A 72,089-nucleotide genomic window follows, 5' to 3' on the forward strand; every position below is an offset into this window, starting at 1 on the left:
AAAAAAGAATAGTAGGTTAAATTATTATGATGTCGACAACTCTCTAAACCCAGGTAAATAATCAATTGAGAATTAAGTCAATCAAAAACTTTTTATTTGAATACATGTCATTAGCGAAGTAATGAGCACTAACAACTACAACAGTAAAGACTAAACAACGAAACATAATAACAGTTTCATAAATAATATAATATTTACAGTCCAGTCCTTCTCATCAGTCCAGTCCAGCACTATAACACTATCACTTTCTCCGGAATTAACACGTAAATCACTATCACTGGTCCGGTCTGGGAACACTTGGCGCGACCACCTGTCCTACTCTACGCAGAAAAAGGGATGTAGTGATTATCCTCTCCTCGTACTCGGCCCAGCGCTCATGGAGGGTCCAGTGGATTCGACGGTACGTCAATCTCTGGTAACGTGTGAGTTGTTGTTCATCCACAAGCCACATGATGATGCTCAACTGGCTGGCTTCCTTCAGCAGCAGGGGAACAAGAACGTAGAATTGGAGCTTGGCCTTCCCTGCCTTCCCATTCATCCGTCGGTGCCAGCCTTAAAAATAAAAACCATACTATTAATATAATGAAAAAAAGGACAGATTATATATAAGTTAATATACGAATAAAGATTAGAAAATCAAATTATTTAAAACTGGTTGTATTATATTTTCACAATATTAGTTTCAAAAAATATTAACTTTCATATGAATTTTATAAATTTATATTTATATAATATATATTATAATATTTATATATCAATATACTATTTGAACATAACAACAATAAACATGTACCTCGTTCGAAGTCCATGACGAAACCCTCAACCGCCAGGTCAGGCAAAAGACTGCATATCTTCTGGAACACCTATAACAGATATATATATTGGTCAAGATCAAATTCAGTTTTGTAAGTTTTCTTTTACTACTATATTTTATATATATATATTTTTTTAAATTTACTAATATATTGTTCTATAGTTTGCCAATTATTAATAATAGTTAGTAATTTACATTGACATTATGCTACTTTATTAATATACTTTCACGTTTAAATTGACATTATACTTACTGCTACGTAATCCCTCTTTCGGCGTCTCGACATCAGGACGAAGAGGAGAGGGAATTGCTTCATACAGTCGTCCTTCTGTATGAAACCATGGATGGAGAACAGTTGTTCGAATGGTCGACGAATGATCATGAATGTACCATCCAAGTACCAATTCTTCGCTGATTTCCGTAGCTCCTTCTGAAGGGGGGTTGCAAGAGGGATGTGGCGCTCGTTCTCTACCCGCACGTCACCCTGTATGAAGTCTCTAAGGAACCGTTGGTCAATCTGGAAATACAATAGTAAATAAGTTGTTTGTTAACTTGTAAGATATATATGTATAAATGATATCCAATACGTTGTCAAATTCTCTATTTTATAAAACTGATGCATTATATATCAATATACTATCAAATTCCATAATAATATTAATAAACTAGAGCAGAGCTCGTGGCAAAGCCCCGAGTAGGTCTTCCGTTGTTGCTGCGAGTTGAAAATTAGCTGCAATTATGTAGCCCTCTCCCGATTTTTTTTTTTTTTTTGGGAGAGGGCTACAACTCCATAGGATCTCCGTAATGGTGCAAGTGCGGGAGTGATTCACTCCCGCAACGATTTCGTCTCAAATCGTATATAAATGACGATAACATCTGCATTTCTTACCTGAACTCAAATATTGTAGATGTCTATGGCATAAATTAATCCAAAAATATCAGGTATAGTCCATATATCGGTTATTTTTCGTGTATGTCAACAACGCAAGTTGAATTTGTCCGCCATGTTTACTGACCTTGACCGGTTTTATTTTGAGACAGCCAATGAGAATTTAGGAGCGGATCTTGAACTGAATATAGGAATTCCCCTATTTTAAACATAATTAACGCGGTAAATATGAATTTTTCATTACATACCAGTTCCTAAAATGATGTTTTAGTGATAGAACGAGGTTAGATAAATATTTATAGTGACATTCACGTTATCAAGCCCATCAAAACTCCAAGCGTAAATCCCATAAAATCACGCGAGAACTGTCATGGCTGCTGAAAAAGACGACTGGTAAACATGCTGATGTGTTTTATCTGGTTTTGATTTATATACGAACACTGTGCCGGATAATTATGCCAGTGCCAAGGTGGCATTTTTGCACCCGCTTAAGATGCAGTTTCGGAAAAATCCATGTATACCAAATGATAGACCATTGTCTAGAGAGTATATAACCACTTTTGTTTTTAGTGTGTTTCACCTGACAAGTGAGATATTTACCTTTAAAAATTAATATCCCATCGGAAAATGATAATTCCCATAGGATAATTGACTCTCCTACAGGAAATACTGACAATCCTATAGGATTTTTTAAAAGTCCTGTAGGAATAATATTTCCTTTAGGAGATTGGTAATTCCTGTAGGAATTTGATTCAGACATGTAGTTTTCCTATAGGATATTAAGTTTTCCTATCGGATTTTATCAAATCCTATCGGAATTGAAATTCCTATAGGAAGTTCTTGTATTCCGATAGGAAATTTCAAATTACCTATAGGAATTTTGATTTTCCTATGGGAAAAATTATTTTCCTGTAGGAATTTATTTTTGAAAGGTAAATATCTTACCTGACAGGTGAGATACACTGATAAGAAAGGTGGTTGTTAACTCTTTAAGCAATGGTCTATCATATGGCATATTTGAATTTTTCGATATATGCAGCTTAAGCGGGTGCAAAAATGCCACCTTGGCACTGGCATAATTATCCGGCACAGTGTTTACGGTTAGTTTGTTCAACCTGAATGAAAAAATCATTTTATCTAAAGGAAGTCAATTATAAAATCGATCTTTTCAGACCGAAGTCAGTCGCATTAAAAATTTAATTTTGCACCATTACGGAGATCCTATGGAATTGTAGCCCTCTCCAGTAAACATCAGATATAAAAAATCGGAGAGGGCTACATTATTGCAGCTAGTTGAAAATATATGTTACGATTATAATGACTATACTTTCAGTTCTGCTTTTGTTATAAAAATGTGTTGTAATTGAAAGTCTGTATATAAAACGTGTTTTGAAAAAAGAAAGGAAGAAAATATTTTAGGAAAACTATTTGTCGAGCAGAGTTTATGTAATCGTTTCAAACATTGTTTAAAAAATGAGATCATGTTTAATGGCGAGTTAAATTTTCAAAGGGTAGCAAGGATTGTTATAAACATTAAACAGTATGTACTCATGATTCATGTCAGGAATTGTATTTCTTTTTTAAACTGAACTCGCCTACAAAACACGTAAACTTTTCTCAAAGATAACTTCTATATTAAAATATTTCTAAATTTTAGAAGACTATGTGCAAGTTTAGAATTGCGTGCTGACAAATTTACAGACCCTAAAACGTACTACTACACCAAAAAAGCGTGCGGCCAACGTGCGAGAAACGTTTCGTGTAAACCTTTTAGAGTTTCATGTAAACCGTTTAGCGTTTCGGGCAAAGCGTGTAAATCGTTTCGAGCAAAGCGTGCGAGAACCGTTTGAAACGTTCATCAGATTTCATTCGGAACTCTCTGACAAGTTAATTGTTTCAAAATGGCGCGCGTGTTTTACATTACTTTAACAAAATTGAACGAATTTTTAACAAACAAAAGAAAGGTATATGTATTAAAAGACGACTAGTTACAGAGTACATGTATATTTAACGTTTTCATGCGATGTTTCAGTACTGAAACAATATTAAAATTCGCTATACATAAAAAATATTAAATACAGTTAGCGAAACATGATTTCTATTGGAACAAACCTAAATCAACTTTAACTTGCACGATCATGTTTTGAAAAGCATGTATTTTTATTATCTATTTACATCGATAACTCTTACTGAGACCATTCGGCTGTGTACAAGCAGCACACATAACCTCGGACATCGGGCGAGACCTGCACCTGGCTGAACCTGTCAATCAAACTCTGTGTATTTGTTTTCATTGGATGGTCAGGCGTCTCTCTTTTGTCAAAAGCCAATGGAAAATTAATGAATTCAAGGTAATCGGAATCAGAATTTGATAAAGCACACAATTTAAATGATAGAAAATTTATTAATTATTTGAACAAAATTAAATGTAAACATTGAAAGGAAATAAAAAAATTAATTATTATGGGAATCTATACGCATGGTACTCAATTAAAATAGATTATATTATGATTTTATTATTTTATGTAGTAAAATCACCCTTCCAACTGTTACTCAAATACATAACAATTGATGACCTGGGGCTATAAATGTTCTGAGCTGTGTGCGCTGAAGCGGCACAAGATTCTCGATCGCATGCGGCAATTGAATTAACACAGACTGGCCGAATAAACAAAGGGGTGGGAAAGTGAAACAAAATGTTACACATAAGAAGAAACCACCAAAAATGTTTTTCGACAGATCTTGATATCTTTTCTCCAATTAAAAAAAAATCCAGCGCGAGCACCTGTCAGCGGGGTGCTCAGCGGGGCGGGAGGAGTGGGGGGGGGGGGGGCAGCAATGAGTTCGCTTCCACAATGAAACTACAGAAGTGATTAATATGTGACCGATATAATCTAATCTAAAGTTGTTTAAACTCATGTGAATATTTTCTAAAATAATCATCGAATGCCTCAATTCAGGGCATTCCTTTATCGTGCTAGCACCTACCGCAAACATGTAACATGGAACTTTGATTATAATTTGATTTGATTTTTAAACTACCTTGTACGCTATCGTATAAATCAATGCTTCATCAACTGTAAAAGTAAAATAACTTTATCTTAAACCAATATAATAGTTGAAAACATAATAAAATATAGTTGTGTCCGTGCAAAATATGAAACATAAACGCGTCATAAGGTACATGTAGAAGAACACGAACCGACCGCGGATCACTTAACCACTCGCGCCGGATCTCCTCAGCCATGTGCGAGGGATGATCATTATTTAAAGGTTTTATATTTGAGGGGGGGGGGGGTGGGGTGGGGGTGTTGATTTAAAACATTAATTGTACAGTTTTTAAAGTAGTTTACATAAACCAACCAACCATTAGTTTATGTCTAACGATTTTTCCGATATGGAGTAATATCGTTCATTAATATTCATTTACACTCAAATATTTAATTAAATATATACAAGTAGGACAAACCTTTATAACATAAAACTAAAACAGTTCTTGTATATACGGCTATATTAACTCAAACACGTTCATATGCATGCAAGTGTAAGTCGCGGTGTGCGAATCTTGTGTATTAAATAACCGCTTACCGCTAGGTAATGCAGCCGTGGCTGATCTCCTCGGCCGTGGGCGAAGGATAGATTACGTAAAGGTACAACGCACAGAAACGCACAGCTCAGAACCAAGGAAGATTTGAAAAGTTTGCAGTATAATGACCTTACTCTATCAAATAGAAGTTCTTTATTATACCCCCGCTCCGAAGGAGAGGGGGTATACTGTTTTACCCTTGTGTGTCTGTCTGTCCGTCCGTCTGTCCGTCCGTCTGTCTGTCTGTCTGTCCGTCTGTCTGTCCGTAACAAAAATTTCTGTCGCATTTATCTCAGCAACTATTTATCGGAGATGCTTGAAATTTTAACACAGTGTTTGTTAAGGCATGCCATATCGTGGGATATATTTTTGTACCAATCTGACGTCAACTTCCTGTTAAATGACGACTTTGCTTATTTTTTAACCAAAATTTTCAAACAAATTTTCGTCAAAGATTTCTCAGCAACTGTTTATCGCAGATGCTTGAAATTTTTACACAGTATTTGTATAGGCATGCTATATCGTGGGATGTATTTTTGTACCAATCAAACGTCAACTTCCTGTTACATGACGACTTTGAAAATTTTGGCAAAAAATAAACGAACAAATTTCCGTCAAAGAATTCTCAGCAGCTATTTATCGCAGATGCTTGAAATTTTAATACACTATTTGTTTAGGCATGCCATATTGTGGGATATATTTTTGTATCAATCGGACGTCAACTTCCTGTTAAATGACGACTTTGCTTATTTTTTAACCAAAATTTTCAAACAAATTTTCGTCAAAGATTTCTCAGCAACTGTTTATCGCAGATACTTGAAATTTTTACACAGTATTTGTATAGGCATGCTATATCGTGGGATGTATTTTTGTACCAATCAAACGTCAACTTCCTGTTAAATGACGACTTCGTTTATTTTTAGCCAAAATTTTCAAACAAATTTTCGTCAAAGATTTCTCAGCAGCTAGTTTTCGCAGATGCTTGAAATTTTAACACACTATTTGTTTTGGCATGCCATATCGTGGGATATATTTTTGTATCTATCAGACGTCAACATCCTGTTAAATAATGACTTTGTTTATTTTTTGCCAAAATTTTCAAACAAATTTTCGTCAAAGATTTCTCAGCAGCTTTTTATCGGAGATGCTTGAAATTTTTACACAGTGTTTGTTAAGGCATGCCATATTGTGGGATATATTTTTGTACCAATCGGACGTCATCTTCCTGTTAAATGAGTACTTTGTTTATTTTAGCCAAAATTTTCAAACAAATTTTCGTCAATGATTTCTCAGCAGCTGTTTACCGCAGATGCTTGAAATTTTAACACACTATTTGTTTAGGCATGCCATATTGTTGGATATATTTCTGTACCAATCGGATGCCAGCTTTCTGTTAAATGTCGACTTTGCTTATTTTGCATATTCACATCAGAGCGGGGGTATCACTAGTGAGCATTGGCTCACAGATATCTTGTTTTAAACTAAAAACCCACAATTGATCTATGTCTATTATTGCTTTAGAGAATGACATTGCTTTCATTAATTAAATGAACTACATGTATTTCTTACTTGACATCCAATCGTTTAATCCACAAAAGATTTTGTGTAATCAAAACTAAAACAATTCTTGAGTTCGCGGCTAAATAAATTCATATATGAGAGACGCAACTCTCGTGTATTAGATAACCACTGACCGCTAGGTAGTCCAGCCGCGACCACGCTGACCGACTTTCTCGGCCGCGGGCGAGGGAGAGCTTACGTAATGGTACACACACAGCTCTGATTCAAGGTAGATTTTGAATGCATGATGTTTATATTAAAAAGGTAATGCATATATTTATTCATTCCATATTTTGTGTTTTACTAGAAAAGAAAAAGAATGTTATGTTTTCCAATTCCCGTTTTTAAGGATTGTGCACTATAAGAACTTAACAACGACTTAAACTCCTAAAAAAAAGCATGTATTCTAAAAAAAAATTCTTATGAATTAATGCCTCCTGTATAAACCAGCATACTTTCTGCGGTAACTTCATGCCAGTTGTACGCACAAAGTCTTTCGTTAACTTGTCAAATAAAAACAGGTACATGCTAACATGTAAAGCTTTTTACACTCATACTACACAAACCACTTACAAAATAACATTGAAACGACCTTCATGAGATCCCAACAAACAACTTTTCCAGCGACAGCCATATCAAAATCCTAACCGTTTTTGAGTTATTAAGCAAAATGTTTTAGGGGCCATTGGCCCTTAATTTAAGGGGCCAGCCCCTTTTTATTGGTGTCAAATGAAAGCCCTTGTTATTTTGCACAACTTTTATTCTACATGTCTTTACAAAAATTTTTTCGTTCAAAAGATATAAAGGAAACATGTCTAAATTTTTGCACTTTTTTGAATCCTGTTTTTTGACCCCCTACCTTTTCCTAAATAAAAAACGTAATCTAAAAACATAAACAGATGTGCACAACTACAATGTCTTTGTTATTCAAATTCGTTGGATTCCCATTCCCTGCTATCATAGTCTCGGAGCCTTTGTCTGGAAACAAAAGGCCCTAAAAAAATTTAAAAGGGGAATAACTCTTTAACGGAAAGGGAATTCTACATTTTATGAATTGCTTAAGATAGTGTTTTGTAAAGTACATTAGCCCTGAAAATTTGAGCAAAAACCGTTTAGAAATGAGCAAGATATGAAGCCTCAAAGTTCGCGTCTAGGAAACAAAAAAAAAAAAAAAGAAAAATAAGAATAATCTTAATTTTTTTCCCGCACAATAATAGAAAGGTCTTCCGTTTCCTTGGTTAAATACTGATGCATTTAAGTCAACTTTCTTATTGTTTTCTAATCATTTTTACTCATTATACCTCAAAGGTTAAGTCCTTAGGCTCTGCAGGCCTCAGCTTTTGTCGGATACGATTCGCAGCTCTCTGAAGATACTGTTGATTGGGCAGGTTAAAATCGTTCTCGTTGGTAATCGAGAAGGCGTCCTCTACCATGTCCCCAGATGCTCTGTATGGATGTTGAATGGCTTCCACTCGGACCTGCAATTTAAAATAAATAAATAAAAAAGTAAATAATGTATAAATTAAAAAAAACATAAATAAAATTTTTGGTTTAGTAATCAATCAATACAATTATATTCAAGGTAGTAGCAAACTAACCTTTGCAGCTATAACTGTCCGCTTGAGTAGACCTGCCTCTGGTGGGTGGATGTGATCAATGTCTGGCTTACAATGTATCTTAAGTTAAGACTTAATCAACTGCGTTACGCCAAGTAAGTTTTGTGAAACAGCTATGATAAATTTTAGGAGCTTGCCAATTAATAACTTAGGCATATCTTAATTTCTATCAAAGGAAACATCATAGAAAAATCTCAGTGAAAGGGGTCCTGCTTCTTTATATTCTATAATGCTACACCAGAAATTAACTAATATAAGAATAATAAAGACTACGTTCTTTGTACAAGATTGCATCCTTATTAGTTAAAGCAATATGAGCTGCAATTTCCCTGCTGAACTTTTTTTTTTTACGAAAATGTTATAGAAAAATGTTATTTTCTACTATAATGACAAAAAATATCATGGTTTCCGTTAAGAAGCCTTAATTGATGCAAAATTGAACTATCGTCGTCCTGTACAAAATTTGAACCGCTATATATTCCTTAAAAGATAAATCATTGATCGTCTCATCATTTAGTTCTCTTCATTTTCTATGTTCAACTTGACTCTGATTTGCCTTATTATAATCTCATCATTAAATTTGTACTCTTTGGTAAATGGTTGATCAATTATATAAATTGTCGGAAACTTTGATATCGAAGATGGGGGACACACACCATTTCCAAAACAACAACCCAGAAATTACAGTAACAAACACATTTATTATAACAACAGTAATTAATATGTCAGGCCGAAACGACTAGGTATCTAAGGCCGAATCTCGCTAGGGCCGAACATATCTAGAGCCAAGCGGAGAAAAGGCCGAAACGACTTGTTACCATCTCAAGCTACTGTGTAGTGTCAGAGTTATTGCAATGTTTGTGCTTATTATATATGTGTGTATCTATGCAATGTGTATCGTTCCGATCCTCTCAAATTGTCGTTTAAGGTATTCGATGTATAACGACCACATTTTGTACCTAATAAATGAATGGTCCGATATTCTTAATCATGATATCACTTTAAACTGTCTCTTTATTAAAATATGAAATAAAATTAATCATTTACCGCAGATATTTTGACGAAATTAAAATTTTCTTTTTTTATCAAGGGGAGATTAACTCTTTAAAAAATCTTAAATTGCAAAATGACCATCTCCTTATATGTTGTCTTTCGTGTGAATTTGGGTCATTTCAATTTCATTGTTATCTAGCAATACATATTTAACTAGTTTAAAATAATTCAAAATTGTTCAATATCCCTTCGTTATACATTGAATACCTTAACTGTATTCCACCTGTATCTCAGGCGACTGTGTAGTGCGCAGCCAGCGCGCTAGGTTCCGTTCGTCATCGAAAGCAAGATTTTTGTCTTTCCTAGACGGCCGAGTGGGTAGCGCGGTGGCCGCTCACTGCTAGCGCGGTGGCCGCTCACTGCTAGGAAAATGGGTTCCAGAGGTCGTGAGTTCAAGCCTCGTTCGGGGCGGAGGTGGAGCTCCAACAAAATTGAATTTCCCTGTGCTTTATATAAATATCTATATCATTCACTATAGGAAGGTATATGTCAATTTGAGAGTTATTGCAATGTTTGTGCTTAGATATATATATATATATATATATATATATATATATATATATATATATATATATATATATTCTGAGTATTCTTTTCTTCCTAGCAAGTTGTTATCATAAAAAAGGTATATTTACTTTTGTAAATATGACGGCTTTCATGATGTCTTAAAGTTAAGACAATTTTAAAATTAATCGTGTAGATAACTGCACGCAATATAGAGTAATATTATTTAAAGATATACATTGTAATACTCATTGGGTATTGTAGCAGTAAGATAGCCCACAAAATCCTGAGAAATGCTACGCTAAAGAAAAGTTTAGGGGATGCGTGAATCAGTTTAATAAAATGCATAACACAAATTCTAAACAATTGCATGAATCTAATTTTTTCCTCTAAAACATCCTCCTTTTTAGCAATTTTCAATACATTTTAAGGTCATCAAATATAAACTTATATTCTAAAATTAATGTAAAAAAAACCCCCACAAAACAGTTGTCATTTTTATTTTTAAAAAAACTGATACAAAAGATACATTTGTACGGAAAGATAACTGAATAAAATATTAAGAATTGTAACAAAATTTAACTAATCAAATTTTTGTAGTTTTATGATTAAATTGCTTAATTTTTTTAACAAAATGTAGGCTTAAATTAGTTTTTTATTTAAAACTTTGAGAACATGAAAACTATAATTTCACTTTATTAAACAATTTCAATTTGGAAAAAGGATATGAATAAATATAAAACATATTAATTTTCCTTTCAAATATTTCTAAGAAAATTGATTGTATGCTTTGTGAAAAATAGTAGGAGTCTTAATTTTTTTAATATAACCATGTGATACGAACTAGGTACTCAAAGTATTACACCGACCCTATTAAAATATGAAAAATCTAACACAGTTTTGTAAAAACCATGTTAACAGTTTATGTATATACTACAATGTCAGTGCAAATACACTGTTTTAAAGAGTAAAGTACATATAGTAAAAGAGCAAAACTGTCTAACATTAAAAAAACAATTTATTACTCTGCTGCTAATGCATCATTACCAACACAAGGTTTACATAATAATTCCGTTAATTTCAATAATGATTATTACATATTTTTAATAAATTGTAAGCAAAACTATCAATAATGACGTCACGTGAGTAAAAAGTTATCTTAAACAATCAATACATACATGTATTGTTTAGATAAGTCAAATGTTCTATACAGAATGTATTATAAATGATTTGTAAAAAGAAACAATTTGCCAAAAAAAACCAAAAATATTTATATACTACTCTCTCTCTCTCTCTTCTAAGTTCTGCCTTTTGAGGATATTGCCTAAGCTGGTTCTACTTTCCCTCCACAACACCCCACTATTTTCGAGACTGCCAAGAAATAGAAAAAAATAACCCGTCAAATATTCTGCATTGAGAGCCATGAAATCAAATATAATGCTTTTTTTGGATTCAGAATGTGTAGTCGTTATGGTGATTTACGTAAGCTTAGAAGTCTGAAGAAACATTGATACTAAGTCAATTGATATATATTGTATTGTAACTTACCTATATGTAAAACAACCAAAACGACAATCATGAGACCGACGAGACCTCCTATTATGATCCCAATCAATGCTCTATAAAGACAATACATAGGATATAGTAGGTCATAAAAAGTGTAAAGTAATATATATTACCATGAATATTATGTCAAGACATATTATGTAAATTTGGTTTTTATCAAACTATTTCCATAAGATTTAGAAACCAGCAAGTATATGATTAACTTGTCTAATAGGGTTAATTTATTTTCTTAATTTTTTTCAAATAACCTTTCATTAACACAGCAATGCATATTCATCTATACTACTATATTAAAATAATAGACTCGAATTTTTTAGCTTTAATACCGACAAATCGGAAGAGTACTGTCTTTTGTTTTATATATTTTAAACATCATTGGTACTTGAAGATTACCAATTTGTTTTTATTTTGTCTCAATCAAGCTTCGTTAATTAATAAGCAACGAAAATTCCTCAAAAAATTCCGGAAATCAGAATTTTTTGGATTTTACAATCTTGCGCATGCGCATTACATTCACGCTAAATCACGGGAGGCTTTTTATTTTATGTTTCCACAATATCACATTTGCATGGATAAACTTGGAAACGATAAAACAAATGCGTGTTAATTTCCATTTGAATTTTTTTTTCTGTTCATTAAAGACAATACGGGAGATAACTCTAACACAGTGCATTTACTAAAAAAATCCCAAGAGTTTCGAACGTCAATATTGTATGTAAAAACGTTGTTGAAATATAATAAATTCTGCAATTACAGAGCTTAACTTTTCGAAGAAAGGTATTTACAGCTTCAAAATGGTTTGTTGTGAACAATTTGACTGTTTTTTTCATTGCAACTTTATTAATTTTCTCCATAATCGTTTTGGAGCGATTCTGCAATTTTCTGCTATATTACGGGTATATGGGAGGCATTTTAACTGTTGTGAAGGCCTTCAAAGTTAGATTATTCCAACTCAGCAGATAGCATTATTGTAGGCTTGAAGTTTGGTTATGCAAGTGTCAACAATAAACGGTGTTTCGATGTATCTACATGTATTTTGCAAATGCCCGATATCATATGCAATGTCAACCCGTGCACGCACGGGTCAAAGTCTAGTTTATTTAAAAAAGCCACATGAAATATTTTATTCATAGCAGAACAATGCATTTGAACTTCGAAATATGAATGAAGCTGTTTTAGAACATTGGTTGAATAAGATTTGGCTTTCCTGGAGTACTAGTACATGTATTTATATTTGATCAATGCAAGTGGTGCTTGAAGATCAACTCTCTTGACAAAATGTTTTGAATTTCAGTATAAATATGTAATACTTAGTTCCATACTAAGCATGTCATGAGTATAAACATTGAATACTAGGGTGTTACATTGAATAGTTTTACTTTGAGAACTTGTTGTTCTGATGAATTCCATCATTTCGTCAATACTTAATTACTTAATTGCTCCGCCTACCCCTTAACAATGATTCATCATTTCTACAGAAGAAAAAATAATTTGCAGTGGAATGTAATCCGTTCATACCAATATTATTACGCCGAAAAAAGTCTTGGTTTTAACAACTGGAACACTTTGGACGGTTACCAATTTACCTTTTGTTGTAAAGATACAAAAGTGATAGAAGTAACATTAAGTTAAACATCAGCTAACCTCAAGCCAAAGCATGTGTTTCCCATACAGATAGATCCACTCCTACATCTAGCAGAACATAGCGCTCCAACTACAAAGATGGAAGACCAAAACAATATAAGGTAATGTAGTTTTATATGGTTTGTATATTGTCCTTTCTGACATATAGTCATATTGAAGATATTATTTGAAAAATAATATATATGTCAGAAACGAAAATATCCTAAATCACATTAACAATAAAAATCGAATAAAGTTTTATGTCTCAATTAAATAGGGAATTCTTTCTTCCCTGCACATAATTAACATGTCTTTTAATGTTTTAAAAAAAATTCAACCCTTTTCTTTACTATATTTATTTAAACGATCAACTCTTCCGAACCAATCGGAGTTGACAAAAGCTGTCAGAGTTATTTTCATACGCAAGAGTCGAAAATTTGAAGTTTCGGTAATAAATGTTATTAAATAGTCTTGATTTAAAGTTGACATGAATTCATAAATACGCATTATTTCCTTATATATCCGACAACCGCTATATTAGTTGTCGATTTATATTGTTCTGCTTATCGGTCCACACTCCTATATAAGGCTGATATCACTTTTCATGCTTCACCACATTTAAAAAAATATTGTTTTATGTCTCTGGAAAATCCCTGCACAGGTATTATCAAATGAACGACGAAACAAGAGAGACAGAAATCCAGGTACGCATATTTCAAAAAGCCCTTATAGTTGTAGAATTTTTTTCCTGTGTCTGGCTAACATCGCTCATGTAGAGAACGATGGAAACGATGTAACGTGGTCCCTTTGCTTTCATTTACTATTATTAATGTACTGGATGAAGTGCCGTCGGGGACCTCTAAAAGATGCACGCAGACGTTATGCACTCAGTATGAACGACACGCGTGTTAGATATTCATGCGAATTAAGGCAGCACTATATGTGCATATAATAGGGATACATTGGAAAAGCTTTCAAAGAATAATTATAGTTTATGTTTTATTGATTCAGGCACGTAGCATCGTTTTTGAAAGTGGAAGGGGGGGGGGCAGAAAAAAAAAGAAAAAAAAGGGAAATTTTAGGTTTCTTGAAATCTTCAAAATCCTAATCCCTGGGGTGGGGGGGGGGGGGGGGGGGGGGCTGGCGTACTATATAACTTCAATTTCACTCCTCATTTCCTCATTTTCATATCAATTTTTTACATACTCCCAAAAAACTGGGGGGGGGGGGGCAACTCCATGATTTTTCTATTTTTTATATGTAGATTTTAAAAAATTGTTTGCTGCGAGAAATAGGGGGGGGGGGGGGGCAGCCCCCCCCCCCCCCCCCCCCCCCCCCCCCGATGCTAGGTGCCTGTGATTGATAGTTACCTTTATTTTTACACATAATTTACTACAATTTGTAGATCATGCATTTAGAAGTCCTTGCATCATTAATGCCTTGATCGGAAAGTAACCGACCGTAATTTTGTCGAACGGTATATATATAACCCCTGTGATAGTTCAGTAGCGATCAAATCTAATATCGCGAACAAAGGCTTTTATGAATTCATGTCAGCTTTATTCTAAATTATGTGAAATACATAAATATCATTAGAGATTACAGGTAAAGGAAATAGCATATTGAGTTGATTGTAACTTATTCCATCTGATAACTCTTCTTTGTCAAAATGATATCCTATTTTGGGTATTCAATGAATGAAAGATAAATATTTCATATCTCATATTGCTTATGACAACCGTCGGATCATTTATATGATTACAAGGGGACGCGTAAAATAAGGAATATACAGTGTTGAAAATTATATTTGCCTCCAGAAAGACGTACTGTAAATTGTATTTCGCAAGGTCACAACAAATGCATAACAGTTTAAAACAGGTCACAACAAATTCATGACATAGTTGAAAAAATCAATAGGTTTATATTTGATATGACGTAAGGAGGTCGACTTTAGTTTTCATTGCGCATGTTTTTCGCTTTTTCTACTAAGATACATAGTGTTAATACCTTTTATGATTTTTTGATACCATTTTAAAATTCCTCAACAAAACAACATTGAGAAGGTGACAATCTCAAAGGGCCCAGCTTTGATAGTAGACATTAAGATAAAAAGAGTTTCAGATCAGATGGTTTGACATTGACCTATAACTTGGAAATTTTCCAGCTGGCATAGAAATTATAATTCAATCTCATTACCTCTTACATACAAGCATTTTTTGTTTAATTTGAACAGATTAACCAAATGGGAAAAAAATCTATCGTCTAAAACTGATTATAAAGAGATCTGTTATGACCTTCACGTTGACTTTGTGCAAGGTCACTGCACGCCGTTATCCAAAAGCTATGTTTCATTTAAGTATTAGCCTAAAAAGGATAAGTGGGGACTATATATGCTCGTAAAAAGGATTAATATTTGATCTGATATGACATTGACACTTGATCTACAAACATCATTTGAGGTCACTGCATACCCTTTTATCAAAGGCATCATGTGGGTGTTGTATGAGCCAGATTGGGGCTAAAATAGGGATAACTGGAAAGCATATACGCTCTGAAAGACTTTTGCATGATCCACTATGATCTTGACCTACAAACTTTATTCAAGGCTTAGTGTTAAATTTAAAGCGAACTAGCGTGGCGTGGCGCCATGCCCCATTTTATCAGCGCCATGCCCGTTTTCTAAACGCCATGCCCTTTTAATAGTAACCAGCTGGTTTTAATAGTTAAAGTAAATTTAATTCAAAACCACCATTGCCCTAGCCTCTGTTTAACCACACTCGATGGACTTCACGCACGGGTGACCCGAGACAATAGACGATACTAGAGAGGCCCAAGCTGAGGGGGTATACACAGCTGTCCTGTATGAATGGGTGATTTGACAGCTAATTACTGGTACATAATTTCATAAATAACATCTGAATTATCTCCTTGAAATTAGTAGGCTAATTGTACAAGCTAGCTTATCATTGAGACATCGTAAGCATGGTAAGGTTATCTATAAATAGAATTAACACAAAAGAATATATTTCATGAAGATAATTTGAAATTTTAACACTGAGGCACCTAAAACCATGTTTTGACTAATAAAAAATTTGAATAAAATGTAGATGTGAAGTTTTCTTATTCCTTTTTAAGCTTTTAAACAATCGTCAGATTAACCAGAATTTTCTCTGTTTCCCAAAAAACGTAACTCTTCTTCCTGAAGGATGCAGAAACTTAATTCACAATAAAGATTGGTTATGCAGATTTTAATGCAAATTATTTTTAAAAAGCTTAAAACAACAATTTAAATATCCAAATTTCTGTGGTAAAAAGGGTTTAATAATTTACTGCATATTCTCTTGACTGAAAAGTGGACAGGCATAGCCTACATCAATGCTATTCCTGTCCACTTCTCAAAAGATAATATTGTCTACATTATACATGTTCTATGATTCATTACTGGATACAGATGTGTTAAAGTTCACATATTACATAAAGCCTAAATGAAATAAAGAATTTTTAATGCAGTTTACTTTAAAACTAGTCAGACCAATGCCATGACTGTTCTAAGGGATAAAAATAAATGTAAATCAATTTAAGAAAGAAAAAAAAAAGATTGATTCAGAAAATAAAATATTGAATAAAACTTATGTGAATTCAAAAGCAAATCATTTATTGTTCAATTATCTTGTTTTATCACAGATCTCGAGGGCACACTTGATTACGATGCAAAATTTTCCTTATAATACGCTTGTTTCAAGGATTATAATAATATTACGGTACCGTAGAAAAAGGTGCCCCTTTCAAAGTTTTATAATAAATACTGCGAAGAAAAGTGCCCTTTTTATCAATTATTTAACATGCCCTTTTCAAATCCTAGATTTAACACTAAAGGCTTCTGCACACCTTTTGACCATAGACACTATGGGAGAAAGAGTTTAAATTGGACCAATGAAAGAGAAGATATGCTCCAGACAAGGCTTTCATTATTAATTCTGCTATGACCTTAACCTTGGACCCAGAAACATGTTTCAAGGTCACTGCAAACCCTTTATCCAAAGACACTATGTGGGTGAAGTATAAGCAAGAGCACTGCCTGATCACTATAGGGCGCCAGCAGAGCGTGGCCCTGATAAACATCACAGATAAAAATATTCAGATTTTTTTTTTTTGGGGGGGGGGGGAGGTTATTTTCTAAACGACTGTCCTGTTGTTTGTTAGGTGAGCGTTGCCATTGTGCTTTAATGACGTTATGATAAAACGACGCTTTGTAGGAGTAAGTTCTAAGAAAAAACATAAGTGAAAAAGTGAAAGTTGTGCGCCTTCGAAATTTACATAAGAGAATGCTATCATTAAATGTTTTTCTTAATTTTTCAATGAATATATTGTACTTATCTACAATTTGTATTGAAAAATAGTGCAGAATTTCGTGCATTTTGTGATGACCCCCAATAAAAGGAATAATTTGGTCTTCTAAGGTAGAAAATTATAATATTATATAAATAGTGCCTGTTAAATTGGGAAGGTAACTGTAGAAATTTCAATTTCAACAGTTACCCTCCCAACTAGGCACTATTTATTTTATTATACTAAATGTCTTTATTTGAAAGAAAATTTTATTGCTTTTATATAGAAATGAAGTGAATTCTATAGCGAACCTTACGCGCATGTAACAATTCGTTGTGTTATCCGTTGCCAAGTGTGTTGCTAACGCTGAGGTTAATAGAACGGATTATCAACTGCGTCTAAACCAATCAGATTTCAGTATTTAACATGAAAGTATAATAATATTACTTATCACCTATCACAATTTGAGGAAAATCGTTATTTTATTATTTTGCATAAAATCTGACGACAATTTCCTTTATATTCCTATAGGAATTAGACCTGTACTTTGAGATGGCCCCTTAAAAGAATCAGCTGATAGTTTTATTTTAAACTTCGCAAATAATTACGTTTCAAACGCGAAAAGCATCGCGTACATATGTACGCTATTTCAACTCGATAGAGAAAGCAAACTAAATCACTTAATATAGATATGTTCCTTAACATAAAATTAATGAATGACAGTTTTCATATTCATTCATCCTTTGCAATTGCTAGCAATAGGGCGCAAAAAGGGCTTGGTATTTGGTAAACAAGAGATGTTTGTGAAACACTTATGTCCCCCTCTCTTGGAAACACCCATGAAGAAAATGAACGGAAACTGCAAATAATTGGATTTTTTCTAAGTCAAAGGGCAAATCTCTGTTTCAAAATTGCTCGAACGTACCCAAATTTAAACGTGATCTAGATATTATAATAATAAATGTGTGTGCCAAATTTCATTTTAATACGGGCAGCCTCTGCGAAGAAAATGAACGGAAACTGCAAATGAGTGGGATTTTTCTAAGTCAGACGGGCATAACTCTGTCGAAAATTGCTCGAACGTGCCCAAAATCGAACCCAACCTAGATATTATCCTGATAAATCTGTATGCAAAATTTCATTTCAATACGGTACAACCTCTGCAAAGAAAATAAACGGAAACTGAAAATAAGTGGAATTTTACTTAGTCCATGGGGCATTACTCTGTTGAAAATTGCTCGATCATACCCAAAATCGAACTTGACCTAGATATTGTTGTAAGAAATGTATAAACCAAAGAACTATATATGATATTTGTCAAATTTGGCCCCCATAATTCGCTGTTTTTAAAATGATTCAGGTACATTAATTTGTTGTGCTATTTTACAAAAGAGTTGACATAAAATATGTTTTTCACTTATTTTTTTTTATATATATGCACTCACTGGCAGTATATGACGTCAGAAGTGACGCTATTTTTATAATTCAATCAAAATCAGTCAAAAATTGACATTTTTCTTATCTTTTTTCGAATGGGAAATATAGAGCGACTCTTTGAACAAGAACGAACTTTTTGCCACTTATAAGTGTTGGAGAGATACATCTTTGCTGAAAATAATTTGTTTGTTCAAGCAGTCGCTCAATGTTTCCTTAAAGAAAAACTGCTTCAAAACAAGCCGTTTTATGCTAAAAATGAGAAAATGGCGGGAAAAGGTAAACTCTATGATGTCATAATTTTAAATTGTGGGCACGAAAACCAAAATGATAATTTTGAAAAAACTTCAAATAAATATATTTGTACAAATAAAACAAAGAATTACAATGTTCATTTAAGGGGGCCACTTTGGGCTCAAACCATATATAGTCCTTTCATTTCAATACGTGCAACCTCTGCGAAGAAAATGAACGGAAACTATTGGTGGACCGACTGACCGACGGATAGCAGCAAAGCAATATGCCCTCCTTTCTTCGAAGGGGGGGGGGGGGACATAAAAAGGAAACAAAAGTTCTTTTGAATCATTTTTTGTTGATCTCAAAATAGTGAAAGGAAATTCTCTAATTAAAAGGTATGTATAAACAACAAGAATGCACAGCCAAATGTAGTACGTTTACAGTATATGAAATTTATTATTAAATATATAAACTTACCATGATCAAGAAATAAAAGAACTAAGCAAAGCCCAGTCATAATGGAAATAATTTTAGGCATTGTGGTATAATGCAGCTTCTCCCTACTCCTTCATTTAAAGTTGTTTTTAGTTATGCCTAAATGCAACAACATACGAATGATTTTATTGAATTCAAAGTCATCGATAGGTCAACGAATGATGACGGAGTTATTTAAAACCAAATATATACGTCTTTAAAATTTCCAGTTAACAAAAATGTAAATTTGATTCCTGCCTTATATTTGTTTGGATTACAAACAAGCTTGGTGATTGTGACTACTTATAAACTGTAAAAATATTATTGAAATTAAGGACTAGGTTAATATTTACAAAAATGTTTAAATTTAAATTTGAAAGCTGATAAATTAAATTTTTTACATTGCTTAAAAATAATGTATGACATAAATATAATTTTTAATTCAAAATGTATATTTGAGAGGTAATTTGTTTATCACCCAGGCTCCTTAAACTATACTTTTTTAGTTTCGTAGTTAATTTTTACATTGATTACCAGTTAGATACTTGAAGTTCATAAAACAATTTAAACTTCCGTATCTCCGGAGTATAACGTTTCAAACAATTATAGTGAACTACGCATAAAATTTTAAAAGATTGTAAATATAAAAATCTAGTGCGCAGTTAACTAAAGAATGAGGTTTATTTTTAACCTTAACAGTCAGGAAGTTTAAAAATCATCAGACCGTGTTCGAAAGAACTTTTAAAGTTTATATTCATAACTCATAAACATATTTTGTTTAGTTCTCTACGAGTCCAACTGTCATTTAATCAAAGTACTGGAGTACTGAGGGGAGTTGATTTTATCGGTTATCATTTATTTTAAAATCAACTAATCTTGCATGGCATTTAGTTTCTAGTCTGTGTTTGAATTACGCACTTTTTTATTATATGATTTTTTAGACCTTTCCCACAAGAATTTCGAGAAACCCCATATGAATCATGTTGTGCAATATTTAAAGGTAGATTTCAAACTATGCATTAGTAATCGAAACAATTCTAAAAATCGTATGGATCCAAGCACTATTGATATCGAACTCTAGTGTCGTTTAACCAGACACTCGGCTGTCTCCGTTAATCTGCAAGAGAGCCTCTCTGCTTGTCGGAGATTGACAGAGACAGCCGAGCGTCTGGTTGAACGAGACTTTATTACACTGTGGCGTAGGAACATTTGAAACTACAAAAATATCTAAATTGTTCGTATTATATAATGTCTGACTATTTTCAAAGTGTTTATAGATAACTTTCCTTGAAAAACAATGCTTCAGCATACATTACATCGAATATTTCTATTATTTTCAAGAACTAAGTCTTGTCAGTGGTGATGATTTGTGCTTAGATCCAAACACTGTTTCACTTTCGGTTTGCCAGAGAAACTGCATAGGAGAGTTGATTAAAATCAACTCCCAAAAACAGAAAGTACAAAAGCGACCCCACTAATATAAAAAAAAAAACAACTGTGCCTTTACAATTGCATGAGTGTCATAATTCCTACACATACTGTCTAGGAATCATATATATACATTTAATCAAGAATCATTCTGATGTATGAGAAAATTGTAATAACAATTTGCAAAAAAATAAAAATAAACCTATCATTTTCGTTAAAAACTTTATGATCATAATTACATGACCTAATATTGAGAAGGTGCAAGACTGATTGGAAATAATTTTGTCCATATTCGTTAACTTTGAGGATGGCTTTTATGAGTCTATATTTTCATAGATAAACTAAAAATGGCTAGTATACATGTTTAGCTAAAAGCAATCCCGTCTGCCATCCACAGGTGGCCAGACATAATTCTCATTTCTAGGGCATCTATATTACTATATTAAGATAATAAACTCGAATTTTTTGCCTTAATACCGAGAAATCGGAAGAGTACTGTGTTTTGTTTTACGTATTTCAAACATCATTGGTACTTAAAGATTACCAATTTGTTTTGATTTTTCTCAATCAAGCGTCGCTGATTATTAATGAATGAAAATTCCTTTAAAAATTGCGAATATCATCTGGATTTCTTGGATTTTACAATATTGCGCTTGCACGTTATATTCACGCTAAATTACGAGAGGCTCTTTAGTTAATGTTTCTACAATATCACATTTGCATGGATAAACTCAGAAACGATAATACAAATACGTGTACATTTTCAGTGAAAAGTTGCTATATGTTCTTCATCAAAGAAAATACGAGCGATAACTCTAACTCAGTGCATTGAATATGAAAAATCCCGTGAATGTCGAATGTCAACATGGTTTGTAAATTAGAAGCGAGTAAAAACGTTGGTGAAAAAGTTTTGAATTCTTCATTGACATGAATTAAATTTTTTAGATGAAAGGTATTTACAGCCTAAAAATGGTTTGTTGTGAATAATTTGACTGTCATTTTCAATGCAGCTTCACTAATTTTCTCCAAAATCGTTTCCGAGCGATTTTGCAATTTTTTGCTACATTATGGATATATGAGTAAATTAATTGTGGAGAGGACCTGTCCCGAGACACAGATTTTTCTAACTAAGCAGAGTGTAGTGAAATTATTAGCATAATTGTAGGCTTAAGAGCTGCCTAAAGCTTGGTTATGTAAATTTCAACTAATCGGCCGGTGTGTCGATGTATCTATTTCGTAAATGTCCAATATTATATACAATATGTCAACACGTACACGCACGGGTCAAAGTCGAGTTTAAATTAAAAATGTAACTTGGTCCCTTATCTTGCGTCTCATGCTTCAGCTTTTCAGTATTTTACCTTTAAAATGGTGTTCCAATATTTGCATTCATCCAAACCTCATTGTGCATGTAGAGCACATTAGTGCTTTTGGCTAGCCAATTTTTACTTTACTATTAACATGTCAATGAAAAATGACATAAACAAACTGTCAACCGTCTCAAAAATCCATGAAACAAAATAAAAATTCAAAGCAGAGCAACACGGACCTAAAAAAAGATAGAGGTAGGATCAGGTGCTTAAGAGGATTGAGCATCCTCTATTTGTTTATTCCAAAAATTCAAAAACTCTGTTGGTTGTTTTGTTTTATATAATAAGAATACTTCTAAATCACGTTATTCAAAATGATTTATTATAAAATATGAACAAACTGTACAACTCCCCCCCCCCCCCCCCCCCCCCAAAAAAAAACCCTCTTGCCTTCACCAAACCTTAACTTTGATAAGCAACTTCATCCTTTTCCTTTCCTAAAATGTAATCATTTCTTTCATCAAAATTCAAGATGAGGATAAAATAATACGACGAATAACACCCTCTCCACCATAGCTCCGGCCTTAGGTGTCATTAAATTTAAATAAAGATTACTTAATTGGTTTTCTAAATATGCAGTTAGTTTATATTCTGTGCCAGTAAGATTTCAAAACCAATATATATTTAACACTATATCCATTTTGGCCACACACTGGGAGTCATACAATTCACAATTTTGATAGCAGGCTTTAAAGTCTATCTTAATATGCAGTCTTAATAGGCAGTCGGTTTCAGAAGAGGTAAAGAAGAGGATTTATAAACATAATGTATATAGCATCACTACATGACCATGTTGGCCCCAACCTAGAATCAGAATTCGCCTGAAATTCAAAAGCTTGGTAGAGACCTTTATACATGTACATGTAGTTAGTACGAGTTAAGAAAAGTTTTTGACATGGATGATTTTTTTGACTTTCCTAATATGCAAATAGTCTCTATTCAGTATTATCAGTAGTAAAAAAAAAGAATTTTTAACATTAAGTACGTTAACACTACATAATCATTTTGGCCCAACCCATTAGTACAATCCCCTTCCCCGGGGGATATGAAATTTACAATTTTGGTAGAGAGCTTCCTTGTCTACATAATTTTGAATTCAGTTTTCCTTACAGAATGATGTGTAGGAGTAAATAAGTTGTAAACAATAGTCATATTTTGACAATTTTTGCCCTGTCCACCGCACACCTATGGGGCAAAAGTCATGAAATTTACAACTTATGTTTCCCCTTATCCAAAAGATGCATCGTACTTAATTGGAAAAAAATTGTCATGTAGGTTTAAAAATAAGTTCAAAATGTTCATTTCTTAAGGTCAAAACAAATTTTCTATCTAAAATTTAAATTACTTAAATGTCATTAGGGTAAAGTGATCGTGAGTCGGACACCCTTCGTTTTATTAGAGTTATGCAGATCATATACTATTGCACACACTCTTGTAAGGGGGGTTGTCCGAAAGATCTCGAAATCGTCTATCATAGTTTGCCTGGATCCCCTCGGTATTTTACCTTACAAAACATTCGTTAGCGATACACTTCTAACAAAAAATTCGTTCGTGAGTCGGACACATTTGATATTGAGTCGGACATGCATTCATAAAATACGGTTAACGGTAATTTTTCAATGCACATATATACACATTTCATCAAAATAAATCCATGAAGATCATTGATTTATAAGTTATTTTTTTACATGTAACATTTATTTTTCCTTAAATCAAGGTCCGAAAACGTACATGTAAATAGAGTAAAAAATTCGGAATGGGCGTTGGGGGTGGGAGTAATAGCATGAATTGACTGATAAAAGGGGAAACCAAATCATTCATTTCGATAGATCAGGACTATATAATAGTAAATTTAATTGTAGATCCTTTAGAGCTCGTTTAAAAATACCGTCGATTTTACCACTTAGTGAGAGTTGCTAGTGACGAGAGGGAGAGAGAGAGGGAGAGAGAGAAAGATGAAAGTAAATGTACATGTAAGTACAGTATTCAGGAAAACAATATGTAAACATCATTTGTCACCAAGTGCATTGGGAAAATCGACGTTATTTCAAAACGAGCTCTAATAGTATAACAATTTAGGATTTTGTATGATCATTTTTTTTGCTCGAAGTTCAGCGCGTACGCAAGGGGCATTTGTCTGTAAAAGTCCACCATTCAAGACGAAACTCTGAAATCTTATGGACTTGGTTGTAATATTGTTCAGGTATGTTTTAAATAAATTACGGATATTTATTCAAACTTGAGTGTAGTTTATCGGATATACATATTTCAGCAAAACCAACGTCATCAGTAAAACTATTTATTGTCATTGAGCTGCGATTGTTACATTTTCAAAATAATGTTATTTCAATTGTTTGCTTGGAACTTTCAAAGTAAGTCTTGAAGATCAGTGTGTCCCTTTTTAGGATTCGTTTTGGTTGCTTTTTTAATAATTTTCTCGGAACGTTTTCTTTCACGCTCTAAGCGTTTTTGTTGTTTAATTTCTTCTTGTTTAATTTTAAACGCTGCTGCTTCCTTTTTCTGGTGAATAACTTCGTCGGCAGTAATAACAAAGTACTCTGTCTTCTTTGTTTTCTTTACAGGTGGACGAGAAGGCAGTTGATACATTTTGTTTGCAATAGAAAAAGCAGAAGAATCACTTGAGACAGGAAGTGAAGTGGTCGGTACCTGAATGATTGCGGATATAGGAGGGGAGTTAAGTAAAGATGAAGTATTAACTTTGCCAGAAAATTGATGGACTTGCTGGGTATAATGTTTCCAGCTCTGGTACAGCAGATCATTGTTCAACCTTGTATTTATTCCAGACATTGCATTAAATTGCAACTTTTGCTCTGAAGACAATGCGCTCTCAATGACTTCGAGTGCCTCATGCGGGGTACATTTACTACATGAGCTAGTATCAAGACCTTGAACATTGTCTACTTCGAGACTGGTTAAATCGGAGTTTACAAGCAACCCTTCAAGCGGGTTGTATAGTAACGGTAATGTATCTTCTCCTTCAACATTCAAAGGAAGTGAACGAGACACAGACGATATGGTCTCAGAGAGAGGGTTTAAAGAAACGCTCGTAATAACCTCGGGAGGTTGGTCTACAGAAGAAACAGACTGAACAGACAGGTTTTGAACTCAAACTGAGGGAGAACTGGATGGTAACAAAAGATTAAAAGTGCTAGAATTTGCGCTACTTGGTGGGGATGATGCCGTTTCCACCCTTGGAACACTAATTTCACTGGGACAAAAGGCTTCATTTGGTATAGCACTCTGGTTAAATAGATAAATGCCCGTTGCAGCAAACCCATTTTTTATTGTCGCAGGAGTAAGGGCTGCTCCCCATGCGACATTGAACAGGCGAAGAAATTGCCTATGTCCGACAGCCACACCTGTTCCTTTGGTGAAGTTGTCAATGACAGTGTTCCAGTGACTTTTAAGCGATTTAAAGACTTCTGTCAAACGGTTGGGTCCAGTTACTTGTATGACTGTGAAGTTCAACGACAATTATATCGTTCTGATTTGACAAGTCAACAAACTCTACATTATTGTGTGAACCTTGGCCGTCACAAATTAGAACTTGTGGCCGAGCTGGACCTATGTTTTTTAGGATAGTGTCGGTGAACCAAAGCCTAGCGTTTGGTCCACCCTGAATCTGATACTGAGAAGTTGGATCCTCTCAAAGACGACCCGTCTTCTACTATTGCCTCTAAGTCATAACCTTCCAAGTTCCTTTTTGTTTTTCCGGGAATTACAAAGTGAGGTGGAAGGTAATCACCATTTGCATTCCCGCATGCAATGACGGTAAATAGTTCTCGAGACATGGACACCTTCACATGAACCGTTTTTGCCCCTTTCTTGGCCAAAACTTTATTACGTTTTTGGGACATAGTAATCCCCGTCTCATCCATATTCCAAATCCGCGAAGGATGATCTTTAAGGTTTTGGGACTGGATGATGTTTCCAAGCTCATGGAAATAGCAAGCCATGCGTTGTCTTGTCATGGCATCGTGTCGCACGGATGCAGTTGCTCCTGGGGACCTTAGCGAAAATGTGTCGTGTCTGGCCTTAAATCGGCGCCACCACATGTCAGAAGGTTTCCCATGTTTGAATCGTAGACCCCTTGATTCCGCCATAGCTCCCGCAAATCTTAAAAAATTAGACTTTGAAAAGCCGATTCCCATCTGTGATCTATTTATAGCACAGTCTATCATTTGGTTTTCATCTGTTCCACTAAAGACTGGTTTGCTTCCCAATTTACTTCCTTCGGTGACCTTCCCTGTAAGCCGATCGCTAATGATAGATTTTGGGACCTTATATTTCGCTGCAGCTTTCCTGATTGAAAGCTTACTGTTTCTGACATCGGCGACAGCTGCTGAAATGGCCTTTTTCCGTATACTGTTTAGGCCCTGGCATTATTCTGATAAAATAAATAAAAAAACCTCTAGATTTGTTCAAAAAATAACCTATTTAATGCAACAACATGTCAAAAAATCGTATAGATCGTTGATAAAACATGAATCAAATGAATATTTCAGGTTATTTTGTAATTGTCTATAAAGTGTATTTATTCTTTTCTTTGATTTCTTTAGAAAACTACTCTCTCGTAGTGTTCAGTGATGTCTCTAATCAAACTTATGTTACTTTCACTACACTTAAAGCCAAAGGAAATGTTTTTCATCGGTCCTTTCTTTTTGGAAAATTTGTTGATATGCTGTTTTGCTTTCAGGTAACAAGGACCATTTATAAATTTAACTTTGAATAATCTGTAAAACACAGAACTGTTTTCGCGCTGGAAGTATGCGACCCGTCTTGTTCAATCAATATCTTCAAAAATGGCTATGGCACAATTGTCCTTAGGGTTGTCCTCTTCCCACTTACAATAATGGACAACTTCCAATGGGATCTCATGCGGTGCCTAATGATGCATGCCAACAGCATATATATTTCTGACAATAAAGTTTTTCATGGTTGAGGTAGAATTTTCCAGAAACTTAAACATTTTTTATCTGTGGATGATCTAAATTTAAACGTAAATGACATAATACCTAGCTATAGATCAGTTACGAACCATGATCTTACTAGTTAAATCTTGAAAAGAATACATCTAATGAAAAGTATATATGACAGAGCTTCTTCAGAAGGTATTCAATCATGATAAGCGTAATGGTATCCTCAATTTTTGAACAATATGTGTTTACTCAAAGACAGATCATAGTGTAATGCATTTCGAAGCTTGCCCTTTACACCAACTAAACACATAGCATCGTATTTAAAAGGTGCGAATTTCAAAATTTGTGAATTTCATGGCCATTGGATCAGGGATTCTTGTGTTGGAGGGGACGGGGGGGGGGGGGGGAGGAGGAGGAGGGGGCTCTAGGGATTAAACAGTAAAAATGCATTGATTCTTTGAAAACCTTCCCCTCTGCTCCTGAAAATAAGGCAGATGAGCAAAGTACAAAGAAATGATCAGGACGATTGCCTCTTTTAGATTAAAGCTGATATGAATTCATAAAAGCTTTTGGTCGCCATATTAGTTTCGATCGCTCCTCTACTGCCACTGGGGTATAGATACCGGTCGAGAAAGTTACGGTCGATTGCTTTCCGGTCGAGGCATTCAGGTTGCACGGACTTCTAAATTCATAAACTACACATTGCATTGAAATGTTTGTAATAAAGAATAAAGGAAACTAGACTGTTGTTGCTATAGCAACAGAAAGGTCTTCTGTTCCTCATGTATTAATCGGTACAAAAAAATCCATTTCTCTTTTAAAAGAAAATTGATACAATATAAACTGTAAAAGAATTTCCAAGAAATTATTTATAAATTAAACAAAACAAAAGGATTAAATGTCAATTTTTGAGTACTTTCTGTGACGACCGGAAGTTACGCCAGATCATTTAGAACATAGTAAACATATCTTTTTACATTGTTTTGCCTTTCCTCAAAGTTCAAGTTTTTGTTTTTATAATATCTCGTTGATAAAAGGTTTTTGTCTCGGGACCGGAAACGGACAAATGGAAGTGATTAAAGAAATTAAAAGTAGATATTTTAGTACATTTACCTTCGGTACGTTATTGTTCATTACACTCAGTAAAATGTTTTAAAAAATCTAAAGTTAAAAAAAGTCTTCTGCTTGAACGCTTCAAGTGAGAACCGGAAGTGACGTATGACTAAATGAAACTCGTCAAAAACATGTTCAATCAAATGTCCATTATCCATATAAATTTTGTTTCTTTATCTCTCGCAGTTTTTGAGATATTGTGGGCACTTTGTTTTTAAAAAAAGGCTACAACACTGTGCCAGATAATTATGCCAGTGCCAAGGTGGCATTTTTGCACCCGCTTAAGATGCAGTTTCGGAAAAATCCATGTATACCAAATGATAGACCATTGTCTAGAGAGTATATAACCACTTTTGATTTTAGTGTGTTTCACCTGACAGGTGAGATGTTTACCATTAAAAATTAATATCCCATCAGAAAATGATAATTCCCATAGGAGAATTGACTCTCCTACAGGAAATATTGACTATCCTATAGGATTTTTTAAAAGTCCTGTAGGAATTATATTTCCTGTAGGAGAATGGTAATTCCTGTAGGAATTTGATTCAGACATGTAGTTTTCCTATAGGATATTAAGTTTTCTTATCGGATATTATCAAATCCTATCAGAATTGAAATTCCTATAGGAAGTTCTTGTATTCCGATAGGAAATTTCAAATTACCTTTAGGAATATTGATTTTCCTATCGGAAAAATTATTTTCCTATAGGAATTTATTTTTGAAAGGTAAATATCTTACCTGACAGGTGAGATACACTGATAACAAAGGTGGTTGTTAACTCTTTAAGCAATGGTCTATCATATGGCATATTTGAATTTTTCGATATCTGCAGCTTAAGCGGGTGCAGAAATGCCACCTTGGCACTGGCATAATTATCCGGCACAGTGTTCTACCTAAGATGTTTGAGATGTCTCACCGGAAGTGGAACTTTCTTTGTTTTTTTTTGACCATGTGTAAATGACCTTTGGAATTTCTATAGCTAGAATGTTACTTCCATGCTAAATAACAAAAATATTTTGTGTTAACACATCTACATACATAGGTCTATCATCCCACAAAGTTTGGCTGTTCAAGTCGTTACCGTTTTTGAGATTTCGTCCAAGAAAGGTTTTTTTGTCTGGGGACAGGAAACGGACAAACGGAAATGCTCAATGTAAATTGTATTAAATGTTCCGTTGTATACTTGCCTTTTGTACATTTTTGTTTATTGAACTTACTCAAAATATCAAAGGAAAACAGTTAAAAATATCAAAGGAAAACAGTTAAACTGATTAACAGCCCGATTTGTTTGAACTTTTTCGGTGTTGACCGGAAGTGACGGAAGACAAAATGAAACCGGTTAAACACATTTTCAATCAAATGTCTATCATCTATGAAGGTTTCGTGTTTTTATCATTTATAGTTTCTTAGATCTCGCGGGTACAAAATGTGTTTTAAGAAAACTTCATGAGATAATTGAGATATCTCACCAGAAGTAGAATTTTTTTGTTGATTTGACATCGCATAGATAACATTTGCATAGCTTTATACTTATATATTTATTCTATAGAAAAGGAATTGAACACGTAAAGATAATATTTTTTGAAGTGGTTCCGGTGACGACCGGAAGTTACGACGAACAAAACAAAATAGTTTAAACACATCTACAGACGCATAAAATGGTGTCTGAAGGGAAGATACAAAGATACAAAAGGAAGAGGACCTTACAGGTGGAAGGTCGTGTTTTCCATGGCCAGCTCTGGAATGACTATTGCGAGAGATCAATCAGTGCGAGTGAACCGTTGAAAGGATGTGCTTCCGTTTATGGACCACCAGCCTCGTAACATGCGATACTGTGAAATCGTGACAGCTTTGCACCGCTTCATAAATTGTGCATATTCGGAATGATCAGTAATGAATGTAAAACTGTCTTTAACTTATAACTTAAGTATGTTATTTTCATTGCATTCAAAATATCTTGATTTGTTTTACTTTTTCTTTTTTAGAATTGCCTTTACTGTTTTTATTGTTCGTTCTTACTATGTTTTAAATCTACAATGAATAAAAAGGTGAATGTAGCTAAGAATATAATCTTTGTTGTTCTGGAAAGGATTTTAATGAATTAAATCAGACAAAATTGCAAAATGAGCAAATTAAATACAACTACAAGCAATATAGTTCACACAGTATCAATAGTTTTAGTGAAAAAAGTTGCTCATTAATGGTAAAAATATATAGTAAACATTATTCTACAATGCAGGAAATTAAGGACATGATAAGAAAATGATTTAAAAACCACAAAATAATCATTATTGATATTCAATTCGTCTCCTTAAATGTTTTCTTTAATGTTTATTTAATGTTTTCTCTCTACAACCATTTGTTGAGAATATGTTTGAATTTTGTTCATTTAAGTGGTAACGTTGCCTCAAAATATGGTATCCTATTCTTATTAGTCGGCATGGGATCTATTTTCAGAACAAGAAAAATCCAGACTATACTTAAAAATTATGCTTCTATGGAGACACATTGACGTTATTTTTTTCATAGAGAAAAATGTCATTTCAAAACAATCCGTTTTGAAATTGATATACATCTCTTTACCTGTCCCATGTTTGTTTTATGGGGATTTTTTTTTTAGTTATTTAAGTATAAAGTAAAGTAAATTCTTTTTAGAAGTTGGATAGGGGTCCAAAAAGTGATTGTCCTATATTAAAATAGTACACATCATATTTCAATGGAAATATACTTGCAATGTATCACCATAGACACAGACAAATATATCTTTGATTTTTTTAGGCCCAGTTTAAGAATAGGGGACCTTACTTTGAGATGAGCTAAACCTTAAATTAGCAAAATTCAAATTTTTTTAACCAACGGTTGTAGAGAGGACACCAATAAACACACTTTATATTTTTTCAGATTTTTTAAACTCCAAAATAGGAAATAGGTAGCAGGCACGTAGCATCGTCTTTGAAAGGGGGGGGGGGGGGGCAGACTCATCCAAAAATCATCTTGACAAGACAAAACAAGTGAAAAGCTGTCAATGTGACAGCAAACCGGGTTTTCTTTTATGTAAACTGTATCCATAATCCATGTCAACCCTTATCAAGTGAAATGGAGTACCCTACATGTATATGCAACATTTTGCCAAAATGACTAAGTTCAAAAGCTGGTATTTTTTCGATAAATTATGGGAAATCAAAATCCTACCAATATGCACACCTCTGATATATGTACAATTGATCTGCAAAAGAACAATTTCCTATCTTGAGAACTGTAGGAGGAGTTATCCGTACAATGAGGGTACCCTATATGCAATATTTTGCCAAAAAATGACTAAATTCAAAAGCTGGTATTTTTTCGATAAGTTATCGGAAATCAAAATCCTACCAATATGCACATTTCTGATATATGTACAATTGATCTGCAAAAGAACAACTTCCTATCTTGAGAACTGTAGGAGGAGTTATCCGTACAATGAGGGTTCCCTTTTGGCAGCCGCCCGCCCGCCCGCCCGCCCGCCATTTTCACCATTTAATAACCGGATTTTTCCGTTGGAAAACCCGGTTAAAAAGGGTAAAAGGTTACTTTCCAAAATCCCTAAAATCCTTATGGGGGGGGGGGGGTATACCTTTCACTTCAATTTCACTGATTACTTCTTTATTTTCAATTCAATTTTTTTTTACATTGTCCCATAAAATTGGGGGGGGGGGGGGGGGGCAACTCCATGTTAATTCAATTTTTTTGTATGTAAATTGAAGAAAAATATTTGTTGCGCCTGATGCTACGTACTTGTGTAGCTGCGCAGTTCGACATCTGTTCTGAGTGATTAAAAAGGTATTGTCTCCTGTTCGTATGCACACTTTTTAAACAAAATGACTTGTAGGACTTCACATTTATTGCTTTTATATCTTTTTGCAACATTTTCGGCCAGTTTGGGCAGAAACAAGCAAGTTCAAGAAAGGTTTTAATTCTCATCCTCAAATGTACAAGCCCTTAACCCTTAACCCAGATGTACGTACTGTCCACTGAGATACACGACTCTTCCTCTGCTACAGAAACTCCAACAAAATCAGCAACCGCCTCAAAGCCACCCATAATCTAGTAAAAACGAGACATGAACAGCTTTAATCTACATTTCCTTTTAACAACCTTGTATATAACGTTATAATAGCGTTAAAAAGCATACAAATTCACAAATTTTAATTTAACTTTATAGATTATGTATTTGTAACATTTTGATAACGTTTACTTAACGATATAACGTTTTTGTGCTAACTGGGAACTCTAATCTTAAAAGGTATATATGACGTTTTTAACCTCATTTTTGCAATGTTGAAATTCACTATATTTGGCCGGGCTTTGAACTCACAACCTCTAGAACCTGCGCTCCTGGCAGAGAGCCGCCACGGCTCTAACCATTCGGCCATCTAGGCATATAGGTAAATTTTAATAATTTGAAAAATCATTATAAAAATATTTATTTTTAGAACTCTTTATTACGAGGAGATACAAAAAAGATGCTCGAGGAACGTGTCGTCTGATCTTAAAACGTGAAGGTGAGCAGGAACTTGTTTTCTTGACAGGATATCATTTAAAATGGCTTTCATATCAGTTTCATCGGCTTTGTCAAGAGCTAAGAATGTATCTCAAGATTTTCCGTCATGCATTTGGGCACTGTTACTGTGGTGGTCATATCCAACTTCTTGTCCTTTGTTGTATCCAGATGCATTTTCTTTGCTTTTTTACTTGCTTTGTACACAACAAGCGATGGAAGAGTGAAAGAAGCCAAGCAGAACTTGGTATTTGTTGCTTCTGAATCGATTTTCTTAGGAATTCTCATTGTGTAAAAGAGACCATAATTCTTCCACACAACCTATTGTGGAAATCTTTCCTTTGTTCCCTTAAAAAGAGTAAAGAGTTAATGCTTGCAGGAAACTGAGGATACTGTCAATGCTGTCCTGTGTGACGGTAACAGGAAATCCACTTTTCAAGACAAGTCCCATAATTAAGAGTTCAAAATAATTTTTAAAGAAATGAATATCACAAAATACGTATTTCCTATTAATGCAGGTTGTTAGTTGGCACCTTAACTGTAACTGTGAAACGGTGTAAAAAAATGGCTCAATATGGTGGAATTGCCACTTTAATTTCATCCAGGTTTTCAAACGCTGTGTACTGCAGTCTTTGTTCATACACAAAACACCTGCTGGCCTGAAACAGGCATGGCACACGTTTTGAAAGAACTGCTTTGTGAGGCATCGGGATGTAATGCTCATTAAAAAAGCACTTAATTTTCTGCACATGATATCCAGTTTGATGCGACCCGTAGGAGAGTGTTTGTAAGTATAGGATAGCCTGAAAATAAAAAGAAAGATATGACCATTTTATTCAAGAACTGTTCTTGTAAACACATGTATTGTAAAAAATATTGTATTATGAATTTTCAGGAAACTCTTCAATTTTATGTGTCCAAGAAAGAACATCGCTATGACAGCAACAATGGGTATGGCAAGCACCCAGCTGGGGATGGGAGATTGAAGGCCACAAAAATAGAAATCATTAGCATGTCGAACTCGATATCCCATACAGTTGGCTTTTGCACTCACTGTGCACAAAGCACAAGGACAAACTCTGCAGTGTGTAGAAGTAGACTTATTCGTTTTTTGCCCCCGGCCATATGGGAGTTGCTGTAGGTGTGTAAATAAGGAGGGCTCCAGTGTTGTCAACTTAAAGGCTGCCCAGTTAAAACACACTGATGCAGTTTATGCTTTCTATGATGAAGAACAAAAAGAGCCTACCGAAAACCTAGATTCTACATAAACAGAGTAGCTCTAAGGGCTTGTTCATTGTCAGTGATCCAGTATATCAGTTTTTCTCTAAAGCAAATGAAATCCTGCAAATGTATTTGACACCTAAATTCATACATTTCAACGTAGATAATTTTCAAAGAGAGTGCAGAAATATTCTCCTATCTGATCCCGATTCGGGTGAATTTGTTCTAAGCATCAGAAGCAGATGAAATTGAGAAAGAAATATTTCTGTGTATGCTCCTCTATCTGTTTGCGGATGTAAAAATCCTCAACTGGTTCCCGTTTAGCCAATATGTTTATGATCAATTTATAGTGGTTCTACTATATAACGCAAAAATGGGCGCAAAAAAAATGTTTTATATAAATAAATTATTTTTATATTTGTATTATATTTAAAGGTTATTAAAAATAAATGGCCTGTAAAAAGTGAGTACAAGCCAAAGTCAAGTGTCATAACAACAGTCGTCCATATTGTTGCCAACAATAGTCAATTTGCAGAAAAATGAACATTTATCCCCGGCTACATGATGAAGTCCATTTATCACAAAGGAGGAAGTTGAGCGCATAGAAAATGACACAAACGATAAACACATTTTGTTTCATCGATATAGGTTAGGATTTTTTAACAGTCATGCGATATGAAAGATTGGATATATATTTATATATATATATTACTTTTATTTCATATGATTTTTAAAGGGATGATTTCGTCAACAAAATACTGAAACAGCTAACAGATGGTAGGTCAGTTTGAACAAGACCCAACGGGGTAAAGGTAATTTGTACAACAATGCAGTGCTTCTGAACAAGACCCAGCGGGGGAAAGGCAATTTGTACAGCAATGCAGTGCTACTAAAATCTGATATCACTTATGCTGCAAACATAGTTTTTTTTTTATTTCTTCATGTTCATCAGGAACAGCTTCGTAAAGAAAAAACCCAAAGTGGCCTTTGGGGAACCTATCATGAAGAACCCTTGTTCATATTAATCTGTCGAAAAGGTATAATGTTTTGATAATGTCTAATGAGGGTGGTATTATGAGATGATTTTAGGTATTTGATGAAATTGATGTCGTCGGGTGCACTGGCTTGGTGCCAACAGTGTCAGTCGTATTACACTACGTGAAATATAAAACAAAATTTCAACAATTATACTCTCCCGAGTTTTTGCTTCCATGCACTTTTTGCTTGATATTTCAATAATAATAAATTCCTTTGTGTCCAAACTACGTTCATTCGCTATTATAAAAAATGTCTAGATTTTCTTTTTTGAAACACCTTTCTTCCGCTTCAGGTTACAATACACATCCCAAAATAGAAAATCTACGAAGAGGGGGGGGGGGGGGGTTGCCATAAATTAGCCCGGGTGTTTACGCTGAAAAATTGTGCGATGTGTCCTGAGTACCTCCGAATGGAGAAAAGATGTAAACATCCCCATTTAAATCTCCGCAAGAAATTTGTTTTTGTTCCTGTAAATTTTTATGAGTGAACAAGGATAATTTTTCAAAGAAGATATATTTAATGTTTTATATTTTATCGATTTAAACTGTACTTTTTTTCACGTTTGTGTATTTTTTATAAAAAATAATCAAAAATGATAGAAGCAATAACTTGGGACAGAATTTAATAAAAATCATAAAAATAAAGGCAAGTGATTGAATGTGAATTATAGATACATGTACAGCCGTGAACAAAAATAAAATTGAAAAGTAACCTGTCCATATACATATACATATATATATATATATATATATATATATATATATATATATATTTGGCTCTAGATGGCCCTTCTATTAGTAACTGGACTTTGGCAATACTCTCTCTCCCTGTTTTTGAGATTTTTTTCTACAGCGGAAATTAATTTAGGATTTTATATTTTTAATCATTATTTATTGTCGTTATCATTTCATCAGTTAACTTTTAGTGCAAATGTATCGTGTGTATGCCAGAGAGAGAGAGAGAGAGATTATATATTTGTATATATACTCTATATATTTGTACATATACTCTATATATAAACCATTTGGAGATTTAAAGTTGTTGCTAAATTTTTTTTAATTTTCATCTCGGGAGAATTTAATTACAATTGAATTATGTGCACATCTGCATCAATAAATTTTCTAGGATTGATATTTAGCATCAATGGTTCTCCGTAGAAAAACTGCATTTCTGCCTGATCTTCTGCGCATTATGATTGGTCCATGCACTTTTTAATGTGACAGAAGAATGCAATTGGCTGTCATCGAAGGCATATTTCTAGTGTGACAGGTATTTATATACCATATATAACTGAGCTGTGTTAGCGCCATGTAATGGCTGCATTTAAGCTTATTTCTCTGGATTTACAAAAGTCCTAATCTTATTAAAGCTGCTTGGTCCGATTTTATATCAAATTTTATGCACGCTTTTAAACGATGGCTCTGCTTAGTATATGTATAATAATAGACATTGCAGTAGTTTTACCCGTCAATTATGCCAAATTCTAATGAAGAAAAATACGTACAAAATTTGATAACAAAACAAACGACATTAAAAGGTACCTCGTTATTTCGCCTCGTGTTAAATTTCACCCCTGTCGACGAAACGGGTATAGTTGTATTACGAATTTGAAATCGCCTTAAATAAAGGTCGAAATGATCAGACAAATTACAAAAAAACATGTGTACGTTTTGTTCGCTAATATTTCTAATGTATAAGAAAATGATGCATTAAAAACGAATTATTACAGACAAGTTAAATAAATATTTACTCAGATACACACTCCGCGTACGATTTGTAACATTGTTTTCATTACCACACACCCTAGCTGATTGCCGAGAACATTTCAGCCTGAAATCAAATATCACACGGAAAATAATGGGTTCAAAATACAAGTTGGGTTTTAATTAAGGTACTTCACTACACCGAGACTTATACTTTTTAAGACACTACGTCACAAGATGGCGATTTAAATGTTTTGTTAAACTGTTTGTATCAATCGATTCAAATGTATATCGTCATAGCTCAGTGGTTAAAGTATCAGGCATGTGAACCGCAGGTCATGAGTTCGAATCCACCTGGGGCTTTTGTTTATGTTTACTGAATGAAATTTTTGAAAATATCATTTTTTAACTAAAATTGTACATTTTTTCGCCTATTTGACATATATACTTCTTATCCATCATGCTTTCTATCATAATCAAGTAATTTTCTGTTGATTGGAGAAACTTTTTCAAGGTGTAGTGAGGAACTTAAATATAAATTATATCATAAATACTTTTGTTTTTATAAAATATGATGCAACAAAATTATATTGCATAAAAGTTAATGTTTACGCAGGTATACACCTTGAGTACGATTTTATATATTCGATATACAGGTAAATATGTTACCTTGTTCCTAAGAACTTCGTTCTTCATTTTCAATGTTCACAGATATGATTAACATATAATATTGGCTAATTTTGATCTTAAAAATTAAAAAAAAATAGTATCCTGACGGAATGTTGGATAGGATTTTACAATTCTTGTTCGATAAATATTCGTATACGGCGCACCGAACGAGTTGCAACTTAGTAATAAATTTACTTGCTAATGAAAAGGTACGAAACGATTAAAACGATAGGATAAACGGAAGAATTGTTGATATTAAACGATAAACCTGATAGAATTAACGCACGATAGGATAGGATTAACACACGATAGAAAAGTATACACGCACGATAGGATAGCATTAACGCACGATAGGACAGTATACACGCACGATACGATAGGATTGATACACGATACGATAGAATTGTAAAAAATAACGTTGCAGGTACTGTGGCATGCAGTTTGAATAACCCCAATCATTCGGGGGACGAAACCAAGCGGTTTCCTTTTCAGAACATTCCCGTGATGCATTTTGGTTTGTTTTTTCGTTTGCCCAAAGATAAATTATTTTTATTTACTTTGAATATTTTTAACTTTGAAAGGAGACTGATTCTGCTTGTGTAAATAGGAGAAAGCCCATAACTTTCTAAGATAAATGATTTGTATGAAAAAAAATTGATACTGTAATTACAAAAAAATCGGACCAAGCAGCTTTAAGATTTGGTGAGACAACACATAAGACCGTTTTTAACACAGCTACAAAATCTTTTAGTCTTAAAATCTGCAACTTTAACAAAACATTTTGAAATGAGTTCACTCATCTGTGACAAATTTTTCCGATTTTTATTGGTACAAATTGATTTTCTTCGCTTTTAACGTTCATTGAGATGGCGTTCCAAGAATTACTCGTAATCATGGTTTTATGACTTATCTGACTGTAATAGTCCAACTTTTTATGGTACAAATTGATTTTGGTCTGACTTGAAGTTTTTTGAGAAGCGCTTCCACGAATTTGTCGTACACTAGGTACAATGTGTTTTGTAACATCATGCGACCTCTCTGGGGCAGAGCGCACGAAGCATTTTCGGGTGCGAAGAGGCACTAAAGCAGGTCGCAGAATCATCAGACGTAACAATACAGTCTGTGTCAAGCAGTTCAAATCTTCAAAACAACAACTCGGGGTTAATCTAGATAACCTTGTTTTGATTTCTCACAGTCTACCTTCTGAAACAAATACTGTCAAACTATATAATGTTCTTCCAATTCCATCACAAGTGAAACACGGAGAAGCAAAGAAAATCAAGATTTTGATCGGTCAAACATTTTCAAACTTACAATCAGTGAAAAAAATCGACAATATCCGGCCCATTTCTCCAGTTATATCAACAAATCTATGCATATATCATCACGAGGCATAAATAGAAAAAATCTGACGAAAATTTCACCAAAAGATATGGATGAATTGAGTTTATTTACCATATATTGCAGATCTATGTGAAATAAAACCGTCTCAATTTCAGACTTCATCGTCGAAAATGATGTAGATATAATGGCCATCACGGAGACTTATCTTGGTACCTATACAGACCAAATATTGTTGAACGAACTGACCCCCGACGGCGAAAAAGTGTATCACACACCCAGACGAGGTCGTAAAGGAGGAGGTGTAGCTCTCATAGCTAGACTTAATCTAATAATAATAAAATAGTCGAAGAAAAGCAATCATGTGAGAATGTTTAATTTAAGCACATCGGATTTGTCGTTTACTCACAGAATCATTAATTCAGAATGTCTGTAGAATATAGACCCCCATCTTTAAGCGTGTCCTGGTTCATCGAGGAGTTTACTCAATATTTAGGAACATTAGTTGTAACATCAGAACTTCTCATCACAGGCGATTTCAACATCCACGTCGACAGTCTGAACAATTAAGATACGCGGAGGTTCCTAAACTCTCTGGATGAGTTTGGTTAAAAACAACATGTTGTTGACGCAACTCACAACAAAGGTCATATACTGGATTTGCTTACCAGAGAGTCTAACACTATCCTGATGTCTAAGCCGGCAGTGCAGGATCCTTTATTGTGCGATCTTCGAGGGAATGTGTCCGGAGATCACAAGGTCATCTGTTCTGTTTTAAATGTCTCAAAACCAGAGAAACCTAAGAAAGAACTGAGATTCCGACATTTTCGCAAAGTTAATACAGAGGATCTAAGTTCCGACCTCAAAAAATCGCTAAGTTTTTTGAATTCAAATAACATACCACTTGATGACCACGTGGAAAACTATATATATATAATTCTATCATGAGGGATGTTGTTGACACACACGCGCCTCTATTAAGAAAAGATATAACGATAAGACCATACACGAAATGGTGCTCCCGTGACCTACCATGCAAAGCGCGAGAAAAGAAAAGCTGAAAGGGTCTGAAAACGCACAAACCTAACAGTGCATTATTCAATTTACAAAGAAAAGTGCTCGGATAGCACAAAACTGCTTCTCAAAAGCAAATAAGACTGGTTTTTGTCTAATAAAATTTCCTGTGGTAAAGTCAAGGGAAACTTTTTAAAATTGCAAATTCACTACTTGGGGAACCAGTGTTCCAATTCTTCCTGACTGCACATCTAATTTGGAATTAGCAAATGGCTTTGGATCATATTTCAGCAATAAAATCAATGACATACGAACCAAGCTGGTAAGTGAAAGCAGAGACGGAAAAACTGATGGCATGGCATTTGATAAACCGTTTGATGGTCAATCCTTGGCAAATTTTGATCCTACATCCTGTGAGGAAGTCTTCAAAATTTTATCGAATTCGGCATCAAAACATGTTGTTTAGACCCGTTATTAACCAGTCTACTTAAAGAATGTGAAAGCTCAGTGTTGGTACCTCATATTACTGACATCATTAACAAATCGATATCTGAGTGTTCTGTTCCATAGAGTTTCAAGGAGGCAGTTGTCAGGCCTTTGCTCAAAAAATCTGGTTTGGATAAAGAAATTTCAAAAATTATTGACCTGTCTCTAACATGCCGTTCATATCGAAAGTTTTGGAAAAAACACCATTCCACCGAAGCAGCCCTTCTTCGTGTTCATCATGACATTGCTGTTACACTGGACAATAACAGTTGCGCAGTTCTTGTTATGTTGGGTTTATCGACAGCTTTTGATGTACTGGACCATGACATCCTGCACAAACGATTGGAGCATACCTTTGGTATCACAAATAATGCCCTTTCGTGGATCAAATCTTACATGAGTGAAAAAACGCAACGTATATCAATTGGTTCCGAAATTTCTAACCCGGTGCCGCTTGATATTGGAGTGCCCCAAGGCTCAGTGTTGGGACCAAAAATCTACTGTATTTTTTCCCGTTCACTTACCGATATTTGGTTGCATCATGGTATGCAGTATCACGTATACGCCGATGACACAAAAGTGTATCTCATCGTTAAGCCAACTCAGAACTGACAAGATGTGTCGTCAAGGCTAACACGCTGCCTGAATGATATGAATCTGTGGATGTCTAACAACATGCTTAAGTTAATTGAAAAGAAAACTGAACTGATTACTCTTGCCCCGAGAAGTTGTATAAAAAACCTGAGCGAAACTAGCTTACTCTTCGGCAAAAACATCATTCACAGTGTCCCAAGTGTGCGAAATATTGGAGCATTTTTCGATCAACTATCTTTTGAAAAGCAGTACAATGCGGTCTCAAGGACATGTTACTCACAGATTCGGAAAATAGGACGCATTCGGCACTTTCTCACGGACTCGGCATGCAAAACGCTTGTCCACTCTCTGGTTGCGTCGCGCCTGGACTATGGAAATGCGCTATTGTACAACATAAATAGCAACTACATAATGAAAATCCTGAGGGTTCAGACAACTGCTGCACGTCTTATTACCAGGACAGGCAAGCATGAACATATTCAGCCCATCCTGTTTGATTTGCACTGGCTTCCTGTGATGTATAGAGTGCAATACAAACTACGTGTATATGTATACAAGGCGCTCCATAATCTTGCTCCGACGTATCTAGCTGAATAAGGTTGCGAACACAAACCTGCTAGGTCACTTCGCTCGGAGTATGCAAACCAACTAGTAGTGTCGCGAGTCCGAGCAAAAACCTACGGCGATCTTCGATTCGACAGGGTGGCACCAACGCTGTGGAATCGGCTTCCAGTGGGACTTCTAACAGTTACCAGTTTGAATGTTTTTAAAGCACAACTAAATTAAAAATTCATCTTTTTAGAAAGGCATTTCTTTAAGTTATATATCTGAAAAAGTTTTACGTGGCAATTGCGGTCATGTTTTCTTCATTTTTTTGTTTTAGCGGTATAATGTAAACTAGTCCTGTTTTATTATGTATTTTTAACTTACCCTGTAAAGCGCTTTGGAGTTTTATTAAAGATAAAGCGCTATATAAATATGATTATTATTTATTTTATTTTATTGAATATTTAGCTGTAAAGAAGAATTTTACCGAAAAACTGTTGACGAAATTAAAGCAAATTTTAGCCCCTCTTCAAAAAATTTACAATTCTAAAAATATGCAGCTGTGCAGACAGTTTTACGAAGCAAATACGGGAATATATGTTTGGTAATTACCACGTGTGTGGACATGTCTCTGGATTTTTATTCTTTGTGAAAAAACACAGTTTTAAGCGGAAGTGGATCCAAGATCTCGGGTTTGGGTTATGTTTATTATACCACTAAAGAGGGAAAATATCGCTTTAGTATCTTATCAAGGGCATATAATATTTGCAGAGCAGTTAGAGTAAGTAAACAACGACTTATTTTACTGCAGAGTAGTCTAAAACCATTAAGACATTAAATTTCTAATAGAAATTGACCATACTCCGATACTTGTGACCTGAACTGAAATTAAATACGGAAGAAACGTAACAATAGTGACTGAAAAAGGACTTTCTGATTCAAGATGGCGACTACTATTGACGTTTATATTCGGCTTACAAGGAAAAAGAGGGGTAAGTCATAATTTGTTTGTACAACATAGCTACAAAAGTCTTGGATTGTTAGTAAGGATATATTTATTACGCACTGAAGATTGTATTTTCATATATACGACTTTATAACATTTTTTATTCTTTTGTGTGAAAACTACTCATGTCAAGTAAGAACAGTGATAGTTCAACAACGAACCGCAAGAAACACAAAAACCCATCTTATAATCAACCTTAAGTATCTCTCCCTGATTTGAGTTCAGAAACTGGTGAAACTTGTATTTTCACCGATTCAAAAGAAATGGAAACCAATCCTTCCACCAACACTGGTCCTTGTACTGACCCTTGTAAAAAAACACTTACAGTAAGAACAGATACCCCAACATCAGATTCCCACCCACACCTGATACAAACTGAAGGTCAGACCTACAGCCTGCCTACCCTCATCTATACAGCTATGTGTGATAACGACTTTATGACCAAACTAGTTCCTATGCTGGCAAACGCATTCACACATACCATTGAACGAGCTGTACAAACTGTATTTCAATAACTGATACTTTAAAATTCCAAACAGAAGAGGTCCAAACTCTCAAAAAATACTTATATGACGCAACAGAAGCAAATGCGTTTCTACGAAATCAGATTTTGAAACTAGAGGAATCTTTACTTTGAGCAGTTTAGGCGGAGAAACTCCTTGAGGTTTTCACAACTGCCCAGTTTCTCCCTAATAACAAACCGGTAAGCGCCTGGACACAAATAGCATAGTTGTAAGTATCTGCAAAAAATAGGAGTTGAACTGACAGGTGATGACATTTCCAGGTCCTTACCCATATTAAAACCAAACAGTAAAAGTGATATTCAAATTCGAAACCCGGAAAGTCAAGATCAAAGTGTACTCAGAAAAACGCAAATTGAAATACTTCTCAGTGTGTAACTAAAGATCTGACGAAGTTCCGCCAAAGTTATCCAAGGCAAAACACGACGGTTACATAAATACCTTCTGGACTAACGACTGTCGGATTTGCAAAAGTTCACGAAAGGGGCCAAAAAATATGATTCGCACCTTCAATAAAATTAACGCGCTGCTTAACGACCGAAACCAAAGTATCGACTAAGTCGTTTATACTGTGATACTGTAGTTAACTTACAGTTACCATTGACATTGATTTGTATGTTTGTGTACATATTATACATTATATACTTAAGTGATACCAACATTGACTAAGACATACACTATGTACACAAACAAGTTTTGTTTGTGTACATTTTGTACGTCTTAGTCAATGTTAGTATCACTTTATCCCCTACTATTTCCCTTCCAACGCATGCTGTCTATACCAGTAAGTGTAATATTGTACGTAATCTTTTCATTACATACATGAAACCTAGGTGTTATTTCCTTGAATCACTTCTTACCTCACAAGAAACAGTGTTGTGTTTTGTTTTCTGTTTACTTTTATTTTTTTGTTCTTTGTCTAATCAATGTCAATCATGCTACTTGATTTCACTGCAGCCCTCTTTAACAATGCTTTTTTACCTTTTCATACAGACAATTGGTAGCACAACAGAACAGTACAAGGCTGTATTTGGACTTTACTATTATATAAGTAGATGTACAACAAAACGTGTTTTTTCGTGTGTCTTTATTATATTTGTTTACATATTCAATTTGCATAATTTTTACTAAAGGGTCTTAAATATTATTTTACACGTGTGTTGTCTACTAGAGTCATTGTTCATTGGTTATATATTTCAAATTATGCATGTAATATTGATCTTATTAGGTAATATTGAAACAACCCCGGGGCCAAGTCACTTACATATTACACAGTTTACCTTATATCAGGTAGGGCACCAACCCCCAATCAGTGCTTACACTCCCATTTGGTGGTCAATAGCATAAAAAGTATACACATATAACTAACCAAATGGTGGTCTTTCTTATTGGCGCCAATATTGCTTAAAATTAAAAGGAAGGCGCATTTGCACGAGTATCAAGTGATTTACAACTCACCCTAAGACTATATAAGGAGAGTTTTCCAAGATTTCATGCGTTAAAATCGACAGCGGTGGGGAAGAGAGCCGAAGAATAGTATGTCATACAGGTTTTCTATCACATTAATGCATTATAATTTAAACATACCTCTTTAACTTCAAGAAATGCTCTTATGGGATGTTCTTTAAACCATCTTACTTCGTGAAACGAAGCGCCTATTTGATCAAGATCAATCAGAACCAATGAAAAATCCCGTTATAATTAATTGGAGCGAGTAAACGTTTGCAAGGAGGATCTTTAGTGTTAAAAATACATGAAACAATTTACGCAAATCTTTTTCATATTGCGTTAATGAATATTGACAATTTCTTTTAAATTTTTTAACAACTTGTATTTTTTAATTGCACAGACATGCCCTTTCAAAAGACGTGTAGCCTAAAAAACCATAGTGCAAGTTGTACATGTTTTGTTTGCCGGATAGATGGGGAAAAAGTGAAAACAAGTCATTGAAATATTAAGAGGGAGAGTTAAGCCGCAGAGGATATTACATTTACAATACAATTACATTACGTATGTATCCATAACTTTTTTCGCATGTTATTTTCAATAATAAGTATGGATTTAAAATGTGTAAAATTATGAATTGTGTAATATAATTGTTATTGGATATTTTGTTCGCAGGCAAGACTTGTTCCAAAAAGGAAAAAAACCCACCATCGTTTCAGATATCGTGAATAAGATTGACAGCGGCGAAATTGAAAAATGGTGACCTGGAGATGATCATGACAGCTATTGGTTTGTTTGGGTTTTTTAAAATAACTTTTTAAATTTTATTTAGTAATTTTTTTCTCTGTTCTATGTTTCTTTAATTTAGTTGAAATTTAAGGTTACAAATCGGCCATAACGTATGATATTATTAAGAGGAAAAAATATCGAAATAGTTATAAATTTATTTTTTATATACGAATAAATTAAAGAATTATTTTGAAATGACTCAGCTTTTAAAAAAGGAAGAGTTAGGCTTTGAGTAATGGTAGTTAAAAAAACCAACTAAGGACTTTGTCAATTATAAGTTACATTAAAAAATATCATACACTCTATTTTACAGGTAGACAACAATCATCGAAGATTGAAGCAGATAGTGTTCATGCTGGTGCTCTACAAAGATGACGAAATATGAAAACAGTTTGATCCATCTAGTAAGAGATATAAAGATATTAATAAAAGTTGTTTAATTATACCCCCGCTCCGAAGGAGAGGGGGTATACTGTTTTACCCATGTGTGTCTGTCTGTCCGTCCGTCTGTCTGTCTGTCTGTCCGTCTGTCTGTCTGTCTGTCCGTAACAAAAATTTCTGTCGCATTTATCTCAGCAACTATTTATCGCAGATGCTTGAAATTTTAACACAGTGTTTGTTAAGGCATGCCATATCGTGGGATATATTTTTGTACCAATCGGACGTCAACTTCCTGTTAAATGACGACTTTGCTTATTTTTTAACCAAAATTTTCAAACAAATTTTCGTCAAAGATTTCTCAGCAACTGTTTATCGCAGATGCTTGAAATTTTTACACAGTATTTGTATAGGCATGCCATATCGTGGGATATATTTTTGTACCAATCAGACGTCAACTTCCTGTTAAATGACGACTTTGTTTATTTTTAGCAAAACTTTTCAAACAAATTTCCGTCAAAGAATTCTCAGCAACTGTTTACCGCAGATGCTTGAAATTTTTACACAGTATTTGTATAGGCATGCTATATCGTGGGATATATTTTTGTACCAATCAGACGTCAACTTCCTGTTTAATGACAACTTTGTTTATTTTTAGCAAAACTTTTCAAACAAATTTCTGTCAAAGAATTCTCAGCAACTGTTTATCGCAGATGCTTGAAATTTTTACACAGTATTTGTATAGGCATGCTATATCATGGGATGTATTTTTGTACCAATCGGACGTCAACTTCCTGTTAAATGATGACTTTGTTTATTTTTAGCCAAAATTTTCAAACAAATTTTCATCAAATATTTCTCAGCAGCTATTTTTGGAGATGCTTGAAATTTGTACACAGTGTTTGTTTAGGCATGCCATATTGTGGGATATATTTTTGTATCAATCAGATGTCAACTTCCTGTTAAATAATGACTTTGTTTATTTTTAGCCAAAATATTCAAACAAATTTTCGTCAAAGATTTCTCAGCAGCTATTTATCGGAGATGCTTGAAATTTTTACACAGTGTTTGTTAAGGCATGCCATATCGTGGGAAATATTTTTGTACCAATCGGACGTCAACTTCCTGTTAAAAGACGACTTTGCTTATTTTTTAACCAAAATTTTCAAACAAATTTTCGTCAAAGATTTCTCAGCAACTGTTTATCGCAGATGCTTGAAATTTTTACACAGTATTTGTATAGGCATGCCATATCGTGGGATATATTTTTGTACCAATCAGACGTCAACTTCCTGTTAAATGACGACTTTGTTTATTTTTAGCAAAACTTTTCAAACAAATTTCCGTCAAAGAATTCTCAGCAACTGTTTATCGCAGATGCTTGAAATTTTTACACAGTATTTGTATAGGCATGCTATATCATGGGATGTATTTTTGTACCAATCGGACGTCAACTTCCTGTTAAATGATGACTTTGTTTATTTTTAGCCAAAATTTTCAAACAAATTTTCATCAAAGATTTTTCAGCAGCTATTTTTGGAGATGCTTGAAATTTGTACACAGTGTTTGTTTAGGCATGCCATATTGTGGGATATATTTTTGTATCAATCAGATGTCAACTTCCTGTTAAATAATGACTTTGTTTATTTTTAGCCAAAATATTCAAACAAATTTTCGTCAAAGATTTCTCAGCAGCTATTTATCGGAGATGCTTGAAATTTTTACACAGTGTTTGTGAAGGCATGCCATATTGTGGGATATATTTTTTTACCAATCGGACGTCATCTTCCTGTTAAATGAGTACTTTGTTTATTTTAGCCAAAATTTTCAAACAAATTTTCCTCAAAGATTTCTCAGCAGCTATTTATCGCAGATGCTTGAAATTTTAACACACTATTTGTTTAGGCATGCCATATTGTGGGATATATTTCTGTACCAATCGGATGCCAGCTTTCTGTTAAATGTCGACTTTGCTTATTTTGCATATTCACATCAGAGCGGGGGTATCACTAGTGAGCATTGGCTCACAGATATCTTGTTTTATTTAATTTGTTCCTATGCTACATGAAGGAGAAGAATGGTTCTCTTCTGGCGTTCATAAAGGGAGTGATGGGAGATGCTTTCGGAAAGAGAGAAAATGCTGTCTTCATCAGCAATGCAGTAGACATCATTTACTATCTGACGAATTCAAAATTCGTCGGTCCTCTTGCATTTGCTAAAGCTCTTCTTATCTAATCTAAGACATGTGCAATTTTAAAATAAAACTAAGATTTTTTTTGTTTTTCTTCAAACTTTCATTTCAATTTAAAGTAATTACTTGAATTCTCTATTATACAACACTTTTTTTGGTATTTTGTTTTCTTTATTTTTCTATTTCGTGTTCATTATGTGTTTTTAGGAAGCAAAGAGGCATTAGTTATTGCAAGTGCATCTTCCCTAAGTGGGAGTTACACCAGCATACTAGGGTGGTTGAAAGCCCACAGTAAATTTTGATAACACTCAGGTACTCAATTTTTTTATTATTTTTTTTTTACAATTCACAGTTAGTATACGAGGGTCAATACGAAGACAATGTGGTTGTTTATGATATTTTTCATGAAAGTCATACTTAACAGATTAATCTGTGCACCAACACTTACGTTATTGATGTGCCAAGTTTTAGTCCATTTGATGAAACGGTATTTTTGTTACCACTTTTAAAAAACAACATGTTTTGGCACCACGGCGCACGTTAACGTTAAACAAAAATGACGCCAAGAATAAACACGCACAGTTTATATATGTAGATATATCCTATCTTTTTATCACGCTTAGTCTCTTGTGCCTTTCTCCTTACAATTTAAAATTGCACTGAACCACTTTACATCTTATTTGCACACATTTGTTCGAGAATCAAAAGTTAGTTCTTTAATGGCCCAGTCACACATTCAAGGATCAACTCCACGGTTCTACTACGAAATATTTTCCACGGATGACACAGGAAAATCAAATAATCGTCAATGGCCCAGTCACATATTCACGGATCAACTCCTAGATTCTACTACGGATTATTTTCCACGGTTGACACCGGAAAATCTAATGATACGGAGTTAGTACGGATGAATTACGGAATGGATACAAATTGATACATACGAATTACTACGGATTAATACGGAGTTAAAACGGACTTCTACGATCTAAAACGGTTTAGTAAGTTTTTCTATGGAAGTACTACGGTGGTTTCATCCGTAGTGGAATTTTGAACATGTTCAAAAATTGATGCAGCTATACAAGTATTGCTACGTTTGGATACGATAACAGACGGAAAAGCCACGGGTCAATACATATCGCCACGAATGATTCCGGATCGCTTCCGTAGCTAATCCGGCATTTAATCCGTGAATGTGTGACTGGGGCATGAAGTTTTCATTTTCTAACTTTAATGTAAGGATAACCCTGAACGTCGGTTGACGTTACTTATTTCTTGATTAAATATTTACCGATATTCTACTCTCTTTCGGACTGTTTTATATTCAAAATACAATTACCACCACAACCACAAAATTTATGACAGTTAAACACAAACTTGCAAATAATTGTTGAGTTGTTTTTTGCACCAGTGAGCGTTTTCACAGCTTGTGTCGGCTTTTTCCTGGGTTAAATCCATTTTGATTGTACATCTCATTGCGCCGTGACGTCCGTCGACGTCGATGCTTTTAGTCAATTCTAAAGAGGACTATCTGTCTTTAGATACTAATTACTGTTCGACCAAACAATATAATTCGTCATTATTTGGAACATAGAATACCAAGACAAAGCTTAATTTGAGGTTTCAATATTATTTGGTTTTAAGCCCAATTTATAGAGATATTACTTTCAAAATTATACATGTATGGGTTATTGTGGACATCACACAAATTTTGACCGTGCACCGTGACCTCATTTTTGCAGGATTAGATTCTAAATAATCCTTAGAAATAAAGGAATTTATTAACTTTTTTTCTTGCAAATTGTTTGAAACTATTGCTAAATTATGTCTACCAAATTTAGTAATGATATGACGTTAAGTAACATAGCTATGACAAAAGTCTTCGTATTTTTTTGATTGACCCTCGTATATTCTTTATCTAATTAATATTTTCTTAAAGATTATTGGAAGAAAATGGAGGGTGAAGAATGATTTCAAGGCGGAGTCTTGTGTTATCACTTCTGTGGCACATATGCAACCCAGAAGTGATATTCAAACCAAGGAAGAGCTTGCTCTATCCAAGTGGCAAATATTCACGGATTCAGCAAAGACGAGTACGCTGAATAAAATCAGAGAACAAGAGAAAGTGTAGGAAAAAGAGTTCATTAAAATTAGGTATACCCACTTAACAACGAGAGAGAGAGAGAGAGAGAGAGAGAGAGAGAGAGAGAGAGGTTTTCTGGTTTTTTTAGTCTTAAGTCAAAACTTCCTTTATATCATCAAATAATTGAGGAACTCTACATTTGTCCGGTGTGCCGTTGGCAATAGGAACAGGAAGGGTTCCAGCAGCATATCAACGTCACAAAACATGCCACTGAGTTGGAAAATACAGAAATATTCTCATGTTAACAAGTGTAAAAGATTCCAAAGATTCTATGTACTATTTTCAATACCATAAAAAAAAAATCAATCAAACTAACAAAATTATACTTCTTCTAGGGCAAGGTCATTTTAAAATAAATATGACCAAGACACTCTTTAAACTATTGTGGGATTTGTGCCTAGTAGATCAGGCCAAAATGTTAGGCTTCAGAAGTCCAAACGCCCTTGCTTCATGCCAGTCTGTCCATGGTGTATATATATATATATATATATATATATATATATATATATATATATATATATATATATATATATATATATAAAATCAAGAAAAACCTCAGTGGTCGGTGAAATATATATAAAACTTAAATAAATGAAAACACAAAGATCAAGTAAAACATAAGCGCTTTCATTTTCTTCAGATGTTTGAAAATACTGTAAAACATCTGAAGAAAATGAAAGCGCTTATGTTTTACTTGATCTTTGTGTTTTCATTTATTTAAGTTTGATATATATATATATATATATATATATATATATATATATATATATATATATATATATATATATATATATATATATATATAAAGAGTGAAAGGTGATATTACACAGTGTAAATAATCAAAAAAGAAAATGAACAGTTTCAAAGTTTCTATTCTCTAGCGCTTTCTGGATTTTAACATGTGCGCCATGCATTGGGAAGACACGCCCCCGTTCAAGGTTTTCTCGACTGCCAAAGGACCTCCAACAAACAACCTCTGTTTAAAATTGTTTTTCATTTCAGCTTCGTCCTTCATGTTTTTTGAGCTGTCGTCAGACGAAACAACAGTGACGTAATTCTTGCCAGCAGGGAACCGATTCACAAAAGCATCGTAAATCATACGTAGTACGTAGCTGCGACGTAAGAAGTTCGTAGCAAAATTTCGGCGTTTCACGAAAGCGTCTTAATTCACGTTGCGTCGTAAGTTACGTCGTAATTCTACGTCACATCGGAGGTGACGTAAAATTACTTTTCAGCGTTAGTTTATCAAAATGGCGGCGTTCATGAGGGTTGTTGATGAGCAAGTGCGACGGGATTTGAGGCGGCAGCGCATATTTAGAGACAGACAGAGTCCCCTTGACGCCTACGACAACCTTGAGATCATTCAGCGATATCGATTAGACAGGCAATCCATCATTTCCATCATCGATTTCGTTAAAGACCGCAACTCTACGATTCCTTGGTTCTGGCACCCAGCAGAGACTGATTGGGGACACGTTAGGAATTTCTAAGTCCTTTGTTTGCAGGTTATGAAATTTACTATGAATACAGTGTTTTTACGCTGTGAGTGAAAGTTCACGGGCCTAGTGTTTTTACGCTGTGAGTGTAAGTTCACGGGCCTGTCTAATTTAACAACTTCACTTATTTAATTATTACATAATTCTAATAAAAAATAATCGATATATAGCATGAAATATGAGAAAGTAATTTTGCGATTCTAAAAATAGCACATAGTTTGATATATTCTATAATCGGAAAAATCGACATTTTAATTGCAGAAGGATGTACATATATTCACTTTATAATTCTGTAATAGTTCATCAGTGCGATGTAAAATTTTGTTCAGATCCGTCGAAGATGTAACAAATGCCTTGAGTGCATCACTGAAAAACATCAAGTTTCCGACCAGTGACATTGACGTAACCAGGGCGAAGGTGGGTTTCCACTCCACCGCCGGTTTCTTAATGTGGTAGGAGCCATCGACGGGACCCACATCCCAATAACTGCACCTTCTACAGACGAACACCTTTACATACGTCGGAAGTATGGAACGCCGGGACTGTCTTATATGAGGATTTAACATTATACACAGTGTTCTCCTCATTATATTTGGTACTATATTCATTATATAAAGTCTTTTTTTTACATTATATCGTGTGCATTTTACATTATATACAGTACTTCTTTCATTATATGATGTAGTTATATCACTCTATTATGTACAGTTCTCATCATATGAGGTGCTTCCAACAATATATGAGGTGCTTCTAACATTATATGAGGTGCTTCTAACATTATATGCGGTGAACTTAACATTATAGTATGTACTTCTCCCATTACATACAGTATATTCATTATTATATGTGGTATTTCTGTTATTATGATAATGATGATCGTTAAATATTATGTCCGGTCATGTTAGCCTTACGTGCGGTAGATTTTGCATTTCGTTGTGATGTAGACACAGGATTATATGCTGTGCTTTCTTCATGATGATGATGATCTTTCGGAAGTTTATTTTCGGAATCTCTCTAAAAATATTAAAACGATGGCGGGAAACGAGGACGCTGTGCTTAAGGAGGCATTGTTTAAAGCCAATCTAAAAGCTCTTCACCCAAAATTTTTGAAGGAAAACATTGACTTTGAAATTGCCCAGAATCTTTTCGATGGTCAGATATCTAGTCTTGCTGTAGCGACCATCGGAGAGAGGTACAAATTAAGAATTGCGTTGAGAGACGCTGTGGCATCAAAACACCAAGGTAAGTTATTAAACACTTGTTATACGTCATTGCTGAAATTAATACAACGGTTGCACCCATTGAAAAAATCTTTTACTGTTAACAGTTTCAGTTCGCATTTCCTCGAAGAAAAACTTGTACCATTGTGTATCAAATGAAGTCGTACCCTAACCGAGTCGATCATACCTACGTAATTAAATGGTCAAATTTTTATAGTATAAGTTAATGTGTTATCAGTTTCAAAGAGATATATGTTCGATAAATCATGTTACAATTTTTAATTATATACAGTCCCATTGAATAATTATTGCACACATTTTACAAGTTAGCACATTATGAGGTGACCCTCTAAATTCGACAGGGTCCTTACTTTGACATTGTTCGGTTTTTTTGCTTACATCTTGTTTGTTGTAGAGGAAGCTGTAGCACAATTTTCATTTTAACCAAGAGACAATAGAATAAACAAAGAATCAATTAACTGTAAAATATTCTTCCCATAAGCATTTGCATTTTACAATATTCTGTCCCAAGTTTTACTTCGACCACTTTTCGCTTGATATATCGATCATTATATATACCTTTGTACTCAAAATATGTTCATCCACTTATATGAAAAATGTCCAGATTAACTGTTTTGAAACACCCCCTCTTCCGTTTTAGGTTTCAATACACAACCTAAAATAGAAAGTCTACGGAGATTTTGCATTGCATCTGCCATTAATAAGCGCGGATGATAAAGCTCAAAAATTGTGCGAGGTATTCCAAGTAGTTCTGAATGGAGAAAAGATGTAAAGATTTCCCATTATCTATTTCTGTAAGAAATTTGTTTTTGTTCCTTTAGAGTGAAAAATGAAAATAAGTCACTGAAGATAACATTGTCCAGTTATCATCCTTGTAATCCCCTTCTTATAAAATATTTTATTCTTTGAGATTTAGAAATTTAAAATTCAAGGTATATAAAGTTTTCATAAGTCTTTATACTTGCACTAGTCAACTGATATTTAATATGTGAGTACAAGTTCACTTTTGAGTTTCAGTATGACGGATCATTTGATAAAGTCAATTACGTATGACTCAGTTGGGGTAATACTTCACTGTAAATCTACCATTGTAGATCATTCAGGCACATGAGTAAATTTATTATTGACAATATTTGTATTTACCCATGTATTGTTAAAATATACACAAGTCCTAAAACATGAAAGTTATTATAGATGTTGTTTCAAAAAAATAAAGAGAATTATTCATACTCTGTATATCATAATATACATGTATATATAGATATTGTCAAAAATAAAAATTTCTGCGATGAATATACAGACGTGTTATTAGTATTGAAATTGGAGCTGTTCACCTGTATTTACACACTTGGCCTTGTTCAAGCCATGGCCAAACTAACTATGATTGGGCCTCAATAAAAAAATTGTATTTTTAATACCGATTCAGGAATTGTTTTAGAAAGCTTCCTTGGCATGTCACGTCTATATCTGGGTTCACATATTTTCTTAAGAATTTTAAATGCAATTAAATTTTAGAATTTAAATTGTATTTTTAGACCCATAGCTTGAGAGCAACATAAGAAGCATTCAGATTGAAAGGTCACGCCCCTTTGCTTCTGGTAGAACTAGAACATCAGTATACTCAAAGACAAAAAAAAAGAAACCAAGAACCTGGACAGCAACTTTCATTTGTCTTGCTGACCGAAATCAAATGAAAGTGCCAACATCCATGGAAAGAGAAGTTTTGTTCAAGGCTGGTTTTTTTTTTTTTTTTACAAAAAATTCAGTTATGTGAAGAAGACAAAGAAGATGACATGATGTAAAAATTTACTAATGAAAGCAACTTCTACCAACTAAAAAATATTGGTGGATTTGAATTGTTACGATGTTAAACCAACTGTACAGTTTGTCTTTGAAACAAACACAACCCCAAAAAGAAACGACTAGGAAGGATAAGTGCAAGGGGTGTGAAAAAGAATATCCCATCAATGATCTGAGGAACCATGTGAAATACTGCTTCCTATCTATAGAATTCCCCGAGTCTGATGAAGAACATTATGAACTTCCAGACCCATTTGGAGAAGAAAATATTACAAACCTATATGACATTCAGATGGATAAAAGTCTACAAACTTCACTTGATGCTGCATCTGAAATGCAGCTGTCGCAGGTTACCGAACATAGAAGTAACTGGTTACCACCAGCTGCCTCTGTTCCAGTGCAGCCATAAGACAGAAGTAACTGGATACATGTACCACCAAATGCCTCTGTTTTGTGCAGTCATCCGACATTAATACAGAACACATGGTTCTACCAGCTGCCTCTGTTCCAGAGCAGCCATCAGACAGAAACAACTGGATACATGTACCACCAGCTGCCTCTCTTCCTGTGCAGCCATCAGACATTACAGAACACACAGTTCAACCAAATGCCTCTGTTCCTGTGCAGCAGTCAGACATTACAGAACATAGGTTACCAATGATGAAGACAACACAGTATCCCAACTCATTAAACAATTTTTCTAAAAGCGGACATGAAAGATTAATTGAACCTGAGCAGAGGTTGACTAGTACAGTAGATACTATTAGTTTGGCAGAATACAGAATGTCAGAGAAAGAAGATGCACCTAGTCAGGTTGAAGATAATAACTTTCAACAACTATTAACAACAGTGTCTGATGTTGTAGTAATGGTTAAAAATTATTGTAAAGAAAAAAATATTGTGGACCCTATCGACATCTTGATTAAGTGAGTGATTCAGAGACTATAGAGGGCTTGTCAAATTTAATAATGGTTGATAGACCTAACATTTTAAAAACAGCTGTAGATGAAATTCAATCTTTAGAAGATTTGAGGTCGTGTTTGGAAGTGCAGTTTTATGGAGAGGTCAGGTTTTGATGCTACCTTTGTTTAGGTGTCTTAAAGCATTTATAGAATTTCTTAGGAATGTAGATAAAATCAGAATGTCTCACAAAGAAATTTGAATTGCAAATAAGTCCATTTCTAGATTTTTTGTTTATGTTTAGCAATGACATTGGATTGGTTTTGAGATTATTACTTTAAACAATTACATTCAGATTTAGGTGTCTTAGTAGATGGGATATCAAATATGACCACCCTATCAAATGTAAAACAAAAGTAATCACCAAAGCTACAATTTTTTAAAATTAGGTCAAACACAAAGGCCAATGGGTAAAAAAATTTATCTACTAAAAAGTATGATCAAATCCTAATTGATTTATATCAAAATAAAATTTGTAGTCAAATTTATAATTTTAAAACGAAAGTTTTGCCTACGGGGGTATCTAAAAAAATTTCATTGAATTTGGTCTCTATGAGTAATGAAAATATTATTCAGCGGCCGATAACTAAATTAAATCATATAAAACATGGAATGGCCTAAAAATGATCATTGGTAATGCATAAATGATTATCATATAAGTGATTCATATTTCATTTATTCAACTAGATCTCGGTGGACCAAGGAAAGAGTTTTTTGCTCTTGTGCTCAGGGAAATAAAGGAGGTGTACTTCAACCCTGTGAAGGAGTGGACACCTTCAAGCTATGAAGCAGTAGGAAAAATAATAGGTATAGTATGTTATACAACCAAAATACAAGATTGAAGATTATATCATTGAGGAAGTTAGCAAGTCTCCGTTTCCCAAAGCCCAAGCGCAGGGTCATGAAGCAGTTTTAGAATTAATTCAAAATTTCAGTCATTCATAGAATAAATTATTATTCGAAACTGATACTTGAAAATTAAGATAAACAGCATGAAAGAAAAACAAGTTCATAAATATCATTTCAGAAATATGTGGTTTCTGTATTGTAAAAAATGAAGATAAATGCTTCATGAGCCTTGGACATGTATATTCCATGCCAAATCCTTGGAAAGAGACTTTTAAATCCTTCATAGTGAAAGAGTTTGGCAGTGTCAATTTTAACCCTGGTCTATTTTGACATTCGTATGCAATAATAGGGAAATTTTTGCTAAAAACTACAATTTTTTATCGGATACTTGAGTAACTAGAGTGACCTTTTGCTATTTGAAATTCAAAAAGATATTTTGAAATTATTTTTCATGTTCAACGCCATTGAAGCATTTCTGGCTTTTGAAATTATTTTTCATGTTCAACGCCATTGAAGCATTTCTGGCTTTTTATTTTGTTTATCTATTTTATGTCTTTTCTAAGCTCTGAGTCTCCTCCAAAATGGTAAACTTCCAAGAGATTTCAGTTCAGATATTGTAGAGGAGATTACCAGTCCCAATGTGAGGGAGTTCATTCAGGAGCTTCGAAAGGGATTAGATGCCCTTGGACTTTGTCAGGTAAAGTTAAAATGCATTTAGCACATCAGTTGTTATAAAAGCTTTCAAGTAAAAAAAAAGTAGTGTCATCATTTGTAATATAATTAACTTGCATAAATACTCAGTATATAATGCAGTTAAAAACTGGGACATTTTTCAGATGATGTGTATTTTTCCACAGCTTCTTCATCTGTTCACTGATAATGATACACACAACTTTCTGACATTAAAGAGACTTAACTAGTCTTTTGAAAGCGGACTTCAGTGTGGATGGGTCCAATAACAAGCAGACAGAGGGGAAGATTTACTCTGCATTCATTAAATATTTGCGGGAGGTTGCTGGTAGATATGAAAACTTCTGATACTCTGTATTTCAATTTTCTATCTTTACTACTTTATTAAAATAATAGACTCGAATTTTTTGGCTTTAATACCGAGAATCAAAAGAGTACTGTGTTTTGTTTTATATATTTTGAACATCATTGGTGTGAAGATTACCAATTTGTTTTTATTTTTTTCTTAATCACGCTTCGCTTATTAATAATCAACGAAAATTCCTTTTAAAAATCCGGAAATCATCTGGAATTTTAAATCATCTGGAATTTTTGGATTTTACAATCTTGCGCATGGGCACTACATTCACGCTAAATCACGGGAGGCTCTTTAGTTTATGTTTCCACAATATCACATTTGCATGGATAAACTATAAACCGATGATACAGGTACATGTAAATTTTTATTCAAAATTTGCTTTCATATTCTGTTCATCAAAGAAAATACGGGAGATAACCTTAACTCAGTGCCTTTAATATAAAAAATCCCGAGAGCGCTGAATGTCAACATGGTGTGTATATTTGAAGCGAAAAGTGTTAAATTCTTCATTAATATGAATTCGACTTTTAAATGATAGGTATTTTACAGCTTCAATATGGTTTGTTATGAATAGTTTGACTGCTAATTTCAATGCAGCTTCATTATTTTTCTCCAAAATTGATTCTGCAATTTTAAGCTCACTTGAGCTGAAAGCTCAAGTGAGTTTTTCTGATCACATTTTGTCTGTCGTCTGTCTGTCCATCCCTCTGTCCGTTAACTTCAGCATCTTCTCAAGAACTACTTGGCCAATTTCAATTAAACTTGGCACAAATCATCCTTAGGCAAAGGGAATTCAAAGTTGTGAAAGTTTAGTGCCACACCCTTTTTTCAAGGGGAGATAATTAGAAATCAATGAAAAATTTTAAGAAATTTTCAAAAATCTTCTCTCAAGAACCATAAAGCCAGGAAAGCCGAAACTTGTGTGGAAGCATCCTCATGTATTGTAGATTCAAAGTTGTGATAGTCTTGACCCCCGGGGGTAGGTCGTGGCCACAATGGTGGGTCGAAGTTTTACATAGGAATATATATGGTAAATCTTTAAAAATATTCTTCTCAGAAACTAATCAGCCAGATGATTCTTTAAAGTTGTTAAGACTTTGGCTCCATGTCAATTCTTCGGCCTCACAAGAAGGTTCAGAGTTTGATGTAGCTTTATATCCCATATATAAACAATTGTTAAGGATCTGTTTTAGAACTGCAATACTCAACATGTGATATGACTATAAAATCATCCGGTTAGAAAAGAAACTAATGATTATAAAGAATATTCAGGGGGGGGGGGGGGGTTATTTATACAGGATCTACATGTATTATTGTACATTGTCCAGATAGTTTGTATTATGACTCCATTAAGCTGATTTTATCATACCTATTTTTCCTCAAGTGAGCGATATGACCCATAGGCCTCTTGTTTGCTACATTACGGGTATATGGTAGGCATTTTATTTGTGGTGAAGGCCTGTCCAGAAGCAATAGGAAATCTAATTTTTACATTGAAATATATAGAATTAAAAAAAAATCTTTTCAAGAACTTCTGGGTCAGAACAGCTGAAACTCATGTTGGAGCATCCTAGGGTAGTGTAGATTCCAAAGTCATGACCCCCCCCCCCCCCCCCCCCCCCCCCGGGGTTAGGGCAGGGCCTAAATTTGGAATTCAAGTTTTTGATTGAAATATAAGTGAAAATCTTCTTAAGAACCACAGGGCCAGAGAAGCTGAAATATATGTGGAGGCATCCTGAATTAGTGTATCATGAACCTTGGGGTTGGATGGTTATTTTTATACGCATTATGTACATTGGAGATCTTCTGTATGTCATTATTTAGGCTCAGTGTTAACAATTACTCAGTTTGCATAAATGATATGAAAAGCAATGATTATTTTCTTATTTTCAAGAGGAAGAAGGGTGGCTGTTTCATTATGCAGCATTTTGAAATTTGCCACTGGTTCAGAGGAGGAACCAGTCCTAGGTTTCCACATCCATCCATCAATAGCGTTTGTGAAAAATGCATCTTTAGTACCAACATCTAATACATGCATTAACAGACTGAATTTGTCTATCCCACATGGGAACATGGAAGTACCTTCCTGAGACATTTTTGTTCAGAAATCATTTTGGCTCACCTCGATAAAGTTAACATTGGTGTTAAAGTTATAGGAGCAGGTCCATTCCCAAGTAACTATAAGCACTACCCTGGACCAAACTTTCATGAATGATGCATATAGGGATAAACACTACCCAATCTGCTTCGGTTGCTATATCTGACCTACATGAGTGAATTTTAGCCATATTTAAACCAGTTTTACTTTTAACGCTTGGAAGATGTATCTAGGGATGCACACTTCCAGTCTTGCTTTAGGTGCTGAATATGGCCTATAATCTTTAGATTAGTGACCAGAGTAATATTTTTGAGTAGTTCTATAATTTTATGACCTGCTTTGATTAAACTTGCATCTAAGGATGGACACATCCAGACTTGCTGCACATGTTGAAACTTGATCAGTGAGCTTTTCTGATCACATTTTGTCTGTCATCCCTCTGTCCGTTCATAAACTTTTCACATTTTCAACATCTTCTTTAGAACCACTGTGCCAAATTTTTCAACCAAACTTTGCACAAAACACCCTTTGGCAAAGGGTATTCAAAATCTTCTCATTGACAAAAACCATTTGACTAAAAAGCTGAAAGTTATATGGCAGCATCATCAGGTTTTGTAGATTCAAAGTTGTGAAAACCATGACCCCCGGGGTAGAATGGGATCACAATGTGGGAAGGGGCAATTTTTACATAGGACAAAAATTTAGGTGTTATAATACATGGTTTTATTAAAATGCGAGCATCTTGACATATTATTGATTCTCAATTGCTGAGATCCTTATGGATATTGCTTAGGTCTTCTTGAGAATTGTAATGCTCATTATATGATACGACTTCGAAATCATCCTGTTCAAAAGTGGCTCAATGTTCAACATAATAATATCTGAAGAAAAATTTGAAAGTGTTTTATATCTTTACTCTAGTACATTGTCCTGATATTTTGTATTTGAAATTGACTCCATAAATCTGATTTCATTATGGCTATTGTAGCTGAGGTGAGCAATGTGGCACATGGGCCTCTTGTTTAGTAGATCCATTTCTAAGTAACTGTTAGTTCTACTTAAGTCGTAAAAATATAATGTGAAATTTGCCATACCTATTGATAACATTTGTGGAGGTGAGCTTTGTTTACTTATATTGTTATCTATTTAATAGTTAACAATTTTAATTGTTTTCTTTTCTTCAATTAAGAAGTCTTGATGAAGTTATACACCTGTATTTTGCAGCTTTATCTGTCAGTTTTTAGCTAAGAAACAAAAGTTGGGGGAGTTTATGTTATACCCGTGGTGTCGGCGTCCGGACCTATTTAAAGTTTTTGTTGCAGGTCCTGTATCTTAGTTATTACTTGTCCTATCTTCATCAAACTTGCATTGATTGAGCATCTTGACTTACTTATGAACTTAAAAGACTTGAATGCTGAATCTGGGCAATGAATTTCAGATGCCAGAGGAGGTTAAGGTTTTTGGAGCAGGTTAATGTTTTTGGGGCAGGTGCCCTTTGATTCCTTAGTTATCACTGGTTATCACCAAAGATATCCCCAAACTTGCATGGATGGTGCGTATTATGATACTTATGCACTAGACAGGCTTGAATGCTGAATCTGAGCTATAGGTTTCAGGTGCTGAATGAGGTTCAAGTTTTAGAGACTGGTTAAAGTTTTTAGCAGAAAAAAAATATTCTTTTAATAAAAGTAATATGGTGTATGTATTCCATAGATTCAAACGCTGGCAATAAAAATTTTGATTATCACATTGCTTTCAGACAATCAAGCTAACCACTACACTACACAGCTCCTGATGAATTGTGGCATTTAAATCATGTCAGCTATTTGAGACATGACAATTGACCTAATGAACTTGTCAATAAATGTTTTGTCATAAAAGTGTATTTTTAAAGTATATTTAACAGTGCGACATTTGAGTCCGGACATGACAAGGTCCGGGCTTTTAGCTACCCTTTCCGTTGGACATAGCTTACTTTTGTTTATATATCTTGGTGGGACATTTTACTTTGATCCTATCATGTCAGCATGAATGTACACATTGCTCTAGTTTCCTTATAATTGTCTCTCAAATATCAAAATCCCATGGGATTTTGGTGGGATTTTTCATCCCATCTCAAACCCCACCAAAATCCCATGGGAGAAAAAAATCTTTGTGGGATATAAACTCCCGTGGGATTTTTTCTCCCATCTTTGGTGTTGATAGGATAATTAATCCTATAAAAGGCTTTTATAGGATTTAAAATCCTATGAATGACCATGTTGGGATATTTTATCCCAGAGGATAAAAAGTCCTCTAAATATATCATCTTGATTGATTGTATGTTGGGGTTAACTAAACACTTATGATTCAATTGTCTGATCATATAGTCTAGTAAAAGCAATATTCAAACAACCAATGTATTAATTTATTAGATAATGTCATTATATCCATCTAATGAATTACACATGCTAAATTATATGTACCATCAATAACATATTCTTCTTGAAATGACTTAATAGAGCTTATAACAATAAGATTTAACAAATTCTGAGAAAATAAATACCAAAAATTACCAATTCTATTGAATATTAATGAAAATATTTCTGTTTATGTAAACCTATAAACTCTTACTTTTCACTGCTGCAAGGAGACTCATTTTTGTTTTAAATTTTGATTTGATACTGTACATCAGGTGAACCGGCATGACCCAAGGAACAAGAATATATATGATTTATGGGCGGGGATCTCAACTGTTTTCAAGATATTTGGGCACTTCCTGTTCAAAGGGGGGGGGGGGGGGTCATGACCACCCTTGGGGCCCATGACCTATATACTATTTGATGCTCCTTGACACAAGGAACAAGAATTTATTTGGTTTAGGGGTGGGGATCTCAACCGTTTTCGAGATATTTGGACACTTCCTGTTCAATGGGGGTCAGGACAACCCCCAGGGCCCATAACCTACATACCATTTGATGCCCCTTAACACAAAGAACAAGAATATAAGTAGTTTGGGGTTGGGGATCTCATAGGAATTTAATGAGATAACTAAATTAGGGCACTTCCTGTTTCAGGGGTAGACGGAACCACCCCCATATGGCCATAACCTATATACCATATGATGCCCCATTGCACAAGGAACAAGAATTTATATGGTTTAGGGGTGAGGAGTCACGGTTTTTTAAATATTAAGTAATTTCCCAAACCTCTGGGTTGGGGAATATATATAGTCCCCAGAGATCATATCTATAATGTACCATGTATTGACCATAATTAACACTCAATATATTTAGCATTTGAAAAATCCATGTCAATATCTTTAACGGTTTTCAAGTGATAACCATTTACAATATAGTGTATAATTTTTCCCTACGGATTCAGTGTTACCGGTAGACCCCACCCCTATTTGACCCCCAAAACTATGGTTGCCCAACCCCAATTTAAAAACAATAAATTTAAAATTTAAAACAGGGTATGCAGGCCTATCATATTCTAGATCTAGAGTTGTGTACAACTCTGTTCATGCAGCCATCTCTGAGAAAAGCGATGGACAAGTTCAGAGGAAAGAAAGAAGAAAAAGAAGAAACCGCTAGCTGTCAAAAACAATGTCTCCAAACTTCTTTTGGGAGACTTGATTACAAAAGGTACAATGTAAACAATTATTTTTATATACATACAGAAGGAGAGTTTATTAATACTCCCTCTTCGGTTACATGTGTAGAATGGCCACCACTTGAGTAAAATTTGGCCTACCCAGAAAGTTGGAATTTCCTATTCTGATGACAATTTATAGGCTTAAGTTAATTACTGAGATAAGAATAAATTAATACCGGTACTTTTAAAACAGTTTTTATCAATTTAATCATTACATTTATAAATCTGCAGTGAAGTTGCTCTCTGGTTTTATGAAATACCAATAAGAAACCTGACAAATTATAAACCCATTTTTTTTAAAGAATAATTTCTTTCAAATGTAGTACAAATGTAATTACATGTAAACAAATGTAGTTATTATATAAAGTATCAACCTTAAAAACCCAAGTGTGTGTATCCTATGCAAAAGTGATATTTAAGATGTTTTTACATTAGTTAAAAAATCATCTCCCTTCTTTCATTACGTATACATGTATGATATGTAAAGGTACACTTGACCTTCAAATAACATCTAGCTACTATAATTACAGTACTACTATTGAAACGAACAAGAATCAACATATTTTTACCCTTTTATTGTATATATATATGCGTCAAAAATGTAGAATACATGTAAAAATTGAACATTTTTCATGAAATTCTTATAATCCATCTCCAGCGTAACCCTGGTGTGTTTTAATTTTATTTAAATTAAAGGTAGGTATATCATACTTGCAGGTCCTACTGTTTATCAAAAGGAGACTAGAAACCAGAATAGATAAGATATTCACTAAATATGATTGTTAACTTCCATTTTCATGGAAACAAAAAAAAAAACACATGCAGGATGGCATGTCTAGTTGTGAATAAAAATGCTACAAGTCATCCAATTTACCAAAAAAGAGCAATTTCTTAGCATCAGTGATGATTATTTCAAATATGTGTAAGAAATGACCCAAGAAAATTGCAACAAGTTTCATAATACATGTATTAGGTAAAATATTTCAAACTATAAATGCTTTTTCTGACAATCAAAATACGGGGAGTGTAATACATGTAAGAGTATTTCTAAGTGATTTGATGCTTTAATTTATCATGGTAATATTATGTAGATGTATGTAGTCCTGAATAAGGTTTCTTATTCAAGGAGGTTGAACAACAATTGATGTCTAAAGATTAAATTAATATGTTTTACTAAAGGAGAGCCCCATGAATCTGTGTTAAATAGAGGAGTGGGGAAATGGTAGGTTCACTTAAATGGCTATATTTTTCTTAAACCTCAATGGAATTGGCAATATGATGCATATTTTTTCTCAGAATTGCATAAGCTTTCTAATTTCATCTTTTCATAGAATTTTAGTGTAAATTAAAGAGAGCAAGTCAGACAGTTTTGGATAATAATGGGAGTAACCCCCTCCTAAATTATTATTTTTTTTTTAAATAAAATAATTAGTTTAAAGATCTTAATTGTTCCTCTTGAGTTGGGAATTGTAACTTATTTTTAAAAATGTGTTCACCCAATGGGTACTAAATTAATACTAAGGAAGTTTTTGTCCCATGCTTTTCCTTTATGAAAAAAGTCACTGTCCCATGCCTGTTAAATGAACTGGGTCCCATCATTGTGATAAATTTAAGGTTCTCAAAAATTATAGCTCATACAGCCTCAAAATATTAGATTTGCTCATCTGACTTATATTGGAATCATTATTATATGATTGACATTTATTAGTGAAGATTGTTTTAAAATATTTACTGAATGGCGGATCAGAGGCTAGAACCCATTAATTTCTTAAATAACATTTATTTATTATGCAGTTGTATTATGTTGGTCTCAGTGGTACTTTTATGGATATTGTGAGGTTATACTACAAACACTTAAATGTTTATTCAATAGTTATGTTACATATTATATTTTTCCTAATACTCTACTCAACAATGCTCAATGAGCTTAAATAAAGCTCTGAATACATACCAGGTACATGTATTTTTAACCAGTGAACCCTAATGTTCAACAACTCTCTCTCTCTCTCTCTCTCTCTCTCTCTCTCTCTCTCTCTCTCTCTCTCTCTCTCTCCTAATGAATGATTTCGGTTTGTTTCAAAGTTAATTATGAACATGTACCAGTGAACCCTAATGTTCAACAACTCTCTCTCTCTCTCTCTCTCTCTCTCTCTCTCTCTCTCTCTCTCTCTCTCTCCTAATGAATGATTTCGGTTTGTTTCAAAGTTAATTATGAACATGATTATATATACCGGGTATGTTAATTCTCTTTCTCTCTCTCTCTCTGAAAATTTTTGGCCATAGGTTTTAAAGGATTAATTCTGATTTTTAACTTGCAGTTACCTACATGTAGTACTTAATTATTTCTGATCGACTTCTTCTATTCATTGACAAGATGTTTTAGAAACTAAAAGCCTTGTATTTATGTTACTCATTATTTACTGAAGTTGTTGTCTTTCGGGGCAGTCATATGGTATATCATGTACATAAATTGTTGTTTGACAATACACGTATTAAAATGTACATGTAGTAGTGTGACAAGGACTATTCATAAAAGCACAATGTCTATAATTCTAGATGATGTAGATATACTAGCTGGCAACCTATGAAAATATGCCCCCATGTACTTCATGTATATATTAACTCATTTTATTAGCAAACAGCCGTTAGAACATGAACTAAGATGGCAAATGGATATATCCACATTAAATACTCCTAAATTAAGAACATACAAACTATCAAAGGAAAATGTTTGCCTAGAAAATAACATCTCAATGAACATTCCTAAACATATTGTTAGCTAGATCAACAATGGCACAGTTTCGGTGTGGGGTATACTACCCCTGAAAATAGAGACTGCACAATTTCAGGGTGAACATGAAAACTCTGCAGACGAAATACATGTAGAGGACACATTCCAATTTCTTCTAAAATGAACTTAGATTACAATCTCAGAAAAAAACTATATCAAATTGTTATTTTTCCAAATAATCTCTCTAATTTCTCTAGTTTCTAAATTCAAACTCTCATTTGTAATTTTCCAAGACAAGCTGCAAATTTTATTCATTCTGCATTTTAATTAAGACAAATTAAGTTCTTGCCCATGTATAAAATCATAACTTAGTGTTAACAGTGACTTATCATAGGTCCAATGGGCAGGTGTTTGATTTATGTAATTGTATACTACTCAGTTGTAAAAGATACACATGTCACAATAATAAATGATTTACTTACTTACATATAACTTAAATCATTCAACGGACTTATATAAAAATTGGTAAGACTATCTTAGATGTCCAGCTCATTCAATTAAGTTATTCAAGTTTTTACAATCATCATATGGTTTATGATATATATTACATCAAATTAATAATTTTTGGTAAAAATATGCTTTGCATAAAGACATTAATAATTGATAATTTTATACACATGTATAATATTTTTGGAAGAATATAAGTTGACATATTAGTTTACTTTGTAATAGGAATAGTAAAATAATTTGACTATAACGACAGAAACGGTTCCTGAAAAAAGTCATCACCCCCCCCCCCCCCCAAATGAGAGAATGCAACAGTGCACAGTCTATAATAGACATGATGCCAGACTATATAATGTTTTATAAAATGTTGCCAATTGTACTAATGACAAAATTGAAATATGATTCTGTTCATATTACTTATAAATATTTCCTTAAAATGAAAATAATACAAGTGTATTAACAAAACTGTATTTAAACTTTATCAATATAGTTCAATGCATATAGTTTTGTGAATGCAATGATTTGTATTACATTGACTATATATGATAATCTACTCTTTCAACATTTTATTACTTGCATATTCATTTTATTTATAATATCATTTAATTACTTTTAAATATTGTGTTGAAGTCAATTATAAATAAGCTTTACATGTGCCAGCTGTGTACATGTAGCATTAAAAGTCTTTGTTGTGTTCATTATGAATTTCTCATAGATATAAGTCAACTGACCAAGGAGACACATTCTGTGTATACCTAATTACTATCCCATTGTCCTAAAGCATCTACCAATTCACATGGCAGTATCTACAGGTGTCAGTCTGTGTATATTAATTAGCACCCTATTGTTCTACAAAGAATGGATAGATACACGTGTAAGACACGTGCGAGCAGATACAAGATTGAACAGAAACACGTGACACAGGTGAACTCGCTCGAGGCTAAAATTGGATGAAGAAAATAATTAAGAACATACATATACTTACTGCTCATGATAGCAAAATTATTCCCCTCGTTTGTCTTCACTCCACTTCCGAGTTTTGGAAACTGGCTGTGAACCAGTTTATCAAGTTGCATGATAAAATGGAAATTTGGCACATACAAGGAGTGAATTGTGAATCTTTATATTAATTTTGGATTGTTTTTCATCCATTTTTAAGGTTCTGCGTTCTTATTTTTTTTTACTGGAAGTTCAGAAGCGAGAAATTTTTACCGAACACCTATCATTAAGGTCTTCCGTCTCTACGAAATCAAACACGGTTTTTATTACGTGAATGTAAACATTATTAACCAACTTTTAATCGTTACTATCAATATTAATGAATTATTGAATTAATTAATCAGATAGCTTTTGGCATAAGATATTTATGTGGATCAATGCGACATATATCATTTTAAGTAAATGGGTAGTTTTCTTGCCAGTGAGACACCAGCGTCCCTGGTTTTGCTAAGCCCGTTACAATGCCATCCCGAAACGAAGAATATTATATTCACATTTTGCCAATCAATACAAGTGTGCGTAAGTTTTAAAACACTGTTAATTATCGGGCTTCTTAACATGTATTAAACGGGATGCCACAAATTTGGGCTGATCATTCAATTAAATTATTTCGTGTAAAACCAAGTTAAATGCAATACATGCATGATTTTGAGAATCATTTTCAAGAATGAACAAGTGCTTCGGCTATAATGAAAAAAATATCATTGGTTTCTAATTAGAACATATAAATGATAACGAATTTCAAAGCTAATGCTAAGCTGAGTATCAAACCGGCAGTGACAAAACGCGTATCATTGACCGGACGGACCCCCTTGAAAATTTAAATTTACATAAAGAAATATCGAAAATATGCCTCTGACCCCCTGGCAAACTAAAATGTCACTCCGAACCCCCCCCCCCCCCCTCCTCCCCAAGGAAAAAAACTGGATCGGTGCATTCCATGTCAGACGGTGATATAGCCTACATAAATGTCCCTGGTAGTACTATAAAACATCAAAAAGTAATTATTCAAATTTTGAATAAAGAACCATAACAAGGGGTGAAATACTCTATATTTTTAAGAATATATTATTCCGAGGAAAAAATTAGCTTTACTTTTATTGATTTTCAGTTTATTTCCTTTTTTAAAAGATAGCCTTACCTTATATTAAAAAAAAAACCCACGTATAATCAAAGCGCGTGTGGCGCAGTGGCTGCGCGGAGGGCGATGTAAGTAGCACTATTGTACTATAGTGGGATCAAATCACGCTCGCGGCACTGATTTTTCTCCAAAATTTCTTCAGAGAGCAAAATTAATCAAAAGCTAAGTAACTTGAGAGAAAACAAAAATCTAGACAAAAACACTGACTTGTGTGCTGTGTACACAATGACCTTCTCGATATACATGTACATGCATAACGACATGAATAATAAATATACACAGATAAACAAAGCAAATATATAGGAATTAATAATATATTTACTAATTCAGCATCACAAATAAAGCTCTATTTAATGGAGTATTTATGGCATGAATGCTAGCAGTTTGATATTATAGAAAATTATTTGTTGTACTTACATAATATAACTATAATTAAGGCGACATATTTAACATTATTTTATTAATTTGCTTATTCAACATGCGGAAGAAAGGTTATGAGATCAACAGGAATCGAATTACCTTAAAAAGCATTACAAAATAAATTCGATTTTGCAGTCAAAAATCTAAAAAATTGATATAGCTCTACTGATGTTTTGACGTATCTAGTTATTTAAAGTATTGTAGCTTTAGAAATTTGTATCCGTAATTATTTTGTTGCAATCAAGTTTCTTTTTAAAGGATTTTGGCTATTCTCGTCGCCTTTTTTACCGATGATTACGATATCTTAAATGCTTGCATGGACAGATTGATGTTCATTATTCAGTTGTTGATTACATAATCTCCCTTCACACACGATTGACCCGAGACGATGGCACAGGTAAACTAACGAAGCTACTGCTCCAGACACGTGTGTGTCTGGGGTATGTATACACATGGTACACGAGTCTGGTGAACAAAGAGGAGGTTTCACACCTCTAGACTAGTAAATTGATTTGTGTATAATTAGCTACTCGATTATTAACAGCTAAAACAGAAATCAAATTAGACTGTGTAAAATAAGCATTCATTAGCTAATACACGGGTATAGTCCGTCAATAAGTGGTCAAAGAATCATGCATGAGACTATCAAAAAGAAACTAATGTTCAAAATATGCCTTAATTGTTACTTATCTTTTAAAAAATGACAAAACTCACAATTCAGCAATTTAAACCTTGTTTAAAAAATGCAATCAAGTAATAATGAAGTAATAATTTCGAAAGTAATTACGTCCCTGGTCTTAATTTCTTAGTCCAATAAAGAACACCTTTCTTTCGAGCGCTATAGTCAGCAATTTAACTCCAAATAGCTTAATTAAATTGTTATACTGACACTGAATCATTATTAAAACTGAAAGAAACTTTAACATATCTTGACAAAGGATGTAAATAAGTGTAAAATAAAATTCCATTATCGTATTTTCAAAGAAGTTACGAGACACACTTCATCATGCGGCCATCTTGGACTTTCTCCTTGATCCGTTCATAATCCCTCGATTGTTTGTTAAAATGTGCATGCTATTTTGATTGTTATAAGTCCGAAATCAATATTAAAATGAATAATCGGGCAATATTGATGTAATTTCGGGCAGGTAGCATCGTTTTTTACCCCCCCCCCCCCCCAAATTAAAAAACGACGCTACCTGCCTGAAATTACATCTCAGACTCATCCAAAAAATCTTGACAAGCAAACAAAAAAAAAAAAATAAAGGAGACATTGAAAATCTTCTATGTCTTTATCCGTGGGGGAGGGCGGGAGCTGGCGTGGTATATATCTGTAACTTCAATTTCACTCTTAATTTCCTTAATTAATACTTACATACTCCCCCAAAAAGTAGGGGGGGAGGCTCCATGATAATTAAATTCTTTATATGTAAACATGGTAAATGCAAGCCCCCCCCCCCCCCCTCCCGACCGATGCTTCGTGCCTGAATTTTATGTCTCATACGAGGAATAGACCCCCACGTCACCTTTTACAAAACATATAAATTTATCAATATCATTATTAATGTCATGAAAAAACATCCGAAAAATGTTTAAAAAATAGGTTTCTTATAACAATAGTGCCTTGATTGATTGTCAATTTGCTACATAGAATACACATGTGATGCAAAATGTGTCACATATTTGACTAAATTCATGAACCAAACGTTAACAAGTTTCCGAATTCGGCATTTTTGTTCGATAAAATATGGGTTTAAACTCAAACAACAGTATATTTAGTCATTCAGTGTTGATAAGAAAATTTAAAAAAAAAAATGTTCATATATCGAAAAAGCAACGCAAGAAAACAAACAGTTATCATACGATATTCTTGTTTCTCATATTATAGTAGTTGACCCCGTGACGCCACAGTTCATCCCGCGCCAAATCGTTCTGAAGGTGTGAAATCGGGTTTTCCCCAAATATCTCGAAAAGTACTTATGCGACCGCAGTAAAATTTTCAGGATGTTTTACACATAGATCTCCATTATATCAAAAATTGACCGCACTATACATGTAGGTAGTTTAGATACCGTTTGTCCCTGGTATACTTTTGAAGCAGTACTTAAGCAAGCAAATAATGAGAGAGAGAGAGAGAGAGAGAGAGAGAGAGAGAGAGAGATTTCAAAAAATGAAACATTTGGTAAATGATTAATTCATTTATAATTTCATTTATAGGGAAATAATATTGTAACCAGTAAATTGAATTTTAAACAAAAATTTCACTTTTGTGTTATCCTAGAACCGTACATCGCAGATTTAATTACAGGTAACAAGTCTTAAACATCCGGGGATATAATTACATGTATATACAATACGAACCACCGAGGGGTAAGAATATTAATCAAGGTGACAGTCTGGCAATTTATAATTACGGGTTGATGTTTGCAACATTGCCACCTTTGGTCTTTTGTACTATGTATGTGCATGTATTTTTAAAATACACTTATTTGATCTACTGTTTGCAGGTAATATACACAAGTACAGAAACTCGCTCAAGCTGAGCTCGGTGCAACCAACCTATAGAAATAGCGTGTGTGAAATTTATTAAACTTAGCGACAATTTGAAGTCTTGTTACCTTCTTACATGTATCAAAACAACAACAATCACATTGAAAAAAACCCACCAAACAGTCTCACTTTAATGACTTAATTAAACTACAAAACTTGATACAGTTATTTTAGCATGATTTTGAAGTCAATATAAAACATTTTTTTCTCCCAAATGTTATATTTTACTCTCTTTTATTTAAAAAAAAAATCCGTTCAATGGGTAACAATGCGGCGTAGACAATCGCCGTTATTGACGATGTGGTGATGTGGTTCTTGTTCTGTGCACCTGACTCCATGAAACATGATATGAGATTGTCTTAGTATTCCGAATTCTTTTAAAGGGGGGAGGGGGGGGGGTATTTAACAATCGGGTTCGTAATTCAACATAATTATTACACTCCAAGATGGAAACTAG

General features: G+C 34.0%; 1 protein-coding gene, 2 long non-coding RNA genes and 1 pseudogene across 3 annotated transcripts; 3 read left to right on the plus strand and 1 right to left on the minus strand.

Annotated features, from left to right (window-relative positions):
• Positions 1-109: 109 nt before the first annotated feature.
• Positions 110-8,802, minus strand: LOC128175050 (uncharacterized). The gene is made up of 5 exons (XM_052840439.1): positions 8,448-8,802; positions 8,151-8,327; positions 1,068-1,331; positions 794-863; positions 110-552 (listed from the first exon to the last, which is right to left on the minus strand). The coding sequence occupies exons 2-5, from the start codon at positions 8,280-8,282 to the stop codon at positions 275-277; spliced, it is 744 nt and encodes a 247-aa protein (XP_052696399.1). The 5' UTR covers positions 8,283-8,327; positions 8,448-8,802; the 3' UTR covers positions 110-274.
• A 35,362-nt stretch (positions 8,803-44,164) lies between these two features.
• Positions 44,165-50,157, plus strand: LOC128177713 (uncharacterized). The gene is made up of 5 exons (XR_008242871.1): positions 44,165-45,222; positions 45,334-45,447; positions 45,761-45,851; positions 48,224-48,328; positions 49,953-50,157. It is a non-coding gene; the product is annotated as an uncharacterized LOC128177713 (long non-coding RNA).
• A 939-nt stretch (positions 50,158-51,096) lies between these two features.
• Positions 51,097-55,942, plus strand: LOC128178114 (uncharacterized; annotated as a pseudogene).
• Positions 55,943-56,368: 426 nt separating this feature from the next.
• Positions 56,369-59,049, plus strand: LOC128178183 (uncharacterized). The gene is made up of 3 exons (XR_008242908.1): positions 56,369-56,460; positions 57,066-57,199; positions 57,360-59,049. It is a non-coding gene; the product is annotated as an uncharacterized LOC128178183 (long non-coding RNA).
• Positions 59,050-72,089: the final 13,040 nt, after the last annotated feature.

This window comes from Crassostrea angulata, chromosome 3, assembly GCF_025612915.1.
Source record: "Crassostrea angulata isolate pt1a10 chromosome 3, ASM2561291v2, whole genome shotgun sequence".
Classification (NCBI taxonomy): Eukaryota; Metazoa; Mollusca; class Bivalvia; order Ostreida; family Ostreidae; genus Magallana; species Magallana angulata.

Coding starts and splice junctions, on each gene's coding strand:
- LOC128175050 (XM_052840439.1), bottom strand. CDS start 8,282: ATGGTAGAGGACGCCTTCTCGATTACCAACGAGAACGATTTTAACCTG. Junction 864..1,067: donor GAAAGAGGGATTACGTAGCA/GTAAGTATAATG, acceptor TATCTGTTATAG/GTGTTCCAGAAGATATGCAG. Junction 553..793: donor CGTCATGGACTTCGAACGAG/GTACATGTTTAT, acceptor TTTATTTTTAAG/GCTGGCACCGACGGATGAAT.